The 72,089-nt window shown below is 37.0% G+C and overlaps 1 protein-coding gene and 2 non-coding genes across 3 annotated transcripts; all 3 read right to left on the reverse strand.

Annotated features, from left to right (window-relative positions):
- Nucleotides 1-18,719: 18,719 nt before the first annotated feature.
- Nucleotides 18,720-18,813, reverse strand: LOC127077613 (small nucleolar RNA Z101). The gene has a single exon (XR_007787404.1). It is a non-coding gene; the product is annotated as a small nucleolar RNA Z101 (small nucleolar RNA).
- Nucleotides 18,814-18,925: 112 nt separating this feature from the next.
- On the reverse strand, nt 18,926-19,010 carry LOC127077627 (small nucleolar RNA snoR14). Its single transcript, XR_007787417.1, has one exon. It is a non-coding gene; the product is annotated as a small nucleolar RNA snoR14 (small nucleolar RNA).
- A 43,386-nt stretch (nt 19,011-62,396) lies between these two features.
- Nucleotides 62,397-63,636, reverse strand: LOC127074347 (uncharacterized). The gene has a single exon (XM_051015653.1). It carries the CDS (start codon nt 63,447-63,449, stop codon nt 62,871-62,873), a length of 579 nt encoding a protein of 192 aa, XP_050871610.1. The 5' UTR covers nt 63,450-63,636; the 3' UTR covers nt 62,397-62,870.
- Between the last annotated feature and the right edge of the window lie 8,453 nt (nt 63,637-72,089).

A 72,089-nucleotide genomic window follows, 5' to 3' on the forward strand; every position in this document is an offset into this window, starting at 1 on the left:
TACGATCTAACGGACGATCCATTCTGATCTTCAACTACTCCAACACGGTCTAATGTACGACCCAGTTGGACCTTCATTTCTCAGGTACTGCCTAGCATACGGTCCATCCTGATTCATCTCAACATATGACTCCTTCAACTCAGATGCGATCTAACGTACGATCCATTCCGACCTTCAACAACTCCAATACGGTCCAGCATACGACCCATTTGGGCCTTCAAGGCCTCGGGTGCTACCTAGCGTACGGTACCTTCTGAAGTGTAGTCTGGCGTATGACTACCCCTTTATTATCAGATGCAGCCTAACGGACGACTCGTTCTGCTACTCAGAGACGGTCTAGCTTACGACCCGCTTGGAGGTTCATCCCCTCAAATGCTACCTAGCGTACGGTACATTCTGAAGTGTAGTCTGGCGTATGACTACCCCCTTCATCATCAGGTACAGCCTAACAGACGGCTCAGTCTACAACTCAGATACGATCTAGCATACGATCCATTCTGATCCTTCACCCCCAGTAACGATACAGCCTAACGGACGGCTCGTTCCGCAACTCAGATACGATCTAGCGTACGATCCATTCTGATCATTTATCCCCAGCGGCGTATGACCCATTCTAACTCCCCAGTGAAGTCGACGGCCTAACGAATGACTCACTATACGGTCTGGCGTATGACCCAGTGACACCCATGACTTCAGATATCTTCTAACGTACGACGCACTCTGAAGCTCTCATCATCAAACTTCCTAGATGGCATCTTTAAGCCCATCTCCATCAAGACTAACTAATTGACAAGTGCAAATTTTTGGGGCGTTCTAAGTGTTCAATAATCTTCCACCTCCAGACCACGAATGGCGTACATACCATTCTGACTCTCTCGGTTCAAGAATATTGAACAGGGGCAGCTGTCATACCCCAAAATTTGCCCATTAATATTTTAAGACATTTTTCAGGGCACTCCGACTCATTTTTATGACACTGATCTTAAAGGAACGAAGGCCCAGCTCACGAATGGCCCAATCCAGAAAATGGCCCAAACTGGCCTGTTCGCTACACGTTCGCTACACGCTCGCCTAGCGAACGTTCGCTACACGCTCGCCTAGCGAACGTTCGCTACACGTTCGCTACACGCTCGCCTAGCGAAGCTGACAGATAACAGAAAATTCTGGGCTTCACTCTGAGCCCATTAGGTCACAAAAAAGAGCATTATAAATACCAGCACTTCAGTAATGAAAAAAACGAAAAAAGGACGAAAGGAGAACCCTAGCAAGCAAACCCTCGCGCTCACAGACGGAAAACCCTAAAGGAAACCCTGAAGGAAAAGCCGGCGGCAGCAAGGTCACTTCCGCTCAATTCGATCCGATCGGCCAACTCAAGGTTACAATTCGATTACAAACAGGTTGACATTGCTATTACTACCTTATGTTCTTAATTTGCATATGGTATCATGATTGAATTTATGAAACTATCTTAAGTTTTACATATGAATTTAAGTATGCATGAACACCTGAATGTCTAACCACATAATCTCTGTAATGGATGCTATAAGGTGTGAAGCTTGCTGACATTATGCTGTTATCAAAACCAGAATCCGCAGCCGCTCGCTAGCACATCGCTAAGCGAGCATGCAGCGAGTATTCGCTAAGCCCTCGCTAGGCGAGGCAGCGGCGACCGGGACAGTCGCTGATTTTTCTGTTTTGTCCTTTGCTAACCTGTCATGTTTTTATCATAGCCATGCATTGTTTATCTGACCCTACTGCTGTTCTGGTTTCTTTTGCGGTGCAATCCTTGATTGCATCCTGACTTGGTACTCTAACCCGTTTGCTGAATTTTGTAAAGGTTCACCTTTCCCAGGAAAAGATTGATGTCTAGGTCTTCCACTTTATTTGTGGGATACCCTTGTGGAGTTTCACCCTAAATTACCTAATTAATTTTAATGTATTAATTTTAATGTATTAATTTTAATGTGGAGATTCATCCTAATTACCTAATCGATTGTAAAATACGGCCTCTAAATATGTGATCTTGGACCTCTCTTTATTGCCTTACGATGTTACGATATTACGGTCATGTCCCGCAAATGTGGGATACCCTTAGCAAAAACCCTTCGATTAAATCATCATGTCCCTTTAAAATAAATCATAGTCCCTCGGATGTTGCCTTCGAATATATGATTTTGTCCCTCGATGACCCTTCGGTGTAGCCTACGGTTAAATGATGATCGTCCCTTCGAATGCTAAGGTATCCTTACAACTGTTGCCTTCAATGACCTATCGATGACCCTACAATGACCCTTTTACATCCAAAGGATAAAACTACTTACTTCTCAATAGTAAGGACAGTTTTACCCTCATAAGGATAGGAAATGCCCATAACGACCTTAGGAAGGTATAACTCTCAATTACTGGATCATAACCTAAAACATTTTCCACCCCTCACACTTTGCAAGTCCTAGAAAATCACCACTTGGTATACATTCATACTAGAATCATTATCAAGTTATATTTTTCTAAACTGTTTTTCAAAATCAAACGAGATAAATACTTTGTATACATTCATACGAGAATCATTACAAAGTTAAACTCTCTTTCGAAACATTTTTAAACAATTCACCAACACTTTTCAGACAAAAATATAAGTGATCCAGCAATTAAGAGCCCATGGATAACCATGGATACAAAGGGTGCTAATACCTTCCCTTTGTATAATGTACCTCCCGAACCCAAAATCTATTGAGGTCTTTCCTGTTCTTTTCCACCTTTCCTTATTGGATAAAAGAAAAGTCGGTGGCGACTCTTGCTATCCGCGACATTGCGATAAAAAGCAAAATACCCCAAGTCAGTTCACCGTATGACACCACCCACAGAAATTTCACCTGTACTTGCATAGCCAACTTGTTTCAAATGATTAGCAGCAAAAGCGGCGACATTGACTCTCTCATTGTTGGCCATGCAATGTAAGAAAAACAGTTCTCTCTTTGCGGCCACACCGGTGCTATCACCCCGTCCAAACAAGGTGTAAGTTAATCCTTTCTGTGCATACCTGAAACAAGGGTTATGAATCCCAAAAGCCTTGCCAGAACTCGGGTTGTAACCATTTTTACCAGTAATGGCCTTCCAGAAATCAACTGCTGAAAACGTGTCTGGGGGTGCTCTGGGTCCAGATACTGGAAGTCTCAGAATCCCCCCAAGTTCCTCCACGGACAACTCATGGTCCTCATCAAACAATCTGAAAGTCAACTTACCATAAAACTCCATTTCGGAATCAGTCCACCTGCGTCTCATCTTAAACTCAACAGTGCTCAAAAATTCAAGAGTGATGCGTGCAAAAGTCGGTGCTTCAAATTGCATAAATTCTAACATACCTATATTGTGAAACATTCGATGCACTTCTTCCTTTAATCGTAGCTCATCTAGTGTTGCATCACACATATCTTGTAGGAATGAGTCTTCGTTGAGCAAGTATCGCATACCTTTCATGGTGATCTGATTCCTCAAACACGATGCCATGTGCATTCGGGTTACGTCTCGCACGTTGCTTTGGCCTGGAAGATGTGGCCACGGCCTTTCCTTTGCTTGCTCTCTTCGGGGGCATAATGGGTACCTACAAAATATCTCAAAACCCAAATAACGAATTAGTAAAAAAGGTCATCGTCACTACGTAGAGGACGGAGAGTAGAACAGTTTTTGTGAAAGGGAGATGTGGTTTTATGGAGTTGATAGTGGTGAAAAGTGAAGCTTTTGGTGGTAGAGGCTAGGTTAACAATGGAGGAAGAGAGAATGAGAGTCTTGTAAAACAGAATAATGAAGGATAAGTGGTGGAGATGAGTTATAAGTTAAGTGGGTCCCACCGCTTAAAACAAAAAAAAATCAAAAAAATCAAAAATCCATCCCGTACAAAACAACACGGGTTGTGTGCATCTACACGGGTGCCCGTGTTGGTGATCTGATTTCCTCCTCTCTGCACACGCCCACTTCTTTGGTTTAGGGCAATCAACACGGGCCGTGTTGGTGATCTGGCTCCCTCAACATTTGAAAATTATTTTGTTGTTTTACTGCACTTGTGTGGTTTCCTTCCATTTTGAGGTGTTTGTGACTTTGTCCTTCTAATTCTCCTCCTCCCCTACAACAAAATTTTAGCACACACAAAGAAAAAGAAAAATGAAATAAATTAAAAATCAAACGCGTGGGTTGCCTGCCACGAAGCGCTTCGTTTAACGTCGCATGGCTCGACGGTCGTCCACCTCATTAGGCGAGACGCACATGGTCAATCAATCCAGATTCTTGTCATATGTAATAGGGCTTTAACCTTTGGCCATTCACCTTGAATATATCCCCATTGGTTTGGTTCTTGATTTCTATCGCTCCGTGGGGAGATACCTTATACACAACAAATGGCCTGGACCATCTAGATTTCAATTTGCCAGGAAACAACTTGAGCATAGAATTGAACAACAACATCAGTTGTCCTTCCCAGAAGTCTTTCTTAATGATTCTCTGATCATGCCACTTCCTTGTTTGCTCCTTGTACATTTTCGCATTCTCATAGGCCTGATAACGAAATTCTTCTAACTCGTGAAGTTGAAGAATTCGGGATTCACCGGCTTTTGCAAGATCACAATTCAAGAACTTGGATGCCCAAAAGGCTTTGTGCTCTAATTCAAGAGGGAGATGACAGACCTTACCATAAATCAGTTGATAAGGAGACATACCGATTGGGGTTTTGAAGGCGGTTCTGTACGCTCATAGTGCGTCATCTAATTTGATCGCCCAATCTTTCCTTGAAGCACTCACTGCCTTTTCCAAAATCTGTTTTATTTGTCTATTGGATACTTCAATTTGCTCACTCGTTTGAGGATGATACGGAGTGGCAATCTTGTGCTTCACATTATACTTCCTCAATAAGTTCTCCATGAACTTATTTAAGAAATGTGTCCCTTCATCACTGATAAGTGCCCTTGGCACACCAAACCTTGAGAAGATGTTTTGCTTGAGAAAGATTACCATTACTCTCGCATCATTAGTAGGGAGGGCAACAACTTCCACCCATTTTGAGACGTAGTCCATAGCTACCAGAATATAATTCTTCCCGAATGAGGCATCTAATTTCTCCTAGAAATATTCCCTGTCCTTTGGCATCTGTCATATTCCTTCACTATGACGTGGACATCTTTAAACAAAGTAGGCCAGTACAACCCCGACTGGAGGACTTTTGTGATTGTCCTATCTCCACTAAAATGTCCCCCATAATCTGAATCATGACAAGCTTTTAAGACTTCATTTTGTTCTTCTTCCGGGACACATCGACGAATCAGTCCGTCTACCCATTTCTTATACAAAAATGGTTCGTCCCACAAATAGAACCTGCAATCATGAAGAAACTTTTTCTTTTTGTTATAATCTAAGTCTTCAGGAATTATGCCACCTACCAGATAGTTTGCGTAATCGGCAAACCATGAAACACCCACCACAGCGAGGATTCGTTCATCAATAAACTCATCCTTGATTGGGTGTTCTTCTTCAATCTCTTCTATCGGGGACATTCGAGATAGGTGGTCAGCAACTGTGTTTTCACACCCCTTTTTGTCTCGAATTTCTAGATTAAATTTTTGCAACAGCAAAATCCACCTGAGTAGCCTTGGCTTCGAATCCTGTTTAGAAAAAAGATATTTCAAAGCAGCATGGTCAGTATAAACAATTACCTTTGTTCCCAACAAGTATGACCTGAATTTGTCAAAGGCATACACCACAACCAGTAGCTCCTTCTCTGTGGTTGCACAATTCATTTGAGCTGGATTCAACACATGGCTGGCATAATAGATCACGTACAAGAATTTGTCTCTTCTTTGCCCCAAGACTGCCCTTACTGCTATATCACTCGCATCGCACATGACCTCAAAGGGTAAAGACCAGTCAGGAGAGATCACTATAGGAGCAGACACCAATTTATGCTTCAGAGTATCGAAGGCCTCGTTGCACTTTTTGTCAAACAGAAACGAAGTATCCTTCACAAGCAGACTAGTTAATGGTTTGGCGATCTTGGAGAAATCTTTGATGAACCTACGATAGAATACCGCATGTCCCAAGAAACTCTGTATACCTTTCTCATTAACTGGAGGAGGGAGATTGGCTATCACCTCTACTTTTGCCTTGTCAACTTCAATTCCTTTATGGGAGATTTTATGGCCTAGCATTATCCCTTCTCTCACCATCAAATGACATTTCTCCCAATTCAGGATCAGATTGGTTTGTTGACATCTTTCCAGCACAAGTGACAGATTATACAGACAATTTTCAAAAGAAGATCCGAATATAGAAAAATCATCCATAAATACCTCCATGTGTTTCTCAAGCATATCGGCAAATATTGATGTCATGCACCTCTGAAATGTTGCTGGTGCATTACACAATCCAAACGGCATTCTTCTATAAGCAACGATTCCATACGGACATGTGAACGCCGTTTTCTCTTGATCTATCAGATATTGGGTAAATCAATCCCGCATCTAAAAGTTTAACAACCTCCTTGCGAATGACTTCTTTCATAGCTAGGTTAAGTCTCCGTTGAGGTTGAACAACTAGTTTCTGGTCATCCTCCATCAATATCTTGTGCATACACAGTGTGGGGCTGATTCCTTTCAAATCTTCCATCGCCCAACCAATAGCACCCTTGTGTTTCTTGAGTACTTTGATTAGCTCTTCTTCTTGAATCTCTCTCAAACCTAAATTGATGATTGTTGACATTTCTCTTCATTGTCTAAAAAGACATATTTGAGATGTTCTGGTAATTATTTCAGCTCAATCCCCTATTTTATATCTTGCTTTTCTTCTGGAGATACTTTAGGTCAAAGCTCTTCCCACCGTTGTGGTCGAGAATGAATCAAAGGAGGTTGTGCCTTCAACATAGACACCACTTCAGATTCTTTCTCATATATTCCTTCAGTATCCTCAATGATAAATAAGCTTGTTGTCTAGTCGAAGCCTACCCCTTGAGTGCATGACCGGATTCTTTATGATATTAATCGCACTTGTGTTGCCGCATCGAGGGGGGGTTGAATGAGACACTTAGAGTATTTTTTGGATTTTTGATGGATAGGGAATATAGTGACCTGATAGTCAGAGTGGTGTAATAGCTTTGAATGATGAATGGTGATAATGGAGATAGTTAGGGTTTTGGAAAGGAAAATGAATGAAGGTTGGAGAGAGAACTTAATGCATAAGTGATTAAAGAAAAATTGAAGAAAAAAATAATAAGCACTTAGCACACATAAAGTAATGACTCACATGTACTTTTAAAATAAAATAAATTTATGGAATGAACAGTGTTAATCGATTACTCAAAGTAGAGTAATCGATTACACAAAGAGAAAAACGCGTGAGAAAACTAAAATAGTGCAGGGTAATCGATTACTCAAAGTGGAGTAATCGGTTACACAAAATGGAAAAATGTGATTACAAAAATGTGATTAGAGCCAAAAAATTATAGGATAACCAATTATCCAAATAAGAGTAACCGGTTAGACAGAGTGAAAATTCGTGAATTTTTTAGGCAGAAATGTGAAAGGTAACCGATTATCCAAATGGAAGTAACCGATTACATAGAGGCAAAAAGGACATATACAAATTTTCAAAAGAGAAATTTCACAAAATTAAGAATGATTAAGAACTTTTGTATCGGGCAGTTGATTATGAGTATCGATAAAGGTAACTTCGACATCGTCTTTTGTTGCAACAATAGGTCATCTTAGCAAAGTTTAAAAATGTAAAATATATTGCATGTTCAAGGAGAGCAAAACACCCTGACAAATAAATATCTTATCAAAAATTGGCTAGCACCCGATCCTTTTAGGTAAACAATTCATTCATCTCTAAAAACAAAACATCATAAAAAACAAATACTTTGGATGATAGTAATAAGCAACAATGTACAACCATCATAGATCCCACATACACTATAATCCAGGTGCATTAAAGAAAAGTCAAACAACATTTAGGGCTTAAGCCCTGGCCAAGAGAGTTCTTAAAGTAAGGTACTATTGACCGACCATAATCTTGGACTCTAAGGAATATGTGACCAATGCTTAAAACATGAAAACATTCACAACGCTTCTCTGTCTGAACTTCACGTGTTGACATCATTGACATCATCCGAGCCTTTTTCACATAAACAGATAGATATTCTTGGCGCATTCCCTGTTGCGCAAGGATAAGGATATCTCAGTTGACATCATCCAAGCCTTTTTCACATAAACAAATAGATATTCTTGGCACATTCCCTATGGGGCAAGGATAAGGATATCTCATGTCCTTGGTCGTTAAAACAGACTCTTTTACCAAATGGATTAAATCAAAAGCACTAGTAAATATCAAAAACATATTGAAATTCTTTAATAAGAACGTGCAAGCTGAGGCGACAAATCATGTATATCTAAGAGGGACCTTGAATCAAAACAGGAAATTACAAAGATGATATTCCACATGTCATCTATGCATACCAAAAAACACCCATTTTGACTACCGATGAAGTTTCCTTTAATTAACCTAAGAGACCAAAGTCATCACCATTGTCAAAGTAAAAGAGTTAACCTAGAGGACAACACACACTTTATCCAGAGAAGATAATGCCAAGAGAATCAAAGAAGTAGATCTTATGGATGGATGAGAACAGAAACACCACCACCTTACAAACCCAAGGACCTTGTGCTGAGACAAGTCAATGTTAAAGGAACAAACTTTAAAGACAAAATACTACATGATTAAGAACAAAGAAAATAGAGGATGTTGTAAGTTGTAAATGCGCCTAAGAGGGGGGGTGAATTAGGTGATAAAAATTTCTTCGATCTAGTTTCCGGTTTTTGGATATTTTTGTTTAAGTGCGGAAAATTAAAATGCGGAAAGTAAACGACACCGGAAATTATAGTGGTTCCCTTCACAATCCGAAGGTACATCCACTCCCCTTTCACACGAAAGAAAATTCACTATAGTTAGAAATGGTACAGCCTATTCACACAACCGGTGATGCCTACTATCTAACCTATAGACAAACAAGTGTATGAAGAACAATCCTCTTCAAACACCAACCCTTGTGTCCAACAATCCTGGATCACAAGTCAAACAGAAAATAATTCTATGAATGATTTTAACAAAGATGTAGTGATATCAATCTTCTCTTGATTGATCTTCTCCTTAGATAAATAAGTCACTCAAAAGATAATATGCAAGTGTTCAATCAAAAGAATGAGATGAAAATTTTTTATTAAGAACACTTTCAAAAAATTATTTTAGGAAAAATATGAGAGAGTGATTTATTTGAAGTTTGTATGAAAATTCTTGGAGGTGAAAATTCATTTTGAAAATTCAATAATTTATATTGCCAAAAATACCTTTTCAAAGAGGTATCATTTCCCTCATGAACATTGATGAAAATATATAATTTTTCAAAGCCATTTTTGCTGTAACGAACAGTGTTAACCGGTTAACCATATGGGTTAACCGGTTAACGCATGCAAACGTTAACAGAGAATTTGAAAATCTGGGTTGTTAACCGGTTAACCCATATGGTTAACCGGTTAACACTGTTGAAATGCAGAAAAACACTTAAAAATAAATGTGTCTTGCATTTCAAGGTGTTAACAAAAAGTTATTTTAAAAGATGCAAATGCAAATCATAATTGTTGAACACTTGTATACTAATCTAAGAGTGAGTTAGATATACCTAAGAAGTGAATCAATAATCTTGCCAATGGTTGTCTTGAAAATGAAGCTTGATCAAAAATGCATATGCGACTTTGGATACTTGATGCTTGAGATAACTTTGAAGCTCTTCTCTTTTTGCATTGATGCAAGTTGTCTTCATCAAAATACTTCTTGGATTGAAGCTTGCTTCTACAATCTCCCCCTTTTTGATGATGACAACCACTTTGCGATAGATGCAGAAGGATAAGTTTCTCTAAGATGATTTCTCCCCCTAAATTTAGGAACTCCCCCTAAATGATAGGCATACAACAATTCTGCATAGAAAATCATTAGAGAAAACACGTCTTCTCCCCCTTTGTCATTAGCAAAAAGGAAGAGACTTTAAGTAAAAGGAAAAGCATACAAGTAAACAGACATTATGCGATTATCAGAAAAGCATTGAATCACAACATATGACAGAATAAACAGGATTAAAAGTTAAGTGTTTGGTAGACATGACAAGCATAAACATAGTTTAACAACAATAAAAACACTAGAACAACATATAACAGAAAACATAAACAAGAAAGAAACATAGTGCTTTATTCTTCTTCCGAACCGGCCTCATCCTCCTCACCATCCGCTTCACTACCGTCAGCACCTTCATCATCTTCTACGGGAAGGTTGCGGGAACTCAACACTAGGTTCCGAAGACTCTTGATAGCACGGGTGGTCTCACGGTGGTGATTCATCATGGTAGTATAGAGAAACTCATTGGAGATGCCACCTTCCGGAATAGGGAAGTTTGAAGAGGAGGAGCCATCATCATATTTGTAGGAGCCGTCGTTGCTTTGAACAATTCCAGTATTTTTCATGATGGTAACACCATTGATTTCATTTGCGGTAGTGGTCATAGCCAAAAAAGGTTCTCGCCCGATTTCCATATCTGTGAGTTCCAAAATCCTTGAAATAAGGCGACCGTATGGCAGCCTTGTCTTGAGAGAGAGTTGCTGTCGCAGATGATATAACATAGTGGGCAGCCAATTAACTCGGATCTTGTTCTTCACTGCAAACAGAACTTGCATTTCCAAATCATTAATTTGAGACAGGTTGGAATCCTTGGGCAGCAGAACATGGCAGATAACATAGTGCAGCATGCGATCGTCAACCGACAGATTTTTAGCATAGCAAAGGATGCGAGACGTGCGCTGTCCCGACACAACCACCTCCCGGGGAAATCTGCAGATAGAGTAGTAGTATTCCATCTTATCATACTGAGCCCATTTTCCTTCCTCATGATTAACACCTTTTCGTAGGAAAAAACCTGAATATGGAATCTTAAGAGACGCAGCCAACGTCCCAAGGTCGGTAACAATTTCACAGTTTCTAACAGTTGCATACAGCATGTGTTGTTCATCAGTATTTAGATTTAAGGTAAAATGATTCAGAAAGGATTTTACCAAGTCAGTGTAAATTTTCCCATCGTCAGTGATGAACTCATGCAATCCTTGAAACTTCAACAACTCAGGGAAAGAGAAAGTAGTGAAGGATTTTAGATTCACATACTTACCCTTAAGCAGATGTCGAACCCTGACCTTGAAGTTCATTCTCCTTTTCTTGGCAGTTTCCATTTTCAACTCTTCCTCTTCACTGCTTGAAGATGAGACAGGAGCCTTTCCCATTCTTGGTGGAGCCATGAAGAAGATGAAGATTCTAGGGTTTAGAGATGGATTTTGGGAAAAGGGGTTTGAGAGTTATGAAAGTTAAATGGTTTATGGAGAGTAATGAGGATGGAGAGAGTTATGAGGGGTAGGTGAAAGAACAAAGCACATGCAATGAACATAAACCCACAAAAAAAATAAAACATTTAATTAACACGTTCTGTTTTAAAACGAAAAACAGAGTTGCTGTTGGGAGGCGTTAACCGGTTAACCTATACCGTTAACCGGTTAACGGACTAAATTTTTCAAAAAATAGAAAAAAACAGCAGCTCCGTTATGAAAATTCGTGAAAAGATATTTACAAAAAATTTTGCACAAAATATTAGCACTTATCAAGACGCAACTTTCGATATAAAAAATATTTTAAAACGGATAAAATTTGGACATGCGAAAGTGAGAAAAACGGGAAAACGGCGAAAAAGAGGTGCTAGCATGCATAACATAAAAATTGAAAGTAAACACATTTTTAGCAACTATACCACATAACAAGTAATTTGAAGACAAGGTTAGATGTCACCTTCATTGAGAATACCGAGTTCTCGCCGAATTTTAAAGAATTGCTCTTTAGCCAATGGTTTTGTGAATATGTCAGCGAGTTGGTTATGTGTATCCACGAACGTAACATCTACATCTCCGTTAAGCACGTGATCTCGGAGGAAATGATGTCGGATATCTATGTGCTTCGTCCTTGAATGCATGACCGGGTTCTTTGTGATGTTGATGGCACTTGTGTTATCGCATCGAAGAGGAATGCAGCCGAGGTCTATACCAAAATCCAGAAGTTGTTGCTTGAGCCATAAAATTTGTGCACAACAACTGCCTGCTGCAATGTACTCTGCTTCGGCCGTGCTAAGTGCGACACATGCTTGCTTCTTGCATGCCCACGACACTAGTGCATTCCCGAGAATGTGACAGGTACCACTTGTGCTTTTTCTATCGGTCTTACAGCCTGCATAGTCAGCATCAGAATAACCAATCAAGGAACATGTACTACCTTTTGGATACCATAGTCCGACGTTCGTTGATCCTTTGAGATATTTCATAATCCTCTTCACGGCGGTGAGATGCGATTCCTTCGGGTTTGCTTGAAAGCGTGCACACAAACATACACTAAACATAATGTCGGGACGGCTTGCCGTCAAATATAGTAATGAACCAATCATACCTCGATATTTTGTAATATCTATTGACATTCCGGATTCATCTTGATCGACGTACGTTCCGGATCCCATAGGAGTGGACATCACTTTGCAACTATCCATATCAAATCTTTTCAATAATTCCTTGCAATACTTGGATTGGTTGATGAAGATGCCATCCTTGGTTTGCTTGATTTGTAGTCCAAGAAAATAGTTCAATTTTCCCATCATGGACATCTCGAATTCTCCTTGCATCATGGTTGAAAATTCTTCGCAAAGATCTTTATTTGTTGAACCGAAGATGATGTCGTCGACATAGACTTGAGCCAATAAGGTGTTACCCTTGATTTTCTTTATGAACAAAGTCTTGTCAACCTTTCCTTTTACAAAACCCTTTTCACAAAGAAAGTTGCTGAGGCGGTCATACCACGCTCTCGGTGCTTGCTTTAAACCATATAGTGCTTTCTTCAACTTGTAGACATGTGAAGGGTTCTTGAAGTCTTCAAAACCCGGAGGTTGTTTGACGTAGACTTCTTCATTGATATAGCCATTTAGGAAAGCGCTTTTGACATCCATCTGAAACAATTGAAAGTTCATAGAACAAGCAAAAGCAAGTAATAATCGAATTGCTTCTAACCTTGCTACCGGAGCGAACGTCTCATCAAAATCAATTCCTTCTTGTTGGTTGTATCCTTGTGCGACCAATCTTGCTTTGTTACGAACTATGATCCCATTCTCATCAAGTTTGTTCTTGAAGACCCATCTTGTTCCAATGATGTGCTTGTTGTCCGGTCTTGGTACAAGACTCCAAACTTGATTTCTTTCGAATTGGTTGAGTTCTTCTTGCATTGCCACTATCCATTGATCGTCGCCTAAGGCTTCATCGACTTTGGTTGGTTCTATTTGAGACACAAAAGCCATGTTGAGACAAGCATCTTTGAGATTTAGTCGTGTTGCAACGCCTTGGCTAATATCACCAATAACTTTATCAATGGGGTGATCTCTATGAGTCTTCCATTCTTTTGGTAGATCATGATGTTCTTCAATGATTGGTGAGCCATCTCCTTGTGGAATTGATTGAGCATTTGAAAGTTCCTTTTGTGATACATCTATTATATCATCATCATCATCAACAACAAGGTTATCCTCTTTCGAGGGGTTAGTTTCATCAAAACATACATGCGTTGATTCTTCAATAGTAAGAGTTCTTTTATTGAAAATTCTAAAAGCCTTACTAGAAAGGGAGTAGCCAAGGAAGATACCTTCGTCGGATTTCTCATCAAACTTACCAAGATTGTCCTTTCCATTGTTGAGGACAAAACATTTGCACCCAAAGATGTGAAAGAAAGATATATTGGGCTTCCTTCCTTTGAAAAGCTCATACGGAGTCTTTTTGAGAATCGGCCGAATGTTGACACGGTTTGCTAACAAAGCATGCTGTGCTAACTGCGTCCGCCCAAAAATATTTAGGAAGGTTGGAGTCGCTGAGCATCGTTCTTGCGAGTTCCACCAAGGATCTGTTCTTTCTCTCTACGACACCGTTTTGTTGTGGTGTTCGTGGTGCGGAGAAGTTGTGGGAAATTCCGTGCTTTTCGCAGAATTCTTCAAAAAATGTATTTTGAAATTCTCCCCCGTGGTCACTTCTAATGGAGATTATTGAGAGAGACTTCTCATTCTGAATTTGTTTTGCATATCTTTTGAAAGCCTTGAAAGCATCGCTTTTCTGCACAAGAAACAAAGTCCACGTATATCTAGAGAAATCATCAACAATTACCAAACCGTAAACATTACCTCCGAAACTTTTTGTTCTTGATGGACCGAAGAGATCCATGTGCAAGAGTTGAAGTGGCCTTGACGAAGACACAACATTCTTGGATTTGAAAGTCGTCTTGGTTTGCTTTCCCTTTTGGCATGCGTCACACATCTTATCCTTGATGAACTTAATCTTTGGAAGACCAATGACAAGATCATGCTTTATTAATTTGTTCATGTGCTCCATGTGTATATGAGCGAATCTTTTATGCCATAGCCAAGCCTCGTTGTTGTTCGTCATTAGGCATTTTACCTTCAAGGAAGAATCATCAAAAGACGTCATAAAAATATTATTAATCCTTTTACCTTTTAGCAAGATGTCATGGGTGACTTCATGTTCTATCACACATTCATCTTTTGTGAAATTGATTCGGAACCCTTTGTCACACAATTGACTTATACTTAGTAAATTGTGCTTTAGGCCTTCAACATAAAGGACATCTTCGATGATGGTAGCAGGAGGTGCTCCAATGGTTCCTACTCCAAGGATTTTCCCTTTGGTGTCATCACCGTATGTAACATATCTTTTGGCCTTTAAAGATAGATGTGAAAATTTGTCGATGTCGCCCGTCATATGCTTTGAACAACCGCTATCAAGATACCATTGATTAGAAGTTGTCTTCAAGCATACCTACAAAACAAAATCAAGTTTTGTTAGGTACCCAAATTGCTTTGGGTCCTTGGTAGTTAGTACCCTTTTTAACCCACACATAATGCCCTGTTGGAACGCTAAAGTTTCGCACATAACAAGTATTAGGTGTGTGCCCTTTGATTCCACAATAAAAGCAAGTTAGTTGAAAATTACTTCTATATCTAGGAACATAATTCTTCTTTTTAGCAATCATTTTCTTTTTATGACTTTGATGCATAATTTTAGAATTGTTTACTTTCTCTTTTGCAACTTGTTCACTTGCTTTAACAAAAATGGTCTTATTTGTGCTTGGTTTAGAAAACTTAGAATATCCTAATCCACTTTTGTCATTAGAATACCTTTGGTGTTTAAGAATTTCTTCCAACCCAATTTGACCTTTTTCATATCTTTCTAAAACTCTTTTAAGTTGAACAATTTGAAAAGATAAAGATTCACAATTCTTACATGCAAGACTTTGTTTTTCATCCATCAACTTTTGTTTTCCACTTTCAATATAATTTTCCAAAGCAGTATTTTTTTCTTCTAAGGATGAAATTTGTTTCTTTTGGGATGAAATACTTTTATACAATGTCTTGCATTCTTTTAAGAGTTCATTTATAACATCTTGTGCGTCATTGTCATAAACTGAAAAATTGCTACTAACCTCATCGATTTCTTCATCGGAGTGATGTGAAGCCATAAGAGCCATGTTCGCACATTCATCGCTTTCCGATTCCGAAGATGAACTGATCTCATTATCATCCCAAGCGACGTAAGCCTTTTTGTTTTTGAATTCCTTCTTGCCTTTGAATCCTCCTTTCTTTGCAAGTTTTGGGCAGTCCGGCTTTATGTGACCTTGCTGTCCACATTCATAACACGTAACGTCTTGCATTGATGTGGATGCTTCCTTTTTCCTGAAATGGTTATTCTTTTTAGGATAAGAGGAATTTTTATTTTTATTAAAAAACTTACCAAGCTTCTTTACAAGAAGCATAAAGTTCTCATCTTCGGACGTCTCATCATCTTTGTCCCTTTTTGAATCAACCTTCAAGGCAATTCCCTTGGACTTCTTTTCTTGACTTTCGTGCTTCTCGAGCCTTCCAAGTTCCAATTCGTGTTCTTGAAGTTTTCCAAATAGAGACGCGGAGGTCATCGTTGAGAGACTATTCTTTTCCGAAATAGCAGTCACTTTCGGTTGCCATTCTCTTGTCAAAGATCTTAGGACTTTCAGGTTGAGATCATCATTAGTGAAAGTTTTACCCAGAGCGATCAAGTGATTTGTTAGATGGACGAATCTCTTTTGTAAGGCAACTATAGATTCACCGGGCTGCATGCGGAACATCTCATATTCTTGGCTTAGGGTGTTTAGTCTTGATCTCTTTACTTCGGTGGTTCCTTCATGTGTTTCAACCAAGGTGTCCCAAATCTCCTTTGCCGATTTACATTGAGATATACGGAAGAATTCGTCCATACTGAGAGCGCTTTGGAGTATGTTGATTGCCTTCTTTTCATTCAGAATTCTTTTCTTATCATCTTCGTCATAAGTGTTTTTCAACTTTGGGGTACCAACTCCATTCACCGGTTTGTGTGGACCTTCTTCAACTGCTTCCCATATACCTTCCCCTTGGGCCTCGAGATGTGCCTTCATTCTGATTTTCCAGAAGTCGAAATATTCTCCGGAGAAGAGTGGGGGCTTGTTGCTACTTCCACCGTCTTTGAAAACCGGATTTGTGCTTGCGGAAGCCATGCTGGATCTTCTAGGAACAAGTTACCTATAACTTGCTCTGATGCCAAATGTAAGTTGTAAATGCGCCTAAGAGGGGGGGTGAATTAGGTGATAAAAATTTCTTCGATCTAGTTTCCGGTTTTTGGATATTTTTGTTTAAGTGCGGAAAATTAAAATGCGGAAAGTAAACGACATCGGAAATTATAGTGGTTCCCTTCACAATCCGAAGGTACATCCACTCCCCTTTCACACGAAAGAGAATTCACTATAGTTAGAAATGGTACAGCCTATTCACACAACCGGTGATGCCTACTATCTAACCTATAGACAAACAAGTGTATGAAGAACAATCCTCTTCAAACACCAACCCTTGTGTCCAACAATCCTGGATCACAAGTCAAACAGAAAATAATTCTATGAATGATTTTAACAAAGATGTAGTGATATCAATCTTCTCTTGATTGATCTTCTCCTTAGATAAATAAGTCACTCAAAAGATAATATGCAAGTGTTCAATCAAAAGAATGAGATGAAAATTTTTTATTAAGAACACTTTCAAAAAATTATTTTAGGAAAAATATGAGAGAGTGATTTATTTGAAGTTTGTATGAAAATTCTTGGAGGTGAAAATTCATTTTGAAAATTCAATAATTTATATTGCCAAAAATACCTTTTCAAAGAGGTATCATTTCCCTCATGAACATTGATGAAAAAATATAATTTTTCAAAGCCATTTTTGCTGTAACGAACAGTGTTAACCGGTTAACCATATGGGTTAACCGGTTAACGCATGCAAACGTTAATAGAGAATTTGAAAATCTGGGCTGTTAACCGGTTAACCCATATGATTAACCGGTTAACACTGTTGAAATGCAGAAAAACACTTAAAAATAAATGTGTCTTGCATTTCAAGGTGTTAACAAAAAGTTATTTTAAAAGATGCAAATGCAAATCATAATTGTTGAACACTTATACTAATCTAAGAATGAATTAGATATACCTAAGAAGTGAATCAACAATCTTGCCAATGGTTGTCTTGAAAATGAAGCTTGATCAAAAATGCATATGCGGCTTTGGATACTTGATGCTTGAGATAACTTTGAAGCTCTTCTCTTTTTGCATTGATGCAAGTTGTCTTCATCAAAATACTTCTTGGATTGAAGCTTGCTTCTACAGATGTTGGAGAAACAAACTATAAAGGCAAAAAACTAGCCACCATCTAGGATGTACAACACATGACCAAGAACAACACAAAAAATAGAGCCTAAAATCTAGAAAATCTAATTGGAGAATCCATTCCGAGGAAGTGGAATACTAAAACTACAACAATCTTTCGATAAATATTTCAATGTTGTCCAAAGGCTGTTATCACTCACACCTGGAATTGTGAAGATTTTTATTTTAAAAAGAACAGAAAGCAAAGGCAATTATGGCACACCTTTCTACCATACCACCCTATCAGTAACGAGTCATTCAAAAACAAAGGGTGTGAAACCTAAGATATGTCGAACTTGAACCCAGCTCAATCCAACGCAGAGAGAAAACAAGTTATGCATCGTTGTTCAAAGATCAAAACACTAGCAAAGATAGATTGCAGTTCAATGCTATGCACACGAAGAAAGAAGAACCATACACGACAATGATGCAAAACCAGTACACATGATAGAGGTAGGTCACAGTTTTAGATCAAAACTATACACACTACACGACATCTGAAAATAAACAAATTTACTTCAACAAGCTAATCTTTTCTCCTCGACATTGGTGACATATACTAGTATCATTCACAAATGGCTCACACATTCTTAAATTTTAATGGATTGGACAACAATAAATCAAAACAATGAACGGACAATAATTCTATCACAAATCAAATTTATAATTGAAAATAACATTAATTTGTTTGATTAATAATGTGTTACATGTAGAAATGACCAATTCGTTCATGATGATTGGATATGTAAAAAAGAAACTCAAATCTCAAAATGATAACATGAAAAAATAAGAATGCACAGAATTTTGGGCATCAGTTCTCCAAGGTGATATTAACATCAATGAAATTCAGATGCAAATTACCCATTTACACAATTTCAGATTCATCACGTGCCCGTTCTTAAACATGAGGAAAAATCCAAAACCGTAACTTAACTATTGATAAAGTTAATCAACAAAACGAGATAACCGTAGAAATAAAAAAAATGAAGCAAGAGAGGGAAACATAAAAGCGATCAGAACCTGTCGGGATTCATAAATAACATCAAAGATTATCAGCGGATTGACAGACAAATGAATTTCTATCATCACTTCGCTTTTCTTTTCCCTCTATATTATAATTCAACTAACAACCATCAACTCAATTTCAACAATTTTTCAACTCAAACAAAACCATAAAATCAAAATATGTATGCATGCAAATAGTTTTCATTAAGAAAAAGATTTTTTAAAATTGAATGTTATTTCTTATAGGATTACACCATCATCGACGAGCCAAAGAATGACTCGCTCCGGGACCGCTTTTTTCATCATAGATCAGATTGATATAAAGAAATTACTGTATTGAAAAATAAATTGCCTGAAAAAACTGCTGAAATGTTGGTGTTAATTCGAGAACTCAATGATAAACTGAAAATAAACAAAGCAAAAGATAAATACAGAAATTAATGAAGGATAACTGTTACGTTATCGGCAGCTGATTTGCTCTTTTGATGAAACAGACGAACTCGGCGATTATTTATAGATATAAATTAGGGTTTTATCAATTTTCCAATCCAAAGGATATAAACAGGAGAAAGCCGGTTGGGCCGGGTATAATTTGTTGGCCCAACAACTACTTATCTAAAACTATTGAGAATTTATATTTTCATTTTTCAAATTTAACTTGGCATCCCAACTGTTATACAATTACTATATTAATATTGTGAAATATAAAAATTCATTTTGAGTATTTTGAAAATCTCTTGTGTATATTGGATTTTTCATTCAAATATAGTGAGTATTTAATTTTAACAAATTTTTATGTTTTTACAAAAGTTATTTTAGAAAAATATAGATATTTTTATCGGATTTTTTGAAATGTCGAATAAAAATTCATATTTTTAGTAGATTTTTATTATATATTTTAAAAATCCGTAAAAATACATGCACTATTTTGATTTTTTTGAAAAGCCCGATAAGAAGGCATGATTTTTATTGGATATTTTGAAAATTTTGATAAAAATGCATGGTTTTAACCGTAGAGAGAGAGAGAGAGAGAGAGAGAGAGAGAGAGAGAGAGAGAGAGAGAGAGAGAGAGAGAGAGAGAGAGAGAGAGAGAGAGAGAGAGAGAGAGAGAGAGAGAGAGAGAGACCCCGGAAGTTTCCAACTTCCATTCTTTTATAATCCCTCTTGGTCTTCATGCTTGAGAAAAGTAAGGAGGACTTAGTTGAGGGAGGGATTCACGGGAAGGTGGTTTAAGGAGCGAAGACTGGGGCGACGTGGATCACTTCTGTTTGAAACCCATTACGCTGATTTTGCATACGTGACGGTCGTGATGGACTTGTGCGTTCGTCACAATCAAGGGTAGCATGACGATCGTGATGGGGTGTGTGACGTTCGTCACATTCACAAAATTCATATTTTCTGATTTTTCTGTTGTTTCTCTTCTGTTTCTTCTTCTTTTCCTTCCTTTTCTATACTCTACTCATTTAAGCATGAGAATTGAAATACCTGCAAAAATAACTCGAACACTTGCAGAATAATCGGAATATAAATGAAAACTGTACGATTTTTTAATGTAAATCAAGGCAAATATACGATACATTTTCGTGTTATCAAACTTCCCTATACTTGAATCTTTGTTTGTCCTCAAGCAAATAATCAATATAAAATTCGAAACACTAGTTAAACGCGGATACATTGCACATTTCTAATGCGTACGTGGTTGTTTGGTATTTCGTTAGAATGACAAATACTCAAGTAAAACACTAAAGACACAGTAACAACACAAGCCACAAGCATTAACATAAATCTCTCCTCTATACAAACCAGTTCGAATCATGTTATTATAGCTCAACCTAATGCTTCTTGTTTCTATTTCACCCGGTTTCATTCTAGCGCAATCACATTAAGCCCTTTGCCTTTACACGCACTTAGTGAAGTAACCGGTTGGTGGCTTTAATCCTTTTTTAGCACGGGGTCTGGTACACGAGTGTGGTAACCCTTTATATATCCCAATTGAAGGTTGTGGGGGATCGAACCGTAGTTCTCCCTACCGAGTCCAGTACCAGGTAGTTTCCTCATCGCTTCTCTCATTAGCCAACAGTTAGCATATATTACTCCTATACGGTACTTGGGAGTTACCGAGTAGCAAGTGATAGAGAAGTTTAGGGATAACATGAGTGCTCATTTTTTCCTATCTTAGCTCCAGATTAGGTATGGCGACCTAGCACGTTAGTCTAAGTATGAGGAAATCGCTAGGGTATACTAGCTACATCTTGTAGGATATACTATATTAGCGGATACGTCTCATGTATATATGGATGCAAAGTACATTTGGATGTTTAGTAGCATTTCCATGTTATCTGGGCATGAGGGTGTGCTGCACTAACTGTTTTATATGCTGCACTTGGAGAGGCAACTTTTTTTTAGACTAGGTAACTTGCCAGTTATATTAGTCTATTTTAGGTATGAATTTTTTGTTACTTATTAATTTGGTTCTTATTTATGACATTTCTTGATTTGCCTATATTATTATAGAATGTTGGATATATGAGTATTTCCCCTCCATTTGTGAGAGGCGGGTTCTTTCTACCACTGCTGGCTCCACATGGGCCAAGAGATCGAAGTCTAAGCATGCACGCCCAAAAGGTATTGTGGAGTATAGGAAGAGGATTGATGCACTGATTGTAGATGATGTCATCTGGACATCCTACGCAGACCATAAAGTGCATCAGGAGTTCGATGACATTTCATTTTTTTAGGTTATCTATGATGGGAGACCTTAATGGCTATGCACTTGCCTAAGAGGTGTCTGCACTATATTGGATATGTATAGGACATCCCATAACAAGTATCTTCTATTACATCAGAGGGCATTGATAGATGGTTTGTTAGTAACATTATCGGTTCAGCCCATGCCATTAGAGATAGTGCATTTGAGGTTCAGTTCCATGTTTAGTGTATAGATGGGTACTTGGAGTGGTACCTTATTGTATAACACCCTCGAATCATTCCACCTAGGAGACATGAAGATGATGTTGTACCTTCTCATGCTAAGGTACCTTCTGATGATGTGTCTCCGCCTCCACATGGTGCGGATGACGCTTCGCACCTGTAGGTGATGCAGTCTTTATAAATAACCTCATGGTTTGGTAAACCTATATAGTGAGGTTTATACTTTGACATAGCAGGAAGTACACTTAGCCGGTGAGGGCCTATTTAGAAATTATTATCATTTTTGTATTATTTGTATATTATGTGTATTATTACCCAGACATTTGCATCACATAGTTTATTAGATTACATTTTGTCACTTCCATTATTGCAGGATAACTTAACATTTGACAAATAGCATAACACATGACGATTAACATAACTTTAGATAGAATATTACATAACTTAACAAAATAATAATAAATAAAAAACCTAAACACTACGAGTTGATTCTGGACATTTCAACATCTTGATTATGTCGTCGACTGATCTAGAAATTATCGTATCAAACTCGATCAATCCCTTAGTTAGCCTACGATGATATGTTCTCCATATAACCTTCAAATCTTCATCACTCTTTAACTCAATAGAATCATATTTCACTCTTCCATAAATGTCAATCCATGGTGCAAGAAACTCGACCTTACTCACATTTTTGTTCTCGGTGTCGGGTAACATATTATTCAATTTGAATCTCAGAAGAGCGAGACATGTGATGTCCTCCGGGATCCCAAACTCAACATGAGGCTTCACCCCGTTGAAGTACACTCTTGCCTTAGACAAATAATGAGGCATTGTAAGATGTTTTTCTTAACAACACATGATCCCTATTGTCATACCCCAATTTTGATCCTGAATTTTTTCCATTTTTTCATTTTATTTGGCACTTGGCCTAAAGTTCATTTGCATACATTCGTGACCAAAGGCAACCATTAACCTCCAAATCCTTAATCATGTATCCATAATCATTTCATCATTTTCGAATTAATTCTAGGAGTGGCGAACTAAGTTCAATTTGATTTTGATCCAAAATTGACTTTAGAGATTCAAATTGATTTTGAGGATTAGATTAATTTTGGAAATTATCTCAATACCTTTTGTCAATTTAATTTTAGAAGTTTCAATTAATTAGCCATGGTTGTATTATTTGTTGGTAGACCATTTAACCACTTTTTTTATCATAAAAAAATTCTGCATGAGTTTACAAATTTCAGCCCATATCCAAATTCCTTAAATCCACAATTAAATCCATTTTTCCCAATCCAATAACCCAACTCTATTTTTAAATCCATTTTTGTTTCAAACTATATCCAAAATCCACATCCATTTTCATTATCCATTTGGAACCAATTTAAACCATATTCATACATACATGTTTCTCCCAAATGCACGTCTATTTTTACAACAGTAAACCATATTTCACCAAGTAGAAGCATCCTAATTACAAACCATGACCGTACATGCACACACCATTTAATAAGAATAATAAGCAGGCGGTTAGTTCCATCTACCATCATGGCCTAAGTGGACAAATTTCACACAGCTCCATTTACTAAATTCAATCCAAATCATTTCTAAACGCACCATGACTCATTCAAACCAAAGCCATTGCGTCATTTCACGGACCTTTGATTACAATGTTTGAAACGAAATGCAAAATTCAAACCAACACATTCACATTTCAAAGCTGCTACAACCTTGGGCAATCCCCGAAATTACAACGGATTCTCATTTGTTACATCCAATTTTCAAATTCACAAAATAGAACCTTCATGACAATACAACACACAAAAAGCTAACACAAATAATCCTAAATCTAGCAACTTTGCCGCCTACCAAATTCAGAGTTACTAATCCTAACCATTGCCATGCTCAACAAGCCATTTATGAGCCAAAACCAGTTTGCAATGCATCAATCTAATCAACCACGAGCCTATCATAAATTCTGCTCTATTCAGGAAGCCAACATGCTGCATAACGACATTGCCCACTAGTTGTATGCTGGTGCCGGTCTGCAATGCGTAACAACCGGATCAGGACCGCAGAGATGGCATAATCTGCAACATAGCAAGGAAAAATGCAAGTGACACAGAAAATTACTACTACAATAATCACTTTGGTGTCCTTCATGATCTTCTAAGAGAGTTTGGAATTTATCAAAGCACACAGGGACCTATTGAACAAAGAAAAAGACTTCTTGTTGACGTAAATGAAAACAAACGTAGTTGGTTGCTAGGGGAGAAGCAGAAAGGCACAATGACTCGAATATTATCCAAATGTTTTAAATGATTGGTCCCAAGTGCAGCCAGCTCAGGTTGAGGTTCTGATTTTAAATCTTCAAACCTGCAACACAAGGACAGTTACCACCCATGAAAAATGATAGAGGTCTACTACAAATCAATAACTTGTCCGAAACATACATGAGCTTCTTGTCTCGGTGAATCAACAATTCGGAACCATGTTAACCATGACATGAACTCAACAAAACAAGAGCAAACCATGACCTACACTTATTCCAATACAATGAAACCAAAGTCAAAATGAGGTGCAATATAAACCAAAGAAACATGAATTGTCAAGCACACCAAGTCAGAAATGCATAGGTGAACCAATACCATATGAATTCATGTGTACATGAGCAATATGATATTCATGATGTAGATGCTATAACGCATAAGCCAAAACACATGAACAATGCACATAAGTTCAGACCTACAGGAATTGCATGAAACACTCCAAGGCATCCAATATGTTGCATCACCAAGACAACCATGCCAATGAATGTGCACTTGCAGCATAGCAGGACATAACAACCGTCAACATTCATCAAGCGACATTCCATGCCCAAGTGAAACAATTGGAGTAGACCTGCAGAACATATGATACATACTACATCAGAACCATAACCAAAATACATCAGAATCACAAACCATTTCACATATTGACCTGCTACAATAAGGCTGCAATCATCATGCACATTCAACAAGTCAGAGTTCAAACACATCAAATCCATTTTCATAAACCTGCAAACATTAACACACTGGACCAAGTCTGGACCAAAATGGACATCTGCACAATCCACAAGCCACTGCACCATAAGCATACTTTTAGCAATGAACTACAAGACACCATTATCACGGTAAAATGAAGAACCCTACAACAGTCCATAACACTTTAGTTACTTCCAACTTAACCAGACACCATTAAAACCAATAGGCTAGAAAGCACCAATTCCACCGTAGGCTCCTGCTAAGTGTCAAAATTCACTGCAGTAAATCACAGGTAATTAGCAGCGGTAAAATTTAAAAAAAAAAGTAACCCAAAAAGGATTAGGATAGAGTAAGAAGAAGAAAGTGTGGCTTTGTGTTACCTCTTCCGAATTTAACCATCAAGTAGGGCGACCGAAACCTGACAACCCAAAAGAGATTTTGCAGGATGCTCTTTTGGACTCCATAGACCAAATCCCAAACCCTAATTTACAAAAGATAAATAGGAGAAGAGACGAATCAGTAGAGGGACGAAAAATTGGGAGAGGCAGAACGGCGAAAAAGTTTAAAAAGCGAAAACCCTAAAATCAAAGCAAAAATCGGTGTTGGAAGAGACGAAGGGGGAAGATTGAATAGTTACCTGAGCCGCCGAATCACAGCCAAAGGTGAGCACCAGTTTGTTTTTCCTCTAAATCTTCGTTCTGTTGCGTCTTTGGGTTTGAGGTCGTGAGAAGTGAGAGAGATTGAGGAAGGCGAGTTCAGTGAGAGAGATTGAGGAAGGCGAGTTCGTTGAGAGTGATTAACGCAGAAAGGATCGATTGAGAGCGAGAGGGAGTTTCATTGTGAGAAATGCGTGAGGTTTGAGAATTGAGTTCTGGACTTTCCTTCGTGTCCTCACCTTTTCCTTTTCTTTTTTTTTATATTATTATTTATTTGCTTTTTATTAGGCAGACCTTTAAATCCCCACTAAGTGAACGTTCAGACTTCTCATTTGGTCATTAAATTTGGTTTATTGGTATTAGTTGTGATTAATTGTTATTTTGTGTACCCAATCCCTAATCTTTTGAATCCAACAGCCAGGCGGCTAGGGTCACCTTTTGGGATTCCTCCTTTTTATTTTAATTAACCGTCCAATAAATGGACCACCCCATTTTTATTTTTATTTTTATTTTAATTCATACTTTAATCTGTTTTGGTTTATATATCTAAGTTGTCATTTAGTTTATAACTAATCATAGATGGCCTAGTGGAGAGAGGGTAGTTTCTAGGTCTTTAGTGGAGTGGGTTCAATACCCACATATGTAGTATTTTATTTCTTTTAGCATTTTATTTTATGTTTATGTTTTTATTATACTCATAGTTTCATTATTGTTTAATAACACCGATTTGCTTTCTTTTAATTTCATCATCCATTCAAAACCATTTTAAACTATTAAAATCACACTTTTCTCGATTCAATGTCGAGCCCATTTTCATACCCTTGTAAGTCGATTGCTTTTAAGCATCGCCATCAACCTCACATAGCTTACTCTTGGGCTTTCTTACAATGAGCCGGTTCTCTCGCACTTACACTCATACTTTGCATTATTTGTTGTTTGGGCCCGATTTAATTATTTCATGATTTTGAATCCCCATTTGACAAAATGTACCCCCACTCCCCCGATGTGTAATAATTTTACTGTTTTATTTCTTTATTACTTGACTGTTTAGTTAGCTACTAACACAAGAATAAAATCAACAATTTCAAAAGATCAAAAAATAAGACTCGATCCAACATCGAGTATTTTCTCAATAAACAAATCAATTCATTTCTCCCTCCTATTCTATCCCATTTCTCTCAAATTTTCATCAAACGTTTGATTCAACGTCAAGCCATTTTTTCTAATAAAAAATTCAAAAAATATTAATTTATAGTTAAGACCTTTTCAATAAGATGGAAGTGGAACGTGGTGTATACCACGCACTCCTGAGACTAGGATTCGAGATGTATATCTCGCCAATCCTAGTTCTCGCCATCATCCAAACTTATCCATTTTGTTTTTCCTCAAGCACTCATCCAAATTTCTCTTAAACGTCCATCAATACTTGATCTATGGTCAAGTCATTTTCACAACAAAACTCAAAATAACTAATTCTTCTTTAACACTTTTTTAATAAAGGTGGAAATGGAACATGGTGTATATCATGCACTCCTGAGGCTAGGATTCGAGATGTATATCTCGCTCATCCAAGTTCTCGCCATCGTCTAAAATTGTCAATGCGGTTTCTTCAAACCCTTTCTCAATCAAATTCAAAAACACTTAATGCTTATTAAACATTTTGCAAATAAAGGTGGAAATGGAACATGGTGTATACCGTGCACTCCTGAAGCTAGGATTTAAGATGTATATCTCGCTCATCCAAGTTCTCACCGTCACTCAAAAATACATCCAACCGATCAAACTCTTTTCTCGCCGCCGTGCGACTAATCAAAGAACCTTTTGCATAAACGAAAGACACATTGTCTTAAGTGATACAAAACAATGTTTCGGCCACGATTGTTGAGTAGAGATAAGTGACGCTTTTCCGAATGTAGATTTATAAATCCGTTCGATGTGTGGTATGCGTCCACTCCTCATCTGTTTTGGGTAAAACAATGTTTTCGTCGATTAATACAGTATAGCTTTCGCTAAAATCGACCAACAAACAAACATTTTCTACCCAGAACTACGTAAGCCTTGATTTCTCTTTTGAGATACGTAGGAGCAGGATTTTTAAATTTTGTCAGACCCACTAATAAAAAACTGAGGTTTAGTCCTTAGTTAAAAATCCAAAAACATTTCTTCTCTCTTATATTTCTTTCTTTCCCACTTAATAACTTGAAAAGCCTAACATTTCAAACTAACATTAACGCACACAACTGACCTAATGGTTCCCGTTGAGTACAACGGACGTGAGGGGTGCTAATACCTTCCCCTTGCGTAATCGACTCCCGAACCCTGATATTGGTTGCGATGACCATATCTTATCCTTTCTTTTATTTTGGGTTTTATCGATATTTCCCCTTTCCTTTTAGGAATAAATAAAGTTCGGTGGCGACTCTGTTCAATCCATCATTGCGAGTGTGCAATCGCGTTTCGCTTTGTAGCCGTATCCCCATTTTTTCGAGGTGCGACAGATGGCGACTCTGCTGGGGACTACCAAAAACGGTCCCTAAGCGAGTTAAGCCTAGTTAGGACGTTTGTGTGCCTTTGTTTGTTTAATTGTGTGGCTTTTCTTTATTGTTTTTTATTATCTTTATTATTATATTGATATATCTGTTGAATATTGGTTCTATTGTGATTATTGGTACTTGGATATTTGATTGCAAACCATGTGGGAAAGACTCTACACCCGAGTCTAGAGTGAAAAAACATAAGATAGGACGATGGTTGAGTAGTACGGACTCCCGAGGTGAATACTTCGTAAGAGTCGGTACGAGAACCTCACTTAGAGTAGATTCTTTTGCAAATATTGTCGCCCGAGGTGTATACCTCGTAAGCGTCGATGTTTCAAAGGGGTCCATGACTCTAAGGACCTTTTAGAACATTGAACCTTTGGCCAACTAGAAATGATGGTTGCGTAGTATGGATTCCCGAGGTGGATACTTCGTAAGGATCGATACGAGAACCTCGCTCAGAATAGATTCCCTAGATGGAGTTGATGACCGGAAAGTATTTTCCGTAAGCGTCAAACAGTCTTTTGAATCCATGACTCTGAGTACCCTGTCTAGAACCCAGTCGATGGTTGCATAGTGCGGACTCCCGAGGTGGATACTTCGTAAGAGTCGGTACAAGAACCTCACCCAGAATAGATTCCCTTGATGAAGTTGACGACCGGGAAGTATTTCCCGTAAGCGTCAAACATTCTTGTGAATCAATGACTCTGGGGATCCTTTGTAACAAAGCCCTAGATCATACCCTATGAGAACCCCGTTTTGGAAAAGCAATCAAATTTATCCATACCTCGGACCTTTGAACCTATCCAAAGAAAAACAAAAAAAACATTGCATCCATCCATTCATTGCATATGCATAAAAAGCAAAACTCTTAGTTTATTTCGCATTACTTCAGGAATCCAAGACTTGTTAGCAAGATGAATCCTAAGAGAAGAGGCACTTTTCAGTTCAAATACAAGAACGTGGACCTTACCAGCCTACAGAAGTTGAGTGCCAAAGTAACACCCCTCAAACTCAACAGCTTTGTACAAAACTATGGAAGAATTCTGGACATCCTAAATGAGAAGATGGACATGATGACCGCAGTGACTATTGCTCAGTTCTATGATCCACCTCTACGTTGTTTCACGTTTTCTGACTTCCAGTTGGCTCCTACCTTGGAGGAGGTTGAAAGGATCATAGGCCGGAATTTGAAGGGTCATAATCCATTTCCTAAGCTCGATGAAGATATTCCTCCCAAGAGGATAGCTTCAGCTTTGGGTCTGAAAGTTTCTGAAGTCGTGGACAATTGGGATGTGAAAGGACCTTTCAGTGGTTTTTCTAGGAAGTTCTTGGAAGATCAGGCTAAGAAGATGGAAAAAGAAGGGAATTGGGAAGCCTTTTATGTTGCGTTAGCCGTGTTGGTATATGGGATAGTTCTCTTCCCAAATATTGACCATTTTGTGGACCACCTGGCGGTGAGAATTTTCCTCTCTGGTAACCCTGTACCATTCCTCTTGGCAGATCTCTAATACACTCTCCATGATCGTCATGAGAAGAAGGGAGGAATCATCTTATGTTGTGCGCAGTTGTTGCATGTCTGGTTTAGATCCCATATGCCCGAAGAAGGTCCTTTTGTCTCAAAGGAACTCAAGCCTTTCCAGAAGTTATCTTCCCTCACCTCCAATCATGTTAAGTGGTATATCAGGGATTGGGAAACCGAGAATGTGATCGTCAGCATTGGAGACTTCCCCAATGTTCCTTTGATAGGAACCAAGGGTTGCATCAACTACAACCCTGTGTTATCTCTAAGGCAACATGGGTACCCTATGAATGGTCCTCCAAAAGCTGAAGCTCTAGAGCCTTTCATCTTACATGGTGTTGAAGCAGATCATCCCATGGTGAAAAAGATCAAGAGGTCTTGGCAAGCAGTTATCAGGAAAGGTAAGGAGTTGGGTAGGAGAAATGTCATTGCCCAAGAGCCTTACACTTGTTGAGTTAGAGAGAGGGTTCAGATGATTAAACTCCCTTATCCATTTGATCCTTCTATCTATCCATTGGTTCCGGAGCCAGAACCCATATTACCTGAAGATGTAGAGAAGCTCAATGCCCGTATCAAGGAGTTGGAGGTGGAAAATGCTGATTTGAGAATCAGGCTTGGCCGAGTCTCGATAGAGAATGGGAATCTGAAAGACGATCAACAAAAGAAGGACAAAGAGCTTGAAGTCTCCAACAAAAGAGCTAGAGAGTTTGAAGCAAGGAGAGAAAAGTTCGGACAAGCACTCTATAGCACTAAATCTGTGTTCAAATCAAAGGAAGAAGAATTGGATAGAGCTCTACTCTGGATTTAAAAACTCAACAAGACTCTGGAGCTGACCCTTGAAATGAAAAGGGAAGCACAGCTGACTTCTGAGATTCGTACTCGTGAACTGGAGAATACCATTAAAAAATACAAGGTTACTCTGGAACGCGAGAAGCTGAAGACTGAAGAGTCAGAAAGAGTTTGCACACGGCTGAAACATCATTTGGATCGAGCCGATGCTAGAATCCAGACACTTGAAGGTGGGGATCAGGATGCTGCCTATATGGTGTTGCTAGGTGAGTGCAGATATTGGAGAAACCTCTATAGGGACATAGAGGTGACCAAGGCTGAAGACGTGCGCATTATCCAAGATCTCCAAGGGCTTTACACTGAGTGGAAGGGCAAATTTCTGAAGCTGTCCGGATTTGCGAGTTCCATCATGCAAGAGCTACCTGAGAAGCTGCAAGAAGCTGATTGGTGCATGTGTCCAGAGAACACACCGCATCAAGTCTTTAATTTCATTAAGTTTTGTAAGGCAATCCTAGAAGGGCTGACCACCGACCTTGCTACGGTTCGGAAAGCCCATAAGCCATGAGCACGTTGTTTGTATTTGAACTTTGATATGAGATCAATGAAAAACGCTTTTGAGATTCATTTTACTGTGTTTCAATTCCTTATCATTTTAAATATTTGCGAACAAGTGTTGTGACCATTTTTGAAATGAATGATTGAAACTAACCAAGAGTTTTGCAAACAAAATGCATCCATACATGCATTCATGCATTTTTCAAAACAGAGTCTCATTCTGTCCTTTCTTCCTCCAGTTTCACGCTGAATTTTCAACACCAGTATAATACTCGTGCCAGAGCTCGTCAAAGAATGGCAGATCAAGAGCATGAATTGGAGCGAGTGAGCTCAGAGCTCGAAGACCTGCGTGGAAACATGGGTCAGGTCATGGAAATATTGCAGGTCATTAGGGCAAAGTTGGACGCCCAAACAACGGTTGTTTCAGAAATCGCCGGTCCCACGATTGAACCCCAGCCTGCAAGGACAGTACCAACAACTTGGCCAACCTACGGTTTACCTCCCGGTTTCACGCCTACAGTTGAAGGCGCCCCTGGTTTTGCACCATCCGCTCAACAGATGGCTCCTCTACCGACCATCAATGAAAATCATCCAGTGGTTCACACGTTCGCACCTCCTCTCGTTCGTGCACATGTGCAACCCTACTTTGAGGATCAACAACATGCTCCAGACTTTTCAGATGAAGATGAGGAAAGGCAGGAAGACATAAGAGGGATGAAGGAGAATTACCAGATGCTGGAGAAGAGGTTGAGGGCTATGGAAGGTGACCATGTTTTTGGTGCTACCGCTAAGGAGATGTGCTTAGTATCAGGTCTTGTGATTCCTGCGAAGTTCAAGACCCCAGATTTCGATAGGTATGAGGGCCACTCGTGTCCTAAGAGTCACCTTATTATGTACTATCGAAAAATGGTTGCGCATGTAGAGGATGACAAACTCATGATACATTGCTTCCAAGACAGCTTGAGGGGTGCTCCTTCTAAATGGTACTTAAGCCTTGATCAAAGTAAGATTCGTTGTTTCCAAGACTTATCTGATGCCTTCATCCAACATTATAAGTATAACATGGATATGGCCCCAGATAGGAGGCAACTGCTCAGCATGTCCCAGAAGGATAAGAAGTCTTTTAAGGAATACGCGCAGCGATGGAGGGAAGTGGCCTCGCAAGTCGAACCACCTCTGGCTGAGAAGGAGTTAGCAGATTGGTTCATGGATACAGTCAAACCTGTGTTCTATGAAAGAATGGTAAGTAGTGTATCTGCAAGCTTCTCTGACCTGGTCGCCGTGGGCATAAAGGTCGAACTTGGATTGAAAAATGGAAAGATGATGACTACCTCTAAAACATCTGGTAGTAATGCCAAAAAGTTTCCTGGAGGATTTCAAAGAAAGAAGGAGGGTGATACAAATGCAGTATCAACCAGTCAAAGAAGGAGTCATTTATGGAAGAAACAACATCAACCTACTCAACAACACTAATTTGCTCAACAACAACCGATTTATCCAGTACAATATGTTCAACAACCATATGTGGCAGCAGTCACACCAAATTTTAACCAATCACAAGCTCATGTTTATCAACCCGCTCAACAAGCGCCGATATACCAACAAGCGCCCGCGCCACCTGCATATCAACAGCCGAGGGCACAGGCTCCTCGTCCACAAAATCCCCAAAATCAAAATAGGGTACAGAGAGGTAGACTTCCGTTTGCTTCAATCCCTATGACATACACTGAATTGTACCCATCATTACTACAAAAAGGGTTAGTGACGCCCAGATCTTTGGGTCCTCCACCAAATCCTTTACCTCCATGGTACAATCCAGATGCTCATTGTCCTTTCCATGGGGGTGCCCCTGGACATGATTTAGAAGGATGTTACGCTTTAAAGCATATTGTGCGAGACCTGGTTGAGAAGAAGATTCTATCATTTCGAGACGTCGGACCCAATGTCAAAAGTAACCCTTTGCCAGCGCATGGTGATGTTAATGCCGTCGAGGATGCTTCTGATGGGTGTATAATCAAAAACGTGAAAGATGTTAAAACTCCGTTGCTAGCGCTTCATGCAAGATTGGTGGGGGCTAGATTGATTGATACATGTCACGACGACTGTGAGGAATGTGCCATTCATCCAAAAGGATGTAAAGTGGTGCGAAATGACATTCAGAATTTGATGAATCAAGGTGTTTTACAAATTTGTGGTCCAATAATAAATGAGGAAGTTTCAGTCATTGAACCTGTTTTTAATATACCAGAACCGTTTGAGGTAACTTATCACAGAAGAGATATTGTTCATCCGTCACCCGTGGTAGTTTGCATGCCCACCCCTTTTCCTTTTGAAAGCACCAAGGTGGTACCCTGGAAGTACGACATAACATTGGTGGATGGAGTGGTAGATGGAAAGCCCAAAGCTGTTGAAAGTAAGAAAGATTTGGAGAATGTTGACACCGACATCACTAACATCGCAGGGACAAGCAGGATGACCCGCAGTGGTCGGATTTATACTCCCAATTTTAATGTGAACCCTCAAGAGCCAACAAGGGAAGCTGCAAATGTAAATCCTACCCCAGAGCATGGAGGGGCACAGCCGGCTGTGCAAACAGATGAAGCAAGTGAGTTCCTAAGGATAATAAAGAAATCTGACTACAAGATAGTTGACCAGTTACATCAAACACCATCAAAAATATCTATCTTGTCTTCGCTTCTGAATTCCGAAGCTCATAGGGAGGCTCTACTAAAAGTGCTTGCTCAGGCTCATGTTACCCAAGATATAACGGTCGGCCAATTCGATGGAGTGGTCGCCAATATCACAGCCTGCAACACTCTAAGCTTCAGCAATGAAGAGTTACCCAAGGAGGGGAAGAATCACAACCGCGCTTTGCATGTATCCATAAAGTGCCAAGAAGATGCTCTGGCCAGAGTTTTAGTTGACACTGGATCATCCCTCAATGTTCTACCAAAGAGGGCACTTGCTAAATTGTCTTACCAAGGTTCAGAATTGAAACCCAGTGCCCTTGTGGTAAAAGCATTTGATGGCTCTCGAAGGACAGTAGTTGGGGAGGTAGAGCTACCAATACAGATCGGACCGCATGTATTCCCCATCAATTTCCAAGTCATGGACATAAATCCGGCTTATAGCTGCCTTTTGGGACGCCCATGGATACATGTTGCTGGGGCAGTGACTTCTACTCTGCATCAAAAGATGAAGTTCGTTGTCGATAACAAGCTCGTCATTGTCTCGGGTGAAGAAGATTTTATCATCAGTCAACTCTCCTCTTTCCGTTATATTGAAGCCGATGAGGATGCCTTAGAAACCTCTTTTCAAGCATTTGAAATATCCAATGCCACACTTGAAGAGGTTAAGGATCCTGTTGAGAAAACCAGTTTGTCATTCGCCTCTTTGAAGAGCGCAAGATCAGCAGTTGAAAGTGGAGGCCCTGCAGGTTGGGGGCAAGTCATCAACGTCAATGAGAAAAATGACCGTTTCGGTTTGGGGTACAAGCCTCCTACTAGTGGAGGAGCCCTGGTCCCTGCAAAGGACCGTGTGCGGAGCATACAAGAAGTTTTCCTGAGCAATGGATTTATCCATGGAGATCAAGTTGGTGCAGTGGAAGATGACATTGAAGATGGAGAAACATCAAATCTGATATACCGGTGTGAAGCAGCCCTGACAAACTGGGAAGCAGTTGAGATTCTAGAAGTTTTTCCTGTGTCAAAGTAATTGTTGTTTTCCTTTGTGTTTTGAAAATCCTTAGCTCTGCCCAAGGCTAATGGATCATTTGTAGAGCCCCTTTTGAATTTCAAAAAAAATCATTATGACAAATAAAGAGCATTTTATTCAAATTCTTGTCGTTCATTTTATCTGTTGTTTTTCTTAAAATGGCAATCCTTTCAAAAACTACAAAAATATTTTTTTACTTCTTTTGCATTTTATTTCCATTTTTCTAAAGAAAACCATCATTAAAAAACATGCAGAATAATCAATAAGCCAGTTGAATTCGATGACCCCGCTACTTCCTATAATTTTGAACTCCCCATCTACCAAGCGGAAGAGGAGAGTGAGGAAGATTGTGATTTCCCAGAAGAACTGGGAAGAATGCTCAAGCACGAGTCAAAGGCCCTTCAGCCACATCAAGAACCAGTGGAAACAATCAACCTTGGCACTGAAGAAGATAAGAAAGAGGTCAAAGTTGGGACTACACTTGAGGCAAGCATCAAGGAAAGATTGATCAAGTTGCTACATGAATATGTAGATGTATTTGCTTGGTCGTATCAGGATATGCCAGGTTTAGATACTGACATTTTTGTCCACAAGCTACCACTATAGCCAGATTGTCCGCCAGTGAAGCAGAAGCTCCGAAGAGCAAGATCCGATATGGCTCTAAAGATTTGTGACGAGGTGAAACGTCAATTTGATGTCGGTTTTCTAGCAGTTGCAAAGTACCCTCAATGGGTAGCTAACATAGTACCTGTACCCAAAAAGGATGGCAAGGTCAGGATGTGTGTTAATTATAGGGATTTAAACAAAGCTAGTCCGAAGGACGATTTCCCCCTGCCACATATTGACACTCTGGTAGACAACACTGCTAAGTTCGCAGTCTTCTCCTTTATGGACGGATTCTCGGGTTATAATCAAATCAAGATGGATCCAGAAGACATGGAAAAGACCACATTCATCACCCCTTGGGGAACATTTTGCTACAAGGTAATGCCATTCGGTCTCAAAAATGCTGGGGCAACTTACCAAAGAGCAATGGTCACCCTTTTCCATGATATGATGCATAAGGAAGTTGAGGTTTATGTGGATGATATGATTGCAAAATCTCAAAGTGAAGAGGATCACATAGACCACTTGCAAAAGCTATTTGAGTGTCTTCGAAAATTTCGACTACGGCTGAATCCTGCTAAATGCACCTTCGGTGTCCGATCCGGAAAGTTGCTTGGTTTCATTGTTAGTCAACGAGGAATCGAGGTAGATCCAGACAAGGTTAGGGCGATACAAGAAATGCCTGCTCCACGTACAGAGAAAGAAGTTAGAGGATTCTTGGGACGTTTGAACTACATCTCTAGGTTTATATCTCACATGACTGCTACGTGTGAACCTATATTCAAGTTGCTCAGAAAAGATCAAGTAGTTGAATGGAATTCTGACTGCCAAATGGCTTTTGAGAAGATCAGACAATACCTGCAAGAGCCCCCTATTCTAATTCCACCTGTTCAGGGGAAACCACTCTTTATGTACTTAATTGTGCTTGAAAAGTCAATGGGATGTGTGCTAGGACAACAGGACAAAACCGGTCGAAAGGAGCATGCCATCTATTATCTGAGTAAGAGATTTACCAATTGTGAATCCCGATATTCACTCTTGGAGAAAACTTGTTGTGCTTTAGCATGGGATGCTCGTCGTTTAAGACAATACATGATTTGCCACACTACTTTGTTGATCTCAAAAATGGATCCAATAAAGTACATCTTTGAAAAGCCTGCTTTGACTGGAAGACTCGCCCGTTGGCAGATGTTACTATCTGAGTACGACATCCAATATGTGTCTCAGAAAGCCATCAAAGGGAGTGTGTTGTCTGATTACTTGGCAAACCAGCTCGTTGAAGATTACCAGTCGTTGAAGTTTGACTTCCCCGATGAAGACATTATGGTAGTGAAGGACTGTGAAATCCCAGGACTTGATGAAGGACCTGAACCCAGATCTCGGTGGAAGCTCATGTTCGATGGTTCCTCCAATTACATGGGGCATGGCGTAGGAGCTGTCCTGTTGAATCTGAATGGTGGATACACTTCTTTCACAACAAGGTTGTGTTTTGATTGCACGAACAATATAGCAGAATATGAGGCGTGCATCCTAGGCATCGAAGCAGCCATTGATCTCCGAATCAAAATCCTCGAAGTATGTGGAGACTCAACCTTGGTGATATACCAAGTCAAGGGCGAATGGGAAACCCGCGATACCAAGTTGATCCCATATCGTGCCTATGTCATGGAACTAATAAAATACTTTGACGAAATCACTTTCCTCATATCCCGAGAACTGAGAATCAAATTGCTGATGCTTTGGCTATGTTGGCTTCAATGTACCAAGTTAGATTCCATAATGAAGCACCTCTCATTCAGGTCGAGCGGAAAGTTGAGCCTGCCTACTGCCAGTCAGTTGAAGAGGAAGCCGATGGTAAACCCTGGTTTCACGACATCAAATGCTTTTTGCAAAATCAAGAGTATCCAACAGATGCAACAACCCTTGACAAGAAAACATTGAGGAAGTTAACATCCAAATTCTTCTTAAGCAATGGTGTGTTGTACAAGAGAAATCACGACATGATTCTGCTCAGACGCGTGGATGGACGTGAAGCGGACCTGTTGATCAAGGAGATTCATGAAGGATCCTTTGGATCTCATGCCAATGGGCATGCCATGGCCTAGAAGATTTTGAGAGTTGGTTATTACTGGTTGACCATGGAATCCGACTGCTTCAATTATGCTTGAAAATGTCATAAATGCCAAATATATGCCGACAAGGTACACGTGCCTCCGATCCTACTAAATGTTTTGACGTCACCTTGGCCTTTCTCAATGTGGGGCATCGACATGATTGACGCCATCGAGCCTAAAGCTTCCAATGGTCACCACTTCATCCTGGTTGCCATTGATTACTTTACCAAATGGGTAGAAGCCGCCTCTTACGCTAATGTGACAAAGCAAGTGGTTGCACTGTTTCTCAAGAAAGAGATCATTTGCCGTTATGGAATTCCAAGCCGGATCATCACAGATAATGGGACGAATCTGAACAATAAGACCATGAAAGAATTATGCGAGAGCTTCAAGATTGAGCACCATAACTCTTCACCATATCGTCCAAAGATGAATGGCGCTGTTGAAGCCGCTAATAAAAACATCAAGAAGATCCTGCAGAAAATGGTGAAAACCTATAAGGATTGGCATGAAATGCTACCCTTTGCACTGCATGGATACCGGACTTCCGTCCGCACTTCAACAGGGGCAACCCCGTTCTCTTTGGTATATGGGATGGAAGCAGTTCTCCCAATTGAAGTAGAGATACCTTCAATGAGAATCCTGATGGAGACCAAGCTAGAAGAGGCTGAATGGATTCAAAATAGATTTGATCAGTTGAACCTCATAGATGAGAAGCGAATGACTTCTTTGTGCCATGGACAATTATACCAGAAACGACTTAAAAGGGCTTTTGACAAGAAAGTATGTGTTCGGGAATTCAGAGAAGGAGACCTCGTGCTTAAGAAGGTCTTGCCAATACATAAGGACTCACGTGGGAAGTGGACTCCCAATTATGAAGGCCCATATGTTGTGAAGAAAGCCTTCTCCAGAGGTGCCTTGATTCTCACAACTATGGATGATGAAGAGCTCTCACACCCCGTGAACTCTGATGCAGTTAAAAAATACTATGCCTGATAAAAACCCGCTAAATCGAAAACCTAAAAGGGCGATTTAGGCAACAACAAAAAAGAGCGTCCCGGTGGATTGAAAACCCGAAAGGGAGATCCAGGCAAAAGTTAGGGGCAAAAGGCATAAACTACATCAGTTGTTACTGATTAACATCGAAGAATTTGAGGTGGAAGATTAATCCAGTCACTCCCCTTAGGAACAAGGTTTTGGGGGAATCGTATCTATTAAGGATGTTAGTGGTCACTGAATTCAATGTAAACCTTTCCTTATTGCCATTTTCAAAAAAATTGTAACACTCTATGGAGCTACGCCATTTGTGTGCTACCATTCTTGAATAAAATACAAGTTTTCCCAATCATTGTTGGTTTGTGTTCATCTACGCTTTTCTTTGTTATGCAAAATGTCATTTATTTGTTAATAATGAAAATTTGAAACTTGAAAAAGAATTTGAAATTTAGTAAAAAGAACAAAATTACTTTGATATATGTGAAAGTCAAAGGAAAATCATTTGTTTCCCCGAAAGGCTCAAAGTTTGCATAAATACTCCAGGATCACCAACAAAAGCCCCCATGGAATATAACTCATTAATCCTCTAGAAGGAGGGACCTTTGGTTATTTATAACTGTCAATCATGATAGTTTCCCCTCTGGATGCGCCTGTTAATTGTACGGGTATGAGTTATTGGTGTTGAGGAATCAGAATCTCGGTCCCTACAAACTCCCAGTCTGCCAAGTGTCAGCATTCTCATAGTCATGATCATTCATATATCATGCATAAAAGCATTCAAATCATGCATAACCGAAAGGTACTTCGTGCTCATTATGCACTGACCTAGGTCCTGTTGTCGATCCTATATCCTTTGACCTTTGTTCCAGTGTCAGGTCATATATGAACATGTTCTGAAGAGTTTTTCCCTTTTGTTCAATACCATTTAGGTCATATCTGAACCTGTTGTTGAGCTTTATTCCAGTGTCAGGTCATATATGAACCTGTTCTGAAGAGTTTTTCTAATTTTTGTTCAATACTATTTCGGTCATATCTGAACCTGTTGTTGAGCTTTATTCCAGTGTCAGGTCATATATGAACCTGTTCTGAAGAGTTTTTCTAATTTTTGTTCAATACTATTTCGGTCATATCTGAACCTGTTGTTGAGCTTTATTCCAGTGTCAGGTCATATATGAACCTGTTCTGAAGAGTTTTTCCAATTTTTGTTCAATCCTATTCAGGTCATATCTGAACCTGTTGTTGAGCTTTATTCCAGTGTCAGGTCATATATGAACCTGTTCTGAAGAGTTTTTCCAATTTCTGTTCAATACTATTCAGGTCATATCTGAACCTGTTGTTGAGCTTTGTTCTAGTGTCAGGTCATATATGAACCTGTTCTGAAGAGTTTTTCCAATTTTTGTTCAATACTATATCTGAACCTGTTGTTGAGCTTTATTCCAGTGTCAGGTCATATATGAACCTGTTTTGAAGAGTTTTTCCCTTTTGTTCAATACCATTCAGGTCATATCTGAACCTGTTGTTGAGCCTTATTCCAGTGTCAGGTCATATCTGAACCTGTTCTGAAGAGTCTTTCTCTATGATTTGTTTCAGTGTTGTCAGGTCATATATGAACCTGTTTTTGAACTTTTATTCCAGTATTACCAGGTCATATATGAACTTGTTGATAGACTCTCTTTGTTTTTTTCTGAGTTTGTTAGGTCATATCTGAACCTGCTGTCATAACTTCTTGATATTCCCCAGCATTGTCAGGTCATATATGAACCTGTTTTTGTCGTGTTTTATTCCAGTTTTGCCAGGTCATATCTGAACTTGTTGTGACATTTTCTTTCTTATTCGGGTCTAGTAAGTCATATGTGAACTCACTACCGAAATCTCTTGTACTCTGAATGTTATTTATCAACTTTCACTTTGAGTACTCCCTAGTGTGTGTCTGATTCTCCAGCAGGATTTGTTTTCCCCAGCGAGTTGTTTCTTACCATTTGTCTGTCTTCCTGTGGACCATCAGCATTCCCCACAGCTTGGTCTGTCTAGTAGCATCTCCTGTCAAGGGTCCACCATATCCCTAGCAGGGAAGAAAATTAAAAATAAAAAAAAAGAATCCTGCATCCATGCATATCATATCATATCATATCATATCATATCACATCATGTCATAGGGATTCAGGATCAAAATCCGGGTCTTCTTAGTATTTAACCATCTCCCACTATGATCATATGAAGAGTGTCCTGCTTCATATTCTCTAGTTGAAGATACTTAAATAGGGGAAACTGTCATACCCCGATTTTGATCCTGAATTTTTTTCCATTTTTTCATTTTATTTGGCACTTGGCCTAAAGTTCATTTGCATACATTCGTGACCAAAGGCAACCATTAACCTCCAAATCCTTAATCATGTATCCATAATCATTTCATCATTTTCGAATTAATTCTAGGAGTGGCGAACTAAGTTCAATTTGATTTTGATCCAAAATTGACTTTAGAGATTCAAATTGATTTTGAGGATTAGATTAATTTTGGAAATTATCTCAATACCTTTTGTCAATTTAATTTTAGAAGTTTCAATTAATTAGCCATGGTTGTATTATTTGTTGGTAGGCCATTTAACCACTTTTTTTTATCATAAAAAAATTCTGCATGAGTTTACAAATTTCAGCCCATATCCAAATTCCTTAAACCCACAATTAAATCCATTTTTCCCAATCCAATAACCCAACTCTATTTTTAAATCCATTTTTGTTTCAAACTATATCCAAAATCCACATCCATTTTCATTATCCATTTGGAACCAATTTAAACCATATTCATACATACATGTTTCTCCCAAATGCACGTCTATTTTTACAACAGTAAACCATATTTCACCAAGTAGAAGCATCCTAATTACAAACCATGACCGTACATGCACACACCATTTAACAAGAATAATAAGCAGGCGGTTAGTTCCATCTACCATCATGGCCTAAGTGGACAAATTTCACACAGCTCCATTTACTAAATTCAATCCAAATCATTTCTAAACGCACCATGACTCATTCAAACCAAAGCCATTACGTTATTTCACGGACCTTTGATTACAATGTTTGAAACGAAATGCAAAATTCAAACCAACACATTCACATTTCAAAGCTGCTACAACCTTGGGCAATCCCCGAAATTACAACGGATTCTCATTTGTTACATCCAATTTTCAAATTCACAAAATAGAACCTTCATGACAATACAACACACAAAAAGCTAACACAAATAATCCTAAATCTAGCAACTTTGCCGCCTACCAAATTCAGAGTTACTAATCCTAACCATTGCCATGCTCAACAAGCCGTTTACGAGCCAAAACCAGTTTGCAATGCATCAATCTAATCAACCACGAGCCTATCATAAATTCTGCTCTATTCAGGAAGCCAACATGCTGCAGAACGACATTGCCCACTAGTTGTATGCTGGTGTCGGTCTGCAATGCGTAACAACCGGATCAGGACCGCAGAGATGGCTTAATCTACAACATAGCAAGGAAAAATGCAAGTGACACAGAAAATTACTACTACAATAACCACTTTGTTGTCCTTCATGATCTTCTAAGAGAGTTTGGAATTTATCAAAGCACACAGGGACCTATTGAACAAAGAAAAAGACTTCTTGTTGACGTAAATGAAAACAAACGTAGTTGGTTGCTAGGGGAGAAGCAGAAAGGCACAATGACTCGAATATTATCCAAATGTTTTAAATGATTGGTCCCAAGTGCAGCCAGCTCAGGTTGAGGTTCTGATTTTAAATCTTCAAACCTGCAACACAAGGACAGTTACCACCCATGAAAAATGATAGAGGTCTACTACAAATCAATAACTTGTCCGAAACATACATGAGCTTCTTGTCTCGGTGAATCAACAATTCGGAACCATGTTAACCATGACATGAACTCAACAAAACAAGAGCAAACCATGACCTACACTTATTCCAATACAATGAAACCAAAGTCAAAATGAGGTGCAATATAAACCAAAGAAACATGAATTGTCAAGCACACCAAGTCAGAAATGCATAGGTGAACCAATACCATATGAATTCATGTGTACATGAGCAATATGATATTCATGATGTAGATGCTATAACGCATAAGCCAAAACACATGAACAATGCACATAAGTTCAGACCTACAGGAATTGCATGAAACACTCCAAGGCATCCAATATGTTGCATCACCAAGACAACCATGCCAATGAATGTGCACTTGCAGCATAGCAGGACATAACAACCGTCAACATTCATCAAGCGGCATTCCATGCCCAAGTGAAACAATTGGAGTAGACCTGCAGAACATATGATACATACTACATCAGAACCATAACCAAAATACATCAGAATCACAAACCATTTCACATATTGACCTGCTACAATAAGGCTGCAATCATCATGCACATTCAACAAGTCAGAGTTCAAACACATCAAATCCATTTTCATAAACCTGCAAACATTAACACACTGGACCAAGTCTGGACCAAAATGGACATCTGCACAATCCACAAGCCACTGCACCATAAGCATACTTTTAGCAATGAACTACAAGACACCATTATCACGGTAAAATGAAGAACCCTACAACAGTCCATAACACTTTAGTTACTTCCAACTTAACCAGACACCATTAAAACCAATAGGCTAGAAAGCACCAATTCCACCGTAGGCTCCTGCTAAGTGTCAAAATTCACTGCAGTAAATCACAGGTAATTAGCAGCGGTAAAATTTCAAAAAAAAAAGTAACCCAAAAAGGATTAGGATAGAGTAAGAAGAAGAAAGTGTGGCTTTGTGTTACCTCTTCCGAATTTAACCATCTAGTAGGGCGACCGAAACCTGACAACCCAAAAGAGATTTTGCAGGATGCTCTTTTGGACTCCATAGACCAAATCCCAAACCCTAATTTACAAAAGATAAATAGGAGAAGAGACGAATCAGTAGAGGGACGAAAAATTGGGAGAGGCGGAACGGCGAAAAAGTTTAAAAAGCGAAAACCCTAAAATCAAAGCAAAAATCAGTGTTGGAAGAGACGAAGGGAGAAGATTGAATAGTTACCTGAGCCGCCGAATCACAGCCAAAGGTGAGCACCAGTTTGTTTTTCCTCTAAATCTCCGTTCTGTTGCGTCTTTGGGTTTGAGGTCGTGAGAAGTGAGAGAGATTGAGGAAGGCGAGTTCAGTGAGAGGGATTGAGGAAGGCGAGTTCGTTGAGAGTGATTAATGCAGAAAGGATCGATTGAGAGCGAGAGGGAGTTTCATTATGAGAAATGCGTGAGGTTTGAGAACTGAGTTCTGGACTTTCCTTCGTGTCCTCACCTTTTCCTTTTCTTTTTTTTATATTATTATTTATTTGCTTTTTATTAGGCAGACTTTTAAATCCCCACTAAGTGAACGTTCAGACTTCTCATTTGGTCATTAAATTTGGTTTATTGATATTAGTTGTGATTAATTGTTATTTTGTGTACCCAATCCCTAATCTTTTGAACCCAACAGCCAGGCGGCTAGGGGTCACCTTTTGGGATTCCTCCTTTTTATTTTAATTAACCGTCCAATAAATGGACCACCCCATTTTTATTTTTATTTTTATTTTAATTCATACTTTAATCTGTTTTGGTTTATATATCTAAGTTGTCATTTAGTTTATAACTAATCATAGATGGCCTAGTGGAGAGAGGGTAGTTTCTAGGTCTTTAGTGGAGTGGGTTCAATACCCACATATGTAGTATTTTATTTCTTTTAGCATTTTATTTTATGTTTATGTTTTTATTATACTCATAGTTTCATTATTGTTTAATAACACCGATTTGCTTTCTTTTAATTTCATCATCCATTCAAAACCATTTTAAACTATTAAAATCACACTTTTCTCGATTCAATGTCGAGCCCATTTTCATACCCTTGTAAGTCGATTGCTTTTAAGCATCGCCATCAACCTCACATAGCTTACTCTTGGGCTTTCTTACAATGAGCCGGTTCTCTCGCACTTACACTCATACTTTGCATTATTTGTTGTTTGGGCCCGATTTAATTATTTCATGATTTTGAATCCCCATTTGACAAAATGTACCCCCACTCCCCCGATGTGTAATAATTTTACTGTTTTATTTCTTTATTACTTGACTGTTTAGTTAGCTACTAACACAAGAATAAAATCAACAATTTCAAAAGATCAAAAAATAAGACTCGATCCAACATCGAGTATTTTCTCAATAAACAAATCAATTCATTTCTCCCTCCTATTCTATCCCATTTCTCTCAAATTTTCATCAAACGTTTGATTCAACGTCAAGCCATTTTTTCTAATAAAAAACTCAAAAAATATTAATTTATAGTTAAGACCTTTTCAATAAGATGGAAGTGGAACGTGGTGTATACCACGCACTCCTGAGACTAGGATTCGAGATGTATATCTCGCCAATCCTAGTTCTCGCCATCACCCAAACTTATCCATTTTGTTTTTCCTCAAGCACTCATCCAAATTTCTCTTAAACGTCCATCAATACTTGATCTATGGTCAAGTCATTTTCACAACAAAACTCAAAATACCTAATTCTTCTTTAACACTTTTTTAATAAAGGTGGAAATGGAACATGGTGTATACCATGCACTCCTGAGGCTAGGATTCGAGATGTATATCTCGCTCATCCAAGTTCTCGCCATCGTCTAAAATTGTCAATGCGGTTTCTTCAAACCCTTTCTCAATCAAATTCAAAAACACTTAATGCTTATTAAACATTTTGCAAATAAAGGTGGAAATGGAACATGGTGTATACCGTGCACTCCTGAGGCTAGGATTCGAGATGTATATCTCGCTCATCCAAGTTCTCGCCATCGTCTAAAATTGTCAATGCGGTTTCTTCAAACCCTTTCTCAATCAAATTCAAAAACACTTAATGCTTATTAAACATTTTGCAAATAAAGGTGGAAATGGAACATGGTGTATACCGTGCACTCCTGAGGCTAGGATTCGAGATGTATATCTCGCTCATCCAAGTTCTCGCCATCACTCAAAAATACATCCAACCGATCAAACTCTTTTCTCGCCGCCGTGCGACTAATCAAAGAACCTTTTGCATAAACGAAAGACACATTGTCTTAAGTGATACAAAACAATGTTTCGGCCACGATTGTTGAGTAGAGATAAGTGACGCTTTTCCGAATGTAGATTTATAAATCCGTTCGATGTGTGGTATGCGTTCACTCCTCATCTGTTTTGGGTAAAACAATGTTTTCGTCGATTAATACAGTATAACTTTCGCTAAAATCGACCAACAAACAAACATTTTCTACCCAGAACTACGTAAGCCTTGATTTCTCTTTTGAGATACGTAGGAGCAGGATTTTTAAATTTTGTCAGGCCCACTAATAAAAAATTAGGTTTAGTCCTTAGTTAAAAATCCAAAAACATTTCTTCTCTCTTATATTTCTTTCTTTCCCACTTAATAACTTGAAAAGCCTAACATTTCAAACTAACATTAACGCACACAACTGACCTAATGGTTCCCGTTGAGTACAACGGACGTGAGGGGTGTTAATACCTTCCCCTTGCGTAATCGACTCCCGAACCCTGATATTGGTTGCGATGACCATATCTTATCCTTTTATTTGTCTTGGGTTTTATCGATATTTCCCCTTTCCTTTTAGGAATAAATAAAGTTCGGTGGCGACTCTATTCAGTCCATCATTGCGAGCGTGCGATCGCGTTTCGCTTTGTAGTCGTATCCCCATTTTTTCGAGGTGCGACACCTATTTATACAAGTTTAGATTCATTATGGACCACACAAAAAGTTCGGTGCAATCACAGTCGTACAAAATTGTCGATAAAATCTCAACCCTTGAATTTACACTACCAAATTTTTTACGGATCCACTAAAAATCCCGTAAGTACAGGACGTTTTTTAAAAACTAGTACTTTCAAACTACCAGATTTTTCAAGTTTTTTTTTTGTAAAAAATATGGTACAACATGTTGTTTTTTAAAAATACGGTAAGTTTTCCACACACTGATTTTAAAAAAAATTGGTATAATTTCATACTATATTCTTTTTAAATAAACTAGCGGATGTTTTTTTATTTGTACCTGAAATTTCGTTTGTTCTACCAAATTTTTCGTCCAGAATTTTTGACAAACATTGTGACACGGGTAATATGGGTATTATAGAAAAGTGGGGGTGTCAAGTTAAATTTTGGGGGTGACAGTATAAATTCTCATAACTATTTTACGTATTATTTTTTGAAAAAGCCTATTACTATCAACTACCTATCTATTAATATTGAATGTCAGTGTACTTCTTAAAATGCATTTCCCTATTTCTGAATTTTACACATACAAATACCCAATTTTAAGTAACATATTAATACCAAATTATACTTACAAACCACACCAATTAGACAATCGATCAACATCGCAATACTATTCTTTGTTCAAAATTCAAACTATATTTTTATCCCAACGGTAAAAAAAAAAGCAAATTTGAGGGGGAAAGTGTAGTATGTTCGAAAAAGCAAAAAGGCATCCACGTGTTTCTTTATATAAAAAGCTATTACAAAGCAGTGCATTTTCAAAAGCTCAACTCTGGTTAAGTGAAGATTTTTTTTTTCATTTTGAAGTTGTTGCATGTAAAGAACAAGAACACACACATCATCTTCAAGGATAAAAGAGGAGAACTGCATTCATGTTCTCCATTTCCTATTTTTACCAGGTAAGAAAATGAAGGGATAAAGATTTAGTTTTTAATGGATTTTTAAGGGTGTTTGCTGTATAGAATTTTCTTAATCTAGAGATTTAGTCGGTGAAACCTTGCATTTCAGAGGAGCAAAAAAAATAAAATATTAAAAGAGATGAAGAAGTCAACCATGTGTAGAGGATGCGCAACTGAAAGAAATTGAGAATGAGACAATATGGTTGCCTTCTACAAGGCCATGCAAGCAGACCCTCGGCGAGTAACCAAGTGCCTAGCGTCAAGAGACTTGCACAAGCTCAATGCACGATGAGTCCGATGAGTAACGAGGGATTTAATCCCAAGTGACTACACAACCTCATATGTGATGAGTAACAAAGTGACATTATCGATGTAGCGTCACGACCCCATCAATCATCAATACTCAGGTGAGTTACATGCAAGTAAAAAAAAACTACATGACTGCACGAGCCCAGTAGGCAATAGCATTGGCGAATAATGAGGGATTTATGCCTAAGTAGCTACACAACCCCGCCAGTGATGAGTGACGAAGTTTCATTGCCTATGTTGCTACATGACCCCACCATACCGATAATCCAGATGAGTAACTAGGTGAGTTTGCGCCTCGTCAGACCCCACGAGCCCACCTATCGATGGATCATGTGTGTTAACTGCAAGCGAATTGCCACTTAGTCACGCAGGTCCACTTCATATTCTAGCATATTGAAATAACTCATGTCTGAACATTTAATCAAGACAAAAGGATAATGGGGAAAGAAGTGGAAAGACACCATAATCTCCATTAAGTTATAGTTCACTAAGTTAGCTTTACAATGCAAGAAAAGACACTCCAGTCTGAGTTATGGAACATATGTTATAAAGAAATCAAAAACAACATTTTGACAAAATATGCCTCATGATTCGAATCAAGTGTAAACTTTGATTCAAATCAGTTCAGACAATGACATGACATCAGGCCGTGATTTGAGTCAAGTGCAAAATTTGATTCGAATCAATTAAGCCAAGGGCGTGACAATAGAAAATGATTTGAATCAATCCAACCAGTACAAACCTATGATTTAAATCATTTTAACTAGAATCCAATCAAAAATGATTCTAATTCGAAACAAAACTTTTCTGATTCCAATCAAACCTAAGAAATTCAAGATTTTGCATATTTTTCCATGATTTTCTCAGTCCAATCCAAGAGGAAACACTTACAAATCATGTTTTAATGATATTAACATGTTAGGGCAAGTTATAGATCATACATGCAATCAACTTTTCATTCATTCACTACTACAAATACTACATTTCACGATGAAGCTTTCCCCTCAGTTATTGAAAAAATGAGGTCAAATGACCCGGAACGCGCTAAATGTTGTTTTTTTAAGAAACTTTATCTTTCACCTTGGTTTTATAGTAAAACCGACATAAAATTTTGTTCAGTGTTTGACCTTCCATTCCTAACTCCTGCAATTTTATGTTTTATTTACAACTAAAAAGGCGCCTTTATTTTTTATACATTTTACGTCGGATATTATCCCTGGTTGTTGAAGAAAACCGAGATAAAAATTCTAAAAACAATTTTTATTCCTTCATAATTATTAGGTTTTATCTCATTCACTTTTTGCGCCATAGCAAACGAAAGGAATTTGTTCTTCTCCAGCGAACGAATGAGTTTCCCAATACTGAGAACCACCACCCTTCTTCTTCGAGGAGGAAGTAAGCTCAAACTTTCTTTGTTGAGTCTCTCATCACATTTCCGATATGTACAAATTCTCCATTACTGTTGTTGTTATTTCCGTCATTGATGTTGTCGTCGTAGGTCATCGTCATTGTTGTTGTAGTTGTTGTTCTATCGTTGATGTTGTTTCTATATGTTGTTGTTATTATTATGGTTTTTGAGACTTATATTGTTTACTATAATGTTGTTATGGTATTTGTTGTTGTTCTGGTAGTTATTGTTGATTGTGTACTATTTTTATTTTATTTTCATGAGTCATATGTGATTATGGATCATAGTTGGATGAAAGTCAATAGATTAAGTAAAGAGTATAAGAATGGAGTGATTCTATTTCTTGATTTTGCGGGAAAAAACCTTCCTAAGGAGAAGGGGATTGTTTGGTGTCCTTGTAAAAAATTTCGAAATATGCATAAACATCAAAGGGATGAAATATTCAATCATTTAGGCTGTGATGGAAATATTCAAAATTATACGAAATGGGTATGGCATGGTGAAGTGAAAAAAAAAACTGTCACCTATAGTTGAAGATGATGATAAATTTTTTAATGATACTCTAGAAGACATGATTCATGATATTGGGGTAGATGCTTTCAAGAATGCTAATATGGTAGATACTTTGCAAAAAGACATGGAAGAGTCATTGTATCCGGGATGCAAAAGTTTTACAAGATTGTCATATTTCTTAAGATTATTTAATCTTAAGGCAAAATATGGGTGAACGGATAAAAGTTTCACTAAGTTGCTTGAATTATTGCAAGAAATGCTTCCAGAAGGTAACATGTTGTTGAATTGTAGTTATGAGGCCAAGAAGATATTGTGTCCAATGGGTTTGGATTATGTCAAAGTACATGCATGTATTAATGATTGCATATTATATAAGAAAGAATATTAAAACTTAAAGGAGTGTGTGAGATATGGAGAGTCACGCTACAAGAAGAAAGCTAATGGTGTAACTGGAAAGGTTGTTCCTTTCAAGGTGATGTGGTACCTACCAATAATTCAAAGGTTCAAGAGATTGTTTACTAATTTAAATGATGCAAAGAATACTAGATGGCATGTAGATGAAAGAGTGTGTGATGGAAAAATTTGTCATGTAGCTAATTCATTACAATAGACGGAAATTGATTCCTTGTTTTCAGATTTTGCACTAGAACCGAGGAACCTTAGGCTTGGACTTTCCACCGACTGAATGAACCCTTTTGGTAATTTGAGTACTAAACACGCATCATGGCTTGTTCTTCCCATAATTTACAACCTATCTCCATGGTTGTGCATGAATCGCAAATATACGATGTTATCAATGATGATTTCGGGTCCAAAAATACCAGGGAATGACATAGATGTTTATTTGAATCCATTGATTGGAGATTTAAGACTTTTTGGAAGGAAGACGTTGATTTTTATGAATCGTATACATACGATAACTTTAAGTTGTGTGCCATGTTGTTTTGCATAATCAATGACTTTCCTGTATACGGTAATTTGTCTGGGTACATTGTCAATGGACATAAAGTGTGTCCTATATGTGAAATTGATACATGTCACCACCAATTACAATATGGAAAAATGACTGTTTATCTTGGGCATCAAAAAGTTTTAAGACCTAATCATCCATACCGTAGATTACATAAGACTCTTAATGGAGAGTAGGAGTTTGATTTTGCTCCAGAGCCCTTAATCAGGGAGGAAGTTTATAAAAGACAACAACATATTAAGGTTGTCTTTGGAAAGAAACTAAAAGGTAACCAAAAAGGGCCCGTGGAGAAAAATAGTTGGAAAAAGTGGTCGGTGTTCTTCGATCTTCCATATTGGTCTAGTCTTGATGTAAGACATTGTCTTGATGTGATGCATATGGAGAAAAATGTATGTCATAGTTTGATTGGAACACTTCTCAACATTAAAGGCAAGACAAAAGATACTAAGAAATCTCATGAATATATGGTGGTGATGGGTATACAACAAGAGTTATCCCCAAAAGAAATAGGAAATAAAACATATTTTCCCCCAGCTTATCACACTCTGTCTAAAAAAGAAAAAAAAAGTTTTTGTAATTGTTTGTAGGGTATCAAAGTTCCCCAAGGGTACTAATCAAATGTGAAGAAACTTGTGTCAGAGAACGATCATAAATTAGTTGGCTTAAAATCTCATGATTATCATGTCTTGATGCAACAACTTCTACTAGTGGCTACCCATTGTTGGAACAAGATTTATTCATGCCCATAAAAAGTTTTGATGATAACAAAGTATTTAAAGAATAATAGGGTTTACTAATGGTTATTCTAGTGTGCGGGATCAAAAGACATTAACCTTGATATAAATCAAGTTAATCACTAAGAAGAACCATTAAAGATAAGAAAAATTAGTTTATATCTAAAGCATCAGAACCAAGTCTGCAGGATCTGAAGTCAAATTATATCAAGGTTTCAAAGCCAATCAAATGACTTAGTTCCACAAAGAAGTGATTCATATTCTTATTTATCGGAATTTGTAAGTTGTTCATCAACATCTGAAGGCTTCAGACTATGGTCTCGATCCAACCTCTGATGATAACTCGACTTCTAAAAGACTGAAGAGAATCTGATCTATAAATTATACCAAACATCCTTGTTTTATCAAAGCCACAAAATTCTAGACAAAGTCTATTAACATTTCATGTTGTAAGGCTGAAAAATAAAGATGTGATATCTTCAGTCTGCTTTACCCATAGGTAGAAATCTAGTAGCTTTAAAGGCACCGAGAGCTTTGTTATTATTCAATGGAAAAAGCTTCATACCAGATTATAATATCCAACAAATATGTTGGCATACTTCTTAAATAAGCCTGCTCAAATTGTTCAAACTCTCCAACGACTATTTTCATAGTCTTACAAAAGGAAGCTCAAGGATATGAAAAAGATGTTGAAAAATGATTGATCAAGTTGACCATCATAGGTTCATTGACTTTGGTTAAAAACTCTGAATATGCTGAAGATTCAAACATTGTTGTAAGACCCCAATTTTGACCCTAAGATCCCTCATGTTATCTCATCATATGCATTGGCATTGGAATCACACCTTGGCATCCTCCTTACCCCTTATTAATTGGGTTTGTATTGGGAGAGATCACCAAACATACTTGATTGTATCATACTTCATTTTTCTTTGTTTACTAACCAAAATACCAAAAATTTACTAAGTATAAAACCAATTATAACATCAAGGCCTTGACTATAGAAGAGAATAACTTGAGTTGTATCCAACCAAATAAGGAGTTATTGGAACCATTGGAAAGAGGAAACTTTGTACTACAATTTTCATGTTGAAGTTGTCTTGAAATTAGAATTGAATCTAGGTGAAAAATGACCATGAAATTGACTGCAATTAGTAAAATTGCCCAAAATAGTAACCTTTCTTCAAAACCCTAATTTCCATTTTTGGCAACTTTTCATAATCTTTGATTTTTGATGAATCTCTTGACTTTTCTTGATCAAATTTCAATCATGGACCATATTTGACTTGTAGAACATAACTTTGATAAAAAAAAAATCAAGAGTTGACTTTTTAATATACTCAGTTGACCTTCCCCCCAATTGAATCAAATTATTGATCATCTGAGCAATTGAACCTCTTCTGATTAAAATTGATGGCCAATATTCCACACATAGACACTTAGGGACACATAGAATACCATGGAATCAAGTATTTATCAAAAAATCAGAAATAAATTGACTTTATCATAAACCCTAATTTCAGTCCAAAAGGATATGAGATGAGTGCACAACTTCAAAACCCTGATTCCACTAGGGAAAGTGGAGAAACTTTTGAACAAATATGTCTTGTATAATGATATGATTAATTTTTTTGTCTATGGGTATGCCACATAATGAGATAATCAACACTCCTAGCTCAGGGCCCAACAGATAGGAGAGTGTGATCAACTTCTATTCTCTTGTAATTCTCAATTAACTAATGAAGTAATGAACCATTTGAGATGTCTTAGGGTATAATAAAACCCTTGTAGCTTGAGTTATCATGAAGTTGATGATATCTCACCCTCCTTGCACTGATTTTCACCTCTCTCTCTCTCTCTCTCTCTCTCTCTCTCTCTCTCTCTCTTCTAAAGCCTGAAGAAAGTCATAAGAGAGATACATTTATCCCATAACCATAGAACCAATGATATGCATGAATGTATATGATAATAAAATATATGACAATTAGGGTTGAAAAGAAGAGGGTAAATTTTGGGGTACAACAACTGCCCCCATTCAATCTTCTTGCACCTGAGAGGTTGAAACAGCGACAACTTTCAAACGTTCAAGATGGGAGAGGATTGAATACCAAAAGAACCAAAAATTTTGTACTCTAGAGACGAGGCAAAGAGGTTGGTATGCAAGTTTGAAGTTTTATGGTGTATTCGAGCAAAATATCCAATCACAAAGACTAACAGTCTATACGAGCACGTCTGTGAACAAAAAATAATGCGCCATGAAAGAATTGGATCACCAACAAAGGTACCAAGATAGAACTGGTCCTAACAATCACAAATACTACCAATCTATATGGGCACGTCTGTGAATAAAAGATGTTGCGCTAGGAAATAACTGGATTACCAATAAAGGTACCAGGATAGAACCGGACCTAACAATCATAAAGACTACCAATCTATACGGCACGTCTGTGAACAAAAGATATCGTGCCAAGAAAGAACTGGATTACCAACAAAGGTACTAGGATAGAACTGGACTTGGAAAGATTACGAGGATAGAAATGGATTTGAAAGGATTACCAGGATAGAAATGGATTTGAAAGGATTACCAGGATAGAACTGGATTTGGAAAGATTACCAGGATAAAACTAGATTTGAAAGAATTACCAGGATAGAACTGGATTTGGAAAAATTACCATGATAGAACTGGATTTGAAAGGATTACTAGGATAGAACTGGATTTGAAAGGATTAGATTTGAAAAGAGGGTACCAAGAAAACCAAAGGCTCCATGGATACTTATAGGTAAAATTAAATGGATCATGTGGGGAGAAAAATCTGGAGATATACCAAAAGACCGGTGACTTCATTGGGGAAGCAAGGAAACACCATTAGCTTATGCTTCGGTGCATGTTTGAATTATTCTATGGCATAATGCTCCATGTAAAATGGGAATGCTACGCAATTTATGGATGTGGTATAATGATGCATGATTTTGCAGGGGAATAAATAAAATATAAGGAATTGATGAAGAAAAATCCTTGAAATAAATGAAACTCTGTGGGGAGCAACAAATAGAGTAACTGTAACCACGGGTTACAAATTCAGAGGGGAATTTGCAAAAATAAATTGAAAACTCTGCTGAAGAAACTCAAATCTTAATGCAACTCTGAATGGGGACGCCGATGAAGATTGGACGTTGCTGAGGAAGATTACCATTGGACTCTCGTTGGGAATGAGGTGAACTTTGCGTAAGAAACTCAGAAACACACCTCTTCTGCTGGAGAGGTGAGAAGTCTTGAACAAAAACTCTACAATGAAACTTTATTGGGGAATAAGAAAATTCTCAACCAAGACTCAGCTAGGGAAAGAGAAATTTCTCACAACTAGGGATGAAACATTGCTTTGGGGGATAAACATTCTCTGATAAGCACCACCGCTAGGGAATGAGGATTCTTTACTAGGAAAAGTACATCAATCAAAACCCTATCAGACAAAGATTCTTTGCTTGACAATCTTTCAGGGAGAAGAAAAATTCCAGTACCAAATGGGGAATGAGGACTCTTTACCAAAGACCCCATCAGTCATCCCCTTCAACCACATATTTTAAATTTTATTTTATTTTTCTCAGTTTTATTGTTCTTCTCTTTCTTTCCAAATATTTTTGATAATGAAAAAGGGGGAGAAAATGCATAGAGTATTTAAGAAGAGATTAAAGCATTGAAACTTGAACAAAGCAGTTTCTACCAAAGCAACTTCTAATTTATAAGCTTTATGTATTTTATATTTTTGAGTATTTTTTTTATTGAGCTTAAATGACTAATTTCAATCAAACAAAGACAAGGATTTAAGGAAAAACTTACAAACCTTACCTTAATGAACTGTCAGTCTAAATAAAGAATTTACAAACCTCAACCTAAGACATGTTAAACTCAGGGGGAGCTTACAAACCTCAGAACCCGATGTTAGAATTTTTTGATTAAAATTATAGGATTAAATTAACATAGATAAGGAGTTAAGAAAATCTTATAAACCTAGTCTTAATGGACTATCAGACTTAGAGGGAGCTTACAAACCTCACCTTAATGGATTGTCTAACTTAGGGGGAGCTTATAAACCTCAACCTCTGATGTTAGTCTGTGTTAATTAAATCATCAACCATTGTTCTTAAATAAATTTGTTTGTCATAATAAAAAAAGGGGGAAATTGTTGGAACACGATTTGTTCATGCCCTTAAATTGTTTTGATGATAACAAAGTATTTAAAGAAAAATAGGGTTTACTAATGGCTATTCTAGTGTGCAGGATCAAAAGACATCAACCTTGATATAAATCAAGTTAATAGCTAAGAAGAACCATTAAAGAGAAGAAAAATTGGTATGTATATAAAGGATCAAAACCAAGCCTGCAGGATCTGAAGTCAAATTATATCAAGGTTTCAAAGCCTATCATATGACTCAGTTTCCTAAAGAAGTGATTCAAATTCAGACTGATCAGAATTTGTAAGTTGTTCATCAGCATATGAAGGCTTCATACTCTGGTCTCGATCCAGCCTCTTATGACAGCTCAACTTCTAAAGAGTGAAAAGCATCTGATTCGTACACTGTACCAAAGTAGTATTGTCTTATCAAAGCCCCATAATTTTGGACAAAGTCTACTAGAGTTTCGTGTTGCAAGGCTCAAGAAATAAAGACGTGATGTCTTCAGTTTGTTATACCCGTTGGTAGAAATCTAGTCCATTGAAAGGTACTGCGAGCGTTTCTATTATTCAATAGACAAAGCTACATACCAGATGCTAATCCCCAACAGCTCTCTCGGCATACTTCTTCAACAAGCCTACTCATATTGTTCAAACTCTCCAACGACTATTTTCTAGTCTTATAAAAGGAAGTTCAAGGATATCAAGAAGGTGCTGAAAAATGATTGATCATCATATGTTCGTTGACTTTGGTTGAAAACTCTGAATATATCGAAGATTCAAACACCGTGAAAGTCTTTGAATAAGCTGTCAACAGAACAATACAACACAAGAGGATCTGATACAAGCAAGAATACTTATGTATATATGTTAGCTTGTACAATAGAGTCTTAATATTTCTTACCATTTTAATCTTATAAATATTAAAGACATTAAGATATGTGTTGTAACTATGCACCACTAATAAGAGCATCAAGTGCATTTGTAATTACTATTCTAAACTGTTGATTAGAATATGTAAGAAGTCTTTTGTTGGGTGCTTGAGCAAAGAAGTCTCTTGTTGGGTGCTTGAGAAAAGAAGTCTCTTTCTGGATAGATTGAGCATTGAAGTCTCATGCTTGAGGGTAGAGAAGAAGTTTTGAACGGGTAGTCCAGGCAAGGAAGTCTCTTGCCTGATGGCTTGAGCAGAAGTATCTTTTTGTGAGATTGAGCAGGAAGTCCTGAATGGGTAGTTCAAGCAAGGAAGTCTATTGCTTGAGGGATTGAGTAAAAGTCTCTTTCTGTGGGATTGAACATGAAGTCCTAAATGGGTAGTTCAGATAAGGAAGTCTCTTGCTTGAGCAGAAGTAACTTTCTAGGTTAATTTATCAAATTGCAATCCGAATGATTATAATGAAAATATTTTGTGCTACAAGGGGACTGAACTACTCTCAGTTTGAGAGGAACCATGATATATTATGTGTCTCTCTATTTTACTTCTGCATTTATATTCCTCTATGTAACAATCTTTGAATTCAGACTCTGATCTGATTAAGACTCTTACTTAGATCAGAATCTGAGCTTGACATCTCAGGTTCTGAACAAGTTTAAGAAAAAGAAGTAAATTTCCATATACACAATTCAAACCCCCCATTATTGTGTATATTTTTCTCACCTTCATCTGTGACATTTCACCAAGGAATGTAAGGCTAACTATAACCAAATTATGTTTATTCTTCAATGTTATATGTAGTAAAGTCATTGATCATGAAAATTTAGATGAGTTGGAACACGAGGCTGCAATTATCTTGTGTCAATTAAAGATGTTTTTCCCTCCACCATTCTTTGATATTATGGTTCATTTATTCTTCCATATAGTAAAGGAGATTAGAATTTGTGGTCTAGTTTATTTACGGTGGATGTATCTCGTAGAGCGTTACATGAAAATCTTTAAAAGGTATACAAAGAATCATCACCGACTAGAAGCTTCGATCGTTGAATGGTACATCACAGAAGAAGCTATTGAGTTTTGTACAATATATTTGTTATAAGCTAACTCAATAGGAATTCCCGAGTCTTGTCATGAGGGAACATATGATGGTAGAGGTACTCAAGGTTTAAATGTAAAAACTTTTAGCCAAGATGTAGTTCTTTAAGCACATTTGTATATATTGAATAACCTGGCTGAAGTTCAACCTTACTTGACCGCTCACAAAAGTCTTATAAAGGAAAAATACTCTCGGATGAATGAAAAGTGGTTGTTGACAGAGCATAACAAAACTTTCATAACTTGGTTTAATGAAAGTATCTCTAAAGAGAGTACTTGTGCATCAGAGACAATTCAAAATATGGTATATCATAATATAACTTTGAGTGCTCAAGAAATTTCATATTATTTGAATATGAAAAATAATGCACAAGTTCTTGAAGATTGAAAATGATAGATGCAGTGAAATACTCAGGAAATGAATTTTTAAAGAGGTGAATTTGGTCAGAGAAATACCCTCGGATGAATGAAAAATGGTCATTGACAGAGCATAACAAAACTTTCATAACTTGGTTTAATGAAAGTGTCTCTAAAGAGAGTACTTGTGCATCAGAGACAATTCAAAATATGGTATATCATAATATAACTTAGAGTGCTCAAGAAATTTCATGTTATTTGAATATGAAAAATAATGCACAAGTTCTCGAAGATTGAAAATGATAGATGTAGTGAAAAATACTCAGGAAATAAATTTTTAAAGAGGTGAATTTGATCAGAGAAAACACTTTCAATCTATCTGATAACTTACATATTTTGAATCAAGATACAACTCTTGAAAAAATATGATAAGGTGTGATTTTGATTTGAAAAGATACAAAAGAAGATTCCATGAAGAATTGCAATGCATAAAAGTATTTTTCTAAAAAACACCAGTCCAATCGATTGAGAGGGATGGTCAATCGATTGCTCCTTCAAAATGTTGGATTTTTTTTGAAATTTTAACTAGTGACAATCGATTGCTCATCCCATGCAATCGATTGATATCCTTAAAATTTTTGCAAATTTGACTAATGAAAATCGATTGATGCTCATATGCAATTGATTGTCTTTCTTACAAATTGGTTTTTTCATTTTAAAGATTATGCAAAATTTTCTAAGTATAAAATGAAAATACATGAATTTATATGAGATGTCATGGATTGATTTTAGATAGTTTGAGCACTTAAGGTTATATGTAACTATGAAACACCATATTTACCATCTTATTCAATCATCCATCATATAGCCATTTGAGTAGCTTCTTCCATCCTTTAGCATTTGATCACGTCTTCACACTATGGATTGTCTTCATCAAAATCATTTTCATTGAAGGCTTGACTTCACATCCTTGTATGAGGATGAGCATTACCTATAAATATATATCACCAACGAGGCTAGGATGGATACTCAAAGGTCAATCATATAAGTAAATTTCATATCCATCCAAATCGATAAAGCAATACATATTGTCAAAATTGGGGAAAATATCCCCAACTTAATGAAAGACGGACTTATCAAATACCTTAAGGATAACACAAACATGTTTCCATGATCCCTTAAGTGGATGTCTTACATCTAACGTAGAAAAATATGCAGTTAACTCAACATGGATCATTCGACCAGATGCATCGCCTAAAGATGATTCAAGCCACCAAAAATATTATTTATGAAACATTCAAGAATGTTTACATGCAGTTGAGAATGGGAATTATCAAGGTTATTAAGAACCTTAACCTTGAACTCATTAAAATGTAGTGTGACCCGCATCCGGGAGAGCAAACAGTCGTACATAAGGAAGCCGCGTACCTCAAACTGGTTACAAATTCACATGTCGCTTCATAGGGAAATCACTTTCCAAATAAGGAAAACCTCATGTCTTGGCACAAATTTTACAACACGTCCTCAGAGTTGTAGAAGGATCAACTTCTCAAGATCCCCATGTCCACCCATAAATAGTCTTCACTAATCAGCGATAATTCCTAGATTTGGTGATGATGCCTTTTACACCATATATTCATCTCAGTTCAATGAAAAAAATGATGATCATGAGTCATACACAAATCCCATTCCTCGAGCCACCATTTGACTTCGTTAACACTAAACTTATGGTTGAATTTACATTCTAGACCCCTAACGAACCTTCATATATTGGAGACATCGATAATATTTTTAATAATACTGACATTTGTCAGCTTCAATTCTCCAAAACTAAATTCTACCCAATATATTTCATATAAATAAATGTGGGATAAGGTTCTCTATCATTGGATTGTATCGCTACTTGTTTAGTGGAAGAAATAACATCACTAAAATCTACAAAAGAGATTCCTACATTTGGATTTTATTGATTCCCCATGTGTAATGCAAATGAAAAGGAATAAAAAAAGCTTTGGTTTAATGCAGTCTCATGAAGAAATTAAATTAAGAAACATATTGATTGAGAAAAACAACTTGCATTTGGAAACCTCCGTCGACATAGAAGAAGAAAAGGAAACCTTTCTCTAAGAAACCCCTTGAAGCAAATAAGATTTCAAAATAGTGTAAATAAAAGGCACGTTTTGTTTATCCATGTTCTTGTTCGATATAATCAAGAAGTGATCAAATATGATAAAATTCATGAATAACAATATTTAAGAAGAAACTTCTTAGCTTTGATGATGACAACACTTGAAGTAGTAACAACACTTGAAATAGTTTTGATGGTAACAACACTTGAAGTCAAGCAACTACCAGGTTTAGCTCAAATGGTCAAATTTGCACAAGATAGTTGATTAAGATCAAGCTATCCTTCCGAATCAAGCTAAAGGTTGTATAAAGTCAACACCTTAGTATAACCCTCAAGTAAAGACTCATGGTTTATGATCACTGGTAACTTCAAAACATCTCAGATAATAGAAACTAATACGCAAATACCTCAAGCCTCATTAGGAAAACTAAGTACTCCTTTAGAATTCAAAGATAATGCCAAGACTAGAAGCTCCAGAGTGTGAAAGAGAGAAAGTTTGAAAGCTCATTTGATTGTGTTCATCTAGGTGATTAGTGAGTTTTAAAAAACACAAGGGCATTTCTATAAGTATTATAGCTAAATAGCACACACACACGCGCGCGCAGGCAGACACACCCACACACACACACACACACACACACACACAGACACACACACACACACAGGCACACACATACACACACACATATACGTCACACACCATACACACACACACACACACACACACACACACATACACACACACACACACGCACATACATGCACACACGCACGCAAAAAATAAAATAATAAGCCTTTCATTTTTAATTAAAACAATCAAAAATGATTTTGGAGCCTACTCAGTTGGTTAGGAGACTATCTGCTTAATTGAGAATTTTTTTCTAAGTTGTCTAATTGATTAGATTTATATTCTAATACATTAGATGAAGCATAGTCGATTCTATAATGGATTATGACAGTCTTTTAATGATTTCTAACTACTATCTATCTAAAATTTTCAACTTGTGCAACAATAATCAATTATTTGCACTGCCTAATTGGTTAGGTCAATTAGTTAGCTCATGGATTGTTTACAAGTTTACACCATTTCTTGGCCAATAAATAAAGATCTTATCTACTATTTCAAATCATCTAGAAAGAATTACAAAACTCATTTTTCATATCCATCAAACTATATTTAAACTTTTTCTATTTTTCTCATATATTTTAGCCATAGTGCTCTGAGAGCATTCTTGAGTTTAATGAAGAATTTGTTATAAGTGAGGGCTTAATTGTAAATTTATCAATAATAATATTTCTTGAGTAAATTATTATTTCTTAGAAAATGGCTATTTTGGTTGGGAACTAAACTATTATAAAAGTTCTTTGTTTGTCCTTGGAAATTAGAATAAGTCTCTGTTTAGTTCGTGAGACCCATCATTTAAGAAAAACTCTCTTTTGAGTTTGTGGAGAATAACTAGAGAAAAATATTCATAGCAGTTCTTGAGTTCAGCTCGATAAAAAGATTTATTGGTTTGAGATCAGTCAAGTATAAAATTTCACTTGGTTTTTTAGTTTATCCCGGTTAAAAGCTCAGTCGATTAGAGATCAACCCGGTAAAAATCTTGGTTCGGTTTATGGTCAGCTCGTGTAAAGCTTTGCTTCGATTCAGAGGATATCAAACTCAAAACTCCATATTAGTTCGAGATCAACCGGTGCAAATATTTGTTTGGCTTAGAGAATATCCGCTCAAAGCTCTATTCGTTGTTTGGTTTGGAAACTAACCGCTTCAAGTCTTAGTTTGTTGTTTGGTTAAAAGTTAGCTTGAAACTTAATTTCCTTGTATAAGGGGATTCATGGGGTTAACTTTCTAAAAGCTCTCAATAAAATAACGTATACTCTCAAGACCAGTTCTTTGAGAGGGGAGTGGTTCACTTTATTAGACCAGACTTCTTTAAATTTTTGGTATCATTATCTTTTCCTTTATCTCTTTTATTTTACACCTAATTTCTTTACTTTGCATTTCTTCTTCATATTCAAACATTTTTTATAAAAATATTTTTAAATTGATTATGAAAATGATTTTACTTTAAATCAACGTTTTTCAAACCTCCATAATTCACTCCCCCTTATGTATGAAGTCACATGTTCAACACGTTCCCGCTTTATATGAAAATTAGGCACCAAGTTTAACGACGAATATCCACTAGAAGTTCAAAAGTTCCATCCAACAACTCAGATGATGTCTCGATTCAGTAACTACACTTGAGTGCGCCTAGGCTTGTCGTCTTCATCCCCTAGGCACGCGAGACACGTGAAAGTCGTTGTTGTTGAAACATTTCATCAATCTAATGCACATTTAATGCGAATGTTCCTCATGCAACCGCTCTCACTCGACTAGGAAGCTCTTTTTCACAGACAAGGTCGCCAAGATTCATATTCCTGCACTTACCTCCTTTATTTCCAAATTCATAATCTTCGCTACATGAACGATACCAAGAACTTGGGGAACAAATGCTCTGGGTTGGCCAATGGCCTATAAAGATGTCTAATGTACATGGTCCAAATTCTCATTAATGACTTATTTCGCTTGGCCAATGGTCCACAAAGATGTCTAATGCACACAATCCGAATTCTCCTTAAGGACTTACCTCGATGCTACACAAGTAGACATGTGTCACATGACACTACAAATATCCTTTAATCAAGACGGTTGATCTTTATCCAACAGTTACAACGTCCTTTTTTATATAAGTGTGACACTGAGTTATACTAAGGTACGATTCAACACATATTTGTAAAGTTTCTATCTCAATCACACATCAACTTAAATATTAGAATGCTAACATATTTGCGGGTATCTTCTCGATCAGTAAAGAACCATCACCACCACACCAAAAGCATCTTCACGATAATTTTGACCAAGGAACCCATTCTTTTTTGTTCCAATACGGAATACTAGGTTTAAAGAATGCTAAAAGAAGATAATATTGTATTATATTTTTAAAGTGTCCATTCACAATGATACATGAGGGAGAACCGAGGTCAGGCATGGGGCCCGGCCATCCATGTGCCATACATAAAAGAATACATATTTAGCTAACGGAATGAAAGCATAATAGAACAATAATTATGAGACAAGAAAAATGAATCCATTCTAAAAGGCCTAGATACAGAACAGCCTCCAAACAACTCAAACTGTTGGGCTCATGATAGGAGGAACAAAACACCAGTTACCAAAAGATGTCGGTGAGAGCAGATTCATTTCCAACAAACCAGGAGTCATTACCCGATCATTCTTACAATTCTTCTCAAAATATTCAGCTTGAAAGTAGTGATACCAGTTGTTAGGAGTACTCACTGCCACTGGCACCAATGGAGGGAACACTTCCACAGTGTCGACTCTGCTGTTTGAAAAAAATTGCATTGGGAGAGAAGGAACAGTGTCATGGGAAATGTTATTGTCTGTGCTTTGAAGGTTGTGATGATCAGGCTGTGGAGGCGTGAACTCAGGTGCACAAGTGAGGGATTGAACAAGTTCTTTGAAGTTTATACGGTCTACTTTGTATACTTTGACAGGTGTTGGTGGCATCGGTGCTATCCGCGCTTTCATCGGTTTCTTTAGTGGTGACTTTCTTACTGAGCGAAGCCAAGAATATTTGGATTGAAAAGGGTATTGATCATGTTTCATTGATCCATTAACCTCCTTGTTGTTTTGAGATATGTATGAAGATTTATTAGATGAAGAATATGAACTAGAATAAGACTCCATTTAGTTTCTGTTTTCTAATGAAGTTGTTATTATGATGGAAGAGACTAGTTAGTTACTCTAATATTATTGTTGTGATATCCATTTAGCTATTTATAGATATTGTTGAGTGTATGAGCAATAATTATGAAGGAAATAGTGGATCATTTAAATTTCAGTAAAGGCTATCTAAGTCTTTGGTGTGAGACTGGAAAATGAAGAATGAATGAAAATAGAACCTTTGTTTTTGTCTTTACCGTCGGCGGATTGATGCAACTTGTAATGCAAGTAGCAGTGACATATATCCATATGTTGGAATAGAATTTTCTTGAACACAATAATTTAACTATTGTTGGATATAAATATTATAAAAAGGCCTCCAAATTTGTCTTTGTTCAAAAGGTAAGAGCATTTATTTATATAAAGTCAAAGTATTGAAGGGTGAGAGACAAGAAGACTATATCTGAATGGAGATTCAACTTCAAGATGACTTGAGCTTTGAGTGTATGTAAGGTCTACAAAAGTTAACTGTTTAGTTTAGATTAAATTAATTGTTTATTTTATAGAAGATATACAAAAATGAATGGTAATATAAATTATTGACCAATTAGAAACATCAATATTGATTTTAAATTGTTAAAATTGCGATTTAAAACCTAAACACTATATATTTTACGTTTTTAGGTCATCATTTTGTATTAACTTACAAGTAAGGATATTTTTATGTAAAATCTTATCGTAAGACGATTTAAATCACTCTGAAATTGTGTAAAATCGTTAGATTTTATTCTTTGATCTGATTTTGTCTTTTTTTATTCAAATTTTAAAAATTATATTTTATATTTTGCCCCATTAAAACCTCTCCCACACTCTTTTATTTTATTCACATTAATGAATGATTTGGTTTTTGAGATGGCTAGACATTAAAAAAAAATTAGAAATAGAGAACCACTTGAGTTTGTAGATACTCCGTTATTAACTATCTCAGATGAGCATGCTTATAATAATGATGAGAATATGCAATAATCTATCAATGTTAAGTTAATGCAACTTGTGAAACTGCTGGTTGAAGTAATCCTCTAGCGCCACCTTCAAATGATTTTATCTTTGGTTAATATTGAAGAACCTTTATTATATGTAGATGAATTTGATTAAGTTGAAGATAAAGATGATGTTGTAGAAGGATTGCATTTTTGATAAAAGTGAAAATGAAGATAAAAACACTTGTTTTTTTTTAATTTGGAAAACTTATGAAACTCTTGTTTTTTTAGATAATCTTTTTTGGATGTTACTTTTTATTATTTGATGAATAACTTATGTAGTTTGAAACAAGTTTATAAATATTACACGTTAGTACGATGAATTTAGTATATTTTTATTTTATAATTAAGTTAAAATTATGTATTTACAATTTTATATATATATATATATATATATATATATATATATATATATATATATATATATATATATATATATATATATATATATATATATATATATTATATATATATATATATATATATATATATATATATATATATATATATATATATATATATTATATATATATATATATATATATATATATATATATATATATATATATATATATATATATATATGGATTTGCTAACGTAGACCCACTTATTTTTTTATCAAAGTTTAACTAAAAATATGATTAAATGTCATGTCTATTTTTCCAGTATATGCAGTTTATGTTTTTATTTTTTTTAAAGTGGTGTATTTCTTTTTACTTGTAAATTAAATGATCTATTATTTTGGTTTCTTTAATAACCAATGGCTTAGATAATTAGATTTTACTATAAAAACACTCGTTCATTAAGTTCGACCCTAAACCTAACTTATCTATAGTCGTTCCAGACTCGTACCCATCTTTCTTTGAGATGGATTGGAAGACAGAAAAAATCTTTAAGGTTTTGTGTTGTATGTTGTTCATCTAACACTAACCTTGAATAAAAAATTTACCAGCTCTTGTAATCCATCACACATAATGGCGTTCTTATTGTTGTCACCTCTTGTAAGATCATTGTTGTATTTTGGAATAACCTTCCAATGTGGTCAATAAAAGAAAACACTCCATAATTTATTGCTTTCTTGGGTTGATAATATTGAGAAATTTATTCCTAAATATAATGTAAATTGCAAGCAGTGTCTTTTTGTGATTCTTTGTGCAACTCTCATCTTGTTCCTATGAACATGTTATAGTGACATAAAATATAGTTGAGTTTATTATATATAATGTCGGTTGTTTGTTTCGCTAAACCCTTTTTGAACATATAACCTGTTAAATTGTTTTTGGAAATAATAATATAAACAATTATGTTATATCTGAGAAACATCTTACACTAATCAAGGTTTTTCAGGCATTTTGCAACTCATCATTCATCTGATATTCTTTAATGGTTAGAATCTCTTAAATGCTTCTAGTTTTCGTTCAAATTTCTTCCATCATTGTTATTCAACAATTATGAAAGATAGTTGAATGAAAACTAAAAGCATTGGAAAGATTTTAACTATTACAGAACATGAGATGAATGATGAGTTGAAAAATGGTTGTGAAATTCTATTCTTTAAGGGACATATGTTAGACCAGATGTTGGGATAATTGGTCCAACTTCTTAAAATAGTTAAAAAGGAAGTTTAACAACAATAATAAATCAATGCAGAAAACTATAAAACACAAGAGATTAGTAACTCAGTTCGGTGAAATCATACCTACATATGATGGGTACTAATCCAAGAAACAAAATTCATTATTTTGAATTATAACAATTAGTCTCATAAGAACCTTTAACCCCTATAAAATTTCATGCCTATCCCAAATCCTAGTGATTTTCTATTTAGGTCTCCCCCTAAATATGAGAACCCACTCACTTTATTCTATCATTAAACCCTAGTGATCAATCTTAATAACAAGTTTATTGATTGTTGAAATTGAAACTCAACTAAGACAAACCAATTGTGCCAAGTTACTGAAACATAGTGTAGTACAACAGTAGATTCAATACTAATCTAGTTATGGAATTAACGTGGAATACAAGAAACAAAGACACAAACACTAGCACAATGAACCTAGTTCTTATGCACCAAAACTCTTAACAAAACATGAGAGTTGAGTCTCCTTATATAGCAGTCCATTTTGGGGTTTTCTCCTTTGGATAATGACATGAGTTCGTCCATAAATATTAGAGATTTTCTTACTCCAAATCAGCTCAACAAAATATAATTTATTTTGATTTGAATTCAAATTTAAATCACATTGATTTAAATTTAACTAATTAAAACAGTCAAACAAATCCAATTGCCAAAATACAACAACAATATTTGGTGCTCACATCATCAAAACACATTCCAAATAACTGAAAAATATGCGCACAAAGCAGCATACTTGTTTTTCAAACAAGGGATTGATGTTGCACATATGTTGGGACATTAGTTCCCACATGTGTCCTTTTGCTCCAAAACGGCTTAAAACTCCAAAAAGGAACAACAATCTTCCCCTTTGGCAAATTTTGACAAAAAAACATTCTTCAAGAACATACAAGATGTTCAAGAACATCAAACAGAGCAATAGCAACAACAACAGAAATTAGAAGACATAAACAACATTAGACAGTAGAGCAAGCCAACAATATTACAAATCAGAGTAGCCAGGAGCAGAAAAATAGTACCAAAGGAAGTTGTTACACAATAGTTATGCTTCATAACAGATAACACAAGCTATCATTCAATGATCAGTTAGTCGTGCATGCACATAAGGTTAATAGTCAGTAGCCAAGAGTCAAAAGCTACTACTAACACAAGAAAAATAAGCACATACAGTCAGGGTTTGATGATAGGAAAAATGCTTCAGCAAGTGTGCACATAGAAAATCAGTTAGTACCAGTCAACAGTCAGTAGTAAGCACATAAGATATCGGCTCCTTATAGGAAGAAGTCTGATCTAGGTGCTTATCCACCACAATGTCTGGGATATGTGTTCCCACAAACAGTTTCCTATCAAGAGGTATAATAACAACCTTTTTTCTAGGACGTTCTTGAGGGTGCAACACTTATGGATGTTTTTTCAAGATAATGTCGGTAATTAGGCTAGGAAAGTATATGGGTAATTGCACAATAAACAATCCAACATGCTTCATGGTCTGATTAAACACATAATTTCTAAAGTTTAGCTTAGACTTGGTTCCAATTTTGAAAATCAGCTTAGCTAAGGCGAGAGTGATGCTTGAGTTGTGATTAGTGGGTGCCCAATTTGTTACACCTATCCTGTTAAGAACGTTATATTTCACACTTAGTTTCCCAACAGTTAACCCTTTGTTGGACCATTGTTTCAATTGACCAGCAGTGAATTCCTTAGTAATCTCGTCCATGGGGAGAACTTCTTAAGAGTCTATTGACTTGTGTCTCCCCAGATATGCATCAATAATGGAATATGAAAACTTCACACATTTCCCTCAAACATAAATCTGCATAAACTATTTACTTCCTTTAACCCTACACTCAGGTGACAAGTTCACAATGAATTCCTTGACCAACATCCTTTAGTAGATTCATAACTTCTTTCCACTCAAGGACATTTTTATCAACTCTCTTTCACAAGAAATTCTCCTATGATAAAGAAATTTCCACTTTTGAACACTTACTTCAGAAATAAATGAGGCATTACCAAGTGGAGCATCAACAACATTCAATGGAATCCTTTTCCCACCAACCTTCTTCCTGATAGTGGACACAATGTTATGGACATTTTCTTCAGCATTTGACTCAGAATCACTTGACTTAACCATCTTTCTCTTAAGTGACCTTTTCTCAAGTGATTTTTCTTCAACCTTTATCCTCTTACTACTAGGAGACCTTTGTGGAATTTTCTTCAATACAATTTCAGAACTCTTTAAGGGGGGTTTTAGAAGGCATAATTTTCTTCCTCTCTTTCACTCTTTCAGTCACAGACTTGGGTTTACTTTTTGAATTTTTAACATCTGGATGTTCATCAGATTCAGTTTCTTTGTCTATATTCACTATTTCTCTAGCTCTTACTTGTGGGTCTTTTTCCTGAGATTTAGACACACTTTAATAAGTTTTTGCAGGATATGAGCAATGGGAACCTCATAATTATCATCATCCTCTTCATTTCTTTCCTCTTGCCCCTTATTTTCTTCAGTTTAGGGATCTTCGTTCCTAACTTCTTTATTGAATCAATGTTTTCCTTAGGTGTCTTACTGGGAACTTCAGTTTCAGCATGTTGATGGTTATCATTGAAGATATCATTAACAAAGTCTTCAGAGGATACATAGTTGTCATTGACAATGTCATCAAAGAACTTGTCAAACATAGGTGTACCAACAGGGGGACCATGCACCATAACTGGATTGGCGGATTTGGATGGTTGATCATTAGGAACGTAAGAGATTTCAACCTGAGATTAGACAAATGTTGGAACAAATGCTTCAACATTTTGTTCAACATGTGACTCAACAAGAGTTTCAACATGAGGTTCCACATGAGAATCCTTAATAATGGTTTCAACAAGGTCAATGCTTTTCTTAGTGGGATAAGACACAACTTCCTCATTAAAAGTCACATATTAAGCAGTATTATGAACATGCATAGAAGACAAATTTTTAAGTGGTACTAACCTTTCCACATGAGAACTTCTTCTTGGTGCTAGTACTTTTCATTTGTCTACTTCGGATGTCACCAGGAATTACCATCCTCTAAGGTTTTGGGTTCAAAAACTTTATGGGTTCATCATCATTGTCGCTGGAATCAGGAACCCTAACTTTATTTGGTGTTTCTTTCTTTCCCATTTCAATTCCAAGCATCTTAAATCCAAAGCTATTAGAATCAAGCTTAGGTTCAACAAATGTAGCATTAGGAGTCTTGTGGCTCATTTTAAATCTTGGTTGAGGGGAATGAGGGAGAACATATGTGCTAGCAACAAACAAGGGAAGTTAGGTTACTCTTGCATGTGAGTAGAGAGTGACTGCGAATGGATTTTTAATTTAAGGTGACATCTCTTATTTTAAGCGCATCAATGATCACATGAGAGAGAAACTTTCCCTCTATCATTCCTATTTTGAATTAAATTCCATTTGATTTCATCCAATCACACATTAATAATACCCTTTGGTAAATTAAGCTTAACATTATCTAATATGTTGATCCAAAAATTTATTAGATGCTTAACTAGTAGGTGAGAAAGGTATGCGGCCTTTTCCATAAAAATCCTCTGAGTTTCATACTGAAGGTGTTGAACATAATGTTATAACATTTTGTCTAACATACTTGACTCTAAGTCATATAAGGGTCATTTCTTTCACCCACACCTTTAATTAGAGAAGATTCATAGAGATTCATATAGGATAACTTTAGGCTTTTAGGTATGGTAGGATGTTGAAGCAACTTGTGGATCATCTTGCCTGTTTTATATGACTTACAGTTTCTGAAGGACTCAACCTTGGAAGGGTGTTGAGAAGTCCATAAATAACATTTATCTTTGGATCCTGAGCCTTTCATCATCAGTTCATGAGATTTTCTAGAGCCAATACATTCTAGCTTATTGTAGTTAACATATAAATCTTGATCACATAATTGATTTATGTTGATTAAGTTAGTGGTTAATCCTTAAACCAGTAACATATTATCAAGGTAAGGGAGACCTGAATAAGCCAATTTTCCCATGTCCTTGATTTTTTTGCTTGTTCCATTACCAAAGGTGACATAGCTATTAGTGTATGGTTTTAACTCTTCAATATATGTCTTTTTCCCAGTCGTGTGTCTGAAGCATCCACTACCAAGGTACCAATCTTCTCTAGAAGAACCACTAAGAGATGTATGAGCTATGAGACAAGTGACAGTTTCCTTGGGTTTCCATAATTTATTTGCTTGAGATTTCTTCCCTTTTCTTATGTTGAGCCTTAGCTGATTGTAAGGCTGAGGATATCCATACAGTTTATAGCAAAAAGGTCTTATATGACCATAACTTCCATAGTGGTGACATCTCGCTGTAAGACCCCAATTTTGTCCCTAAGATCCCTCATGGCATCATATCATATCATATCATGGCCTCAAGGATCATTGTGCACCTTGCCTGCTTCCCTGTGGGTGGGTTGTCTCTTGAGTGTGGTTCTTGATCACCAAGCATGTTTAGCATTTGTATATCATTGCTTTTCATTTGTTTACTAACCAAAAGTACAAAAATATTGTCATCTAACCTTGTTACTTGCAGATGAAGCAACATTAGGTCAAGCCAGTCAAAGGCAAACATTGAGCCATAGATGGTGGCCATTCTGAAGAATTTGGACACCATGATCATTCATAAAGATTTCATATGAACCATGACATCATTTTGAATCAAGATCTCAAGTGGTAGAGGCTTGGATTTCATCAGATCACAGTTAGGTCAGCTGAAACCCTAGAAAAGTCAACACAAGTCAACTGTGCATTAAATCATGGATTTGAAGGTGAGAGATGGTTGGAGAGGCCTCATTCATGTCCATACAAGTCTCATATAACATCTCAAACATCAACCTTGAGGAATTTGAGGTCAGACAAAAAGTTTCCAAAAATAGTAAGTGACCTGTAATTTCAAACTGCCAAAAATGGAAAGGTCTTCTCCTCAACTTTACATCATCAAGCAAGCTTCAAATCAAATTTTGTCCAACATGAAAGTTGGAGATCTTGCTCTCACCTTTCCAAAAAGTCCAAGAACATCCAATTCTCATTTGTGGTTGGCAAGTTATGATCAAATCATTGCCAAGGAATTTTGAACTTCAACAAAGCATAACTTTTGCACCAAATGGCCAAATCATGTGTTTCTTTTTGGAGCAATTTTCTCTTGATGTGCACTATCATAATCATGCATCACATTTCATTAAAACTCATCACAAAAAAGTGCATTTTTCACTTGATTTCATTTTGAATTTTGGTGGGAAAATGTGAATTTGAAAAATGTGCATTATTTTCATTTCAAACCAATTCCATTTGCCTCAAAACAGATTTTAAGACTTGTTTCAAGTGAAATTCGCACTGTTCCATTGCCTAGCATGTGCATGAGGGTACTTTGGCCAAATTGCATAAATCATTCCATTTCACTAATCCTTGGGTTTTTGGCTAAACATGTTTAATCAACATCATTAGCAGAGGGTATAAAGTGATAATCATAACAGAAAATCAAAACAACAACTTCACAAACTCAGATCTAGAAATTTTCATCTCAAATTCTCTCAACTTTTTTCATCAATTTTCTTGGTAGCTTTTGCTTTGTTCTTGGTTTATTCATCTTCTACAGGCATAGTTGAAGATCTGTTGAAGCAAGATTGTGAAGAATTCTTGAAGAATCGCAGCTGTTGAACTTTGTGCATTTCCATGGCAGTTGAGATTTCCAGAAGAATCAAGCATTGTTGAGCTGAAATCTTGCTTCCATTCATTCATCCAAGCAACATAGAGCATCTGTTTCACACTTCCAGGCCTTGAATCAAGCGAATCCAACTCTGCATCTTCATAGAGGTAAAAATTCGATTGCTCTAATTCTTCCAATTATCATGTGCATCTTGTAGATCGTGGAACATAGGTCATTCTGCACTTTAGATCTCTTGATTTCATTGAGTTTTGAGAAAGTTATGTTGATTTGAATGTTGGT

The sequence above is a fragment of the Lathyrus oleraceus genome, chromosome 4 (assembly GCF_024323335.1).
Source record: "Lathyrus oleraceus cultivar Zhongwan6 chromosome 4, CAAS_Psat_ZW6_1.0, whole genome shotgun sequence".
NCBI classification, from domain to species: Eukaryota; Viridiplantae; Streptophyta; class Magnoliopsida; order Fabales; family Fabaceae; genus Lathyrus; species Lathyrus oleraceus.

Bases quoted from the DNA above. Each gene is read 5' to 3' on its own strand.
- LOC127074347 (XM_051015653.1), bottom strand. From the start codon at position 63,449: ATGGAGTCTTATTCTAGTTCATATTCTTCATCTAATAAATCTTCATAC.